At 48.8% G+C, this 71,851-nt stretch overlaps 1 protein-coding gene across 1 annotated transcript; it reads right to left on the bottom strand.

Annotated features, from left to right (window-relative positions):
• Positions 1-41,646: 41,646 nt before the first annotated feature.
• KLF10 (KLF transcription factor 10) lies at positions 41,647-53,656 on the bottom strand. Its single transcript, XM_069220586.1, has 4 exons — positions 53,499-53,656; positions 50,185-50,421; positions 48,831-49,728; positions 41,647-43,069 (listed from the first exon to the last, which is right to left on the bottom strand). Exons 1-4 carry the CDS (start codon positions 53,532-53,534, stop codon positions 42,813-42,815), a joined length of 1,428 nt encoding a protein of 475 aa, XP_069076687.1. The 5' UTR covers positions 53,535-53,656; the 3' UTR covers positions 41,647-42,812.
• Positions 53,657-71,851: the final 18,195 nt, after the last annotated feature.

Here is a 71,851-nt window from a genome sequence, read left to right on the forward strand (position 1 = left end):
CCATGGTCCCCACCCAGTTGATGTAGGTATTTGGATGTGGGTTTGGCCCTAAGGGTGAGTGTTTGGCTAACAGGTATACCTCGATATTTGCAGGTGACTCTGGTTATCCCAACCTCTCATAGCTACTGACCACAGTGAGGAATGCTAGGACAAGGGCAGACGGACGTTACAATGACACATGGGCGAAAAATGAGGATCATTGAGCAAACCTTTGGCTTCCTGAAGGCCAGATTCCGGTGCCTCCATCTGACAGGTGGATCCCTGTACTACTTACCGAAGAAGGTCTGCCAGATCATCGTTGCATGTTGCACAACCTGGCCTTCAGACGCCAGGTGCCTTTTCTGCAGGAGGATGAGCCTGAGGATGGTCATGTGGCAGAGGTGGAGCCTGTGGACAGTGACGAAGAGGAGGCAGAGGAAGAAAATGTGGACAACAGAACTACACTGATTCAACAGTACTCCCAGTGACACACAGGTAAGACACTGTAACTTCACTTTTCATTGCAGTTTTGTGTTGGACATTGAACATGGCAGCCTGATTTCCCTATTTCTATGGACACTTACTGTACCCTTTGGCATCTCTATTGTCAGATCTCTGTGCCTCACTCTGGCTCTTGGTGTGTTTACTGCTGCCTACTACAGGTCATACCTATGTAAATATTACAGTACATTTGAATTGCAAAGTTTACAGTTTGTGAAACAAATACATTTGTCAAACAATTGCCAGACTCCATATTTGATTTTGTTCCAAGGGTGTTTATTTAGGTGCTAATAAGTGGAGGGGGTATTGGAATGGGCTGGGTTGCTGATGGAGGAAAGTCCAGGATAGAGTCCAGTCCATTTGTATCACAGGTGCATTGTCCAAGGGGGCATAGGAAGAGGAGCAAAGGAAGTTCAAGGTGGACAGGGTGACAGAGTGGGACAGAAGGGTGACAATCAGGAGAGTCTTATTTCCTTGCAGGGGTCTTGGCAATATTCTCTGGTTTGTGCCTGGATCGCAGGGACCGTTTGCGTGGTGGTTCTGCTTCTGCAGGGGGTGGGGTGCTGGTGGCCTGTTGTTCCTGTGGTGGGGCCTCCTGTGCACTAGCGTCGGCGGAGGGCTGTTCTTCGGTGTAGCTAGTGTCAGGGGCCCGTTGGTGTGCCACTGCCTCCCTCATGGTGTTGGCCATGTCTGCCAGTACACCTGCAAAGGTGACCAGGGTGGTGTGGATGTCCCTCAGGTCCTCCCTGATACCCAGGTACTATCCCTCCTGCAGCCGCTGGGTCTCCTGCAACTTGTCCAGTATCTGGCCCATCGTCTCCTGGGAATGGTGGTATGCTCCCAGGATGATGGTGAGTGCCTCGTGCAAAAGTCTGTTCCCTGAGCCTGTCCTCCCCCTTTCGCACAGCAGTCCTCCCAGCTTCCCAGTTGTCCTGTGCCTCTGTCCCCTGAACTGTGTGCCCACTGACACCAGGTCCCTGATCGTCCTGTGTTTGTGGGGTTGCCTGGGTTCACTGTAGTGGTGGACACACTGCTGATTGACGTGTCCTGGGGACAGAAGGATGGGCCTGCTGGGTGGGTGCTGTGGTGGTGTTTCCTGAGGGGGGAGGCTCTGTGGTGTGTTGGGATGGTGCCTGGGTAACCACCTGTCCAGAGGTCCCTGATGGGTAAGGTTGGTCATCGTGATCCAGGCGTGCAGAGCTGCTGTCATCACTGTGGGCCTCTTCTGGGGGGGGGACTGGATGTGACTGGCACCTCCTCTCCGGTGAAGTTGAGTGGGGGTCCTGTGGGATGTAAATGCAGTGTTATTGTTTCTGCGTGTGCCGTCTTGTGCATGGGTGTGTTTCCCTCTATGGTTGTTATTAGCAAGGCAGCTTTAGGTTGTGTGAGTTGTGATTGGTTTGGCTAAGTGATTGTCACTAGTGCATGCTGTGGTGATGGGTGTCCATGCAGGCCTGCGAGTGGTGTCCATGCATTGTTGTTGCATGCAGGGCTTGGTATTGGGATGGGTAGGTTGTGATGGTGGGGTATACGTGAGGTGATGGGGGCGTGGGTAGTGGTTGTTGTTTGTGATGGCATGCAGGTAGGTTGGGGGGATAAAGTAGTAAAGATTTGACTTACCAGAGTCCAGTCCTCCTGCTACTCCTTCCAGGCCCTCAGGATGCATGATTGCCAAGACTTGCTCCTCCCATGTTGTTAGTTGTGGGGGAGGAGGTGGGGGTCCACCGCCAGTCCTCTGTACAGCTATCTGGTGTCTTGCAACCACGGAACGTACCTTCCCCCGTAGGTCGTTCCACCTCTTCCTGATGTCATCCCTTGTTCTTCAGTACTGTCCCACGGCTTTGACCCTGTCCACGACTCTCCGCCATAGCTCCATCTTCCTGGCAATAGATGTCTGCTGCACCTGTGATACAAATAGCTGTGGCTCTACCCAGATGATTTCCTCCACCATGACCCTTAGCTCCTCCTCTGAAAATCTGGGGTGTCTTTGTGGTGCCATGGGTGTAGTGTGAGTGGTATGTGTGAGGGTGTGTGGGGTCATTTGCTGGGGTGTGTGCTGTGAGGTGCGTCGATGGTGTATGGGTGATGGTGTTTTGTGGCTCAGATTCAGTGGGTGCTCCTGGCTTGTCTCTCTCTCACTTGCCAAAATCTTTGAGTCGTAAAGGGTTGTGGGTAGTGTGTGTGTGTGTTTTATATTGGTGTGGGTGTGGTGTGTGTATGTGTGTCAGATGTGTGTAGTTTGAATTGTCCAATGTGGTGTAGTTTTGTATGTGTGTGTGTATTTTGAGCGCGGCAGTGTGTACCGCCAATGGTTTACCGCGGTTGATTGACGGTGTGGGTTTTGGTACCTCCAGTTTATCACTGACCTTTGGTCTGGCGGACTTGTGTGTGTCTGTATAGTGGCGGATTTCTATGTGTGAGTCATAATATGGGTAGCGGTATACCGCCACAGTCGCGGTATGTTGGTAGCAGTCAACATGGCGGTAAGCGGCACTTACTGCCAATATTGTAATGAGGGCCATAGTGTTGTATATGCATACCGACCTCTGGGCACAATCCCAGAAAAAAAACTATGACACAAAACTCCTCATATCCCCCTTCCTGGGATTTTCTTGTCTAATGTGCTGTTTGAAGACTTTTAACAACCGTTCATAATAAGCATGCACTTATTCTTTAGCTTCCCAGTGTTTATGTTAATTTTCAACCAATCAGTGTCCCTCGCTGGTACCTTTCCCTTCAAAGAGGTAATCACCTCATCATGCTATCGTCACTGTAGGAAGATGGCCTGGTGTGTGGTGAGCACCTATGGTCTTATCACCTTATACCAGGTACAGGTATCCCCTATTAGTGGAGTGTAGGCAGTGTTTAGGAAGCCAGGGCTCTCTAGAGGTAGCTGTGGATGAGCAGCAAAGCCTTATCTAGAAGACATGCAAAGCTTATGCAATACCACAATAGTCACACAGCACTATCACACATGAAAGAACCACACAGTGTTACAATAATAAAGGTACTTTATTATGGTAACACAAATACTAGAATACTGAATAGGCAGTCCCCCAACTGGAGGTAAGTAAACACACTATTATATACACATTTGCAATCAGTAAGGAGCATAAAAAGCTAAAAGTATTAGCAAAAGCAATAGAAAATAGTGTAGGCCCTAGGGGAGGGCCAAACAAATATACTAAATAAGTGGAATGTGAGATACAGTCCCCCACCCAAGGATGTGGAATCAGTGAAGGGGAGCTGGAGGAACTAGGAACCCCAAGAGGTGAGTACCAGAGTGACCCCCATCAACCAGGAGAGCAGAGGTAAGTACATGGGTTTCCCCAAACCCAACAGGAGGACTTTGGAAAAGGATTATGCAAAACACAAACAAGACTCGACAAACCCAAAAGTGGATTCTAGTAGAAGAGGACCTGCAAAGGAAGGGGACCAAGTCCTGTTCGTGATGGAATGTCTGGTTGTGGAAGGAGCCACTACCCACCCTTCCGTGGATGCAGGACCAGGTCGGCGGGGGATGAAGACTACCAGCCGGAGCTGAAGAGGAGTCCCTGAAGTGATGCAGTTGGTGTTCCATGCCAGCTGTTGGGTTGCAGTGGGTTAGTGGTGCATGAAGACCACCAACAAGCCTTGGCAAATGCAAGAGAGGAAGAAGACAAGTTGCAAGGCTGGAGAGGACCAGCAAGGCCCAGGAGTCTCGACCCAAGGAGCGGAGTCCGGGGTGATCCTCAGCAGTCAGGGGAGTCACATGAAATGGAGGCAGCCCCCACAAGCAACCCACTGGCAGCAGGCACAGCAGTCGCAGTGAGGCCCACTCAGCACACCTGAAGAGGAGTACCACGTCGCTGGAGCACCAGAGAGGAGACTGTGCTTTGCAAGAAGAAGTGCTGGGGGCCGGGGCTATACGGAGTTTGAAGATCCCTTGGAGCAGGAGCGAACAAACCTTGGTAGCTGCAAGAGTTGCGTTGCACAGGGGCACTGTTCTGCAAGGACAGGCAACTGCTTATCGTCTCCCAAGTTGGACAACTGGCAGAGTGGACCAAGGGGACCATTACAGACTTCTACCTGTGATGCAGGATCCACGCAGTTTCAGAGGAGAGCAGATCCACGCAGCCAATTGTCATTACAGTTGGTGCCTGCAGGGGAGTGACTCCTTCACTGCAAGGAAGATTCCTTCCTACTTCTTGTGCAGGCTGAAGACTCGCCACCCTCAGAGGATGCACAGCTGGGGAAATGTTGCAGTTGCTGGAAGGAGCAGGCTAAACAATGGTGCAAAGCGGAGTCGGTGCTGAAGTTGCAGATTGTCGGTTCGTGGAGGGTCCAGTTGCAGTCCCAGTGGCCAGATTATGAAGTAAATTAAGCAGAGGAGTCCTGTTGGAATCGTGCACATTGAATCTGAGGACTCACCCAAGAGGGAGACCCTAAATAGCCCAGGAATGGGGACTGGTCATCTAGCAGGGTGACCCCCTATGAGGAGGGGGCTGTGATGTCACCTGCCTAACCTGGCTTCTCAGATGCTCCCAGGGGCCTTACAATGGAGCCATACCTTGAATGCTAGATGGCAGAATCAAGTGGCTACCTAGAGGAGCTCTGGGCACCACCCCTGGGGTGGTGATGGACAGGGGAGTGGTCACTCGCGTTTCCTTTGTCTAGTTTCAAGCCAGAGCAGAGACCGGGGTTCCTGGACTGGTACAAACCAGTTTATACAAGGAGGGCACCAAATGTGCCCTTCAAAGCAAAGCATACCGGTGGCTTGGGGAGGGTACCCCTCCCAAGCCTTCTCACACCTATTTCCAAGGGAGAGGGTGTTACCTCCTTCTCCCACAGGAAATCCTTTGTTCTACCTTCCTCTGCCTGAGCTGGTTAAGCAGCAGGAGGGCAGAAACCTGTCTGAAGGGTGGCAGCAGCGCAGGCTGCCCGGAAAACCCCAGAAGTATGGTAGGAGCACAGCTCGGAGTCCTTTAAGGAGCTCCCAGAGTACATGGAATCATACAACCAATAGTGGCAACAGTATCTGAGTATAATTCCGACATGTTTGATACCAAACATGCCCAGGTTCAGGGTTACTATTATGTAGCTGGACACAGTACACAGGTAAAATGGCTTCCCCTCACTTACGAAGTCCAGTGTAATGGAGCTGGAGTTCGTAGGGGCACCTGCGCTCCTGCAGTGGTGCCCTCACACACAGGTACCTGCACCCTGCCGTCTGGGCTATGAGGGCCTTCCATGGGGGTGACTTACAGTGACCTGGTGCCGTGAGCTGTGGGCAAAGGTTGCATACACCTTTTCATGCAGGCTGCAATTGCTGGCCTGCAGACACATTTTGCATGGGCTCTCATGGGTGGCACAATACATGCTGTAGCCCATCGGGAATCCCTGGTGCCCCAATGCCATGGGTACCTAAGTACCATATATTAGGGACTTATATTGGGGCACCAGTATGCCAATTGTGGGGTGTGCAATGTCTTAGGCAACCAAATTAAGAGGGGGAGAGAGCACAATCACTGGAGTCCTGCTTAGCAGGATCCCAGTGAAAACAGTCAAAGCAAACTGGCAGCAGGCAAAAAGTGGGGGTAACCATGCCAAAAAGAGGGACTTTCCTAAACTTCATTCATGCAATTTTTAGCCAGAAATACACTTTCATCTTCTACACACACTGATGAAATTTCAACCTGTGAAAGTCACCCTGACTGATACAGTTTCTTCTTTGCGCAATCGGTTCCTCTAACACCAATTGCTTTTAGTACAATTGCAACAATTTGTTATGGTTCACTATCTTAATTGGCAATTGATGGCACCTAAGAAACCAACACCACAAAACTTTAGCAGACAAGTAATACCATAATATCTCTTATTTATCTATGTTATCCTGGGATCTGGGGCTGCGCCGAGTCCGATAGCAATTTCAGCTGCTCAGTATCAAAAGTGTAAACACATTTTCACAACTAAACCATAGACATTGCCAAAAAGGAAGATACATAACTTGAGCACTGTAACATATGCTCAATATATTGCAATGTACAAACCTATTTATACTCACCCTCCAACAACGCAAACCCTTTCGGCATCGCTCCTTCAGTCTTGAAGTTCAGGCTAGGCACTTTAGGGACAAGGTCAATTCTAAGCTTGGCCAAATATTTACATTTTTGGCTCCTTTTCTACTGTGACATTAACTGTCACTCTACTACCGCTTACCGGAGTTGGAATTCTTGTACCATAATCTTCTAGTATAATCATTAGCAATCAAATCAACATATTATTAAGGCTCATAAAAACTCAATCTTTATACATACATTTTATTACTAATTAGTATATTCATTATATAGCAAAAGGATTTGTCTACAATTTGTGTTGCATCAGTTACATAATATCAATTACAAATCTTAACAAAATGCTGAGCTTTTCTGAGCATTAATAATATGTTGATTTGACTGCTGAAGTAGAACACGGGAAGGCGGGGTGTTTTCTTTAATAGATTCTATTTTGCCTGCCCTGGTACCTGATTGATGCGGGGTCACTGAATTTTGATTGTCATTAAATAACTCCTGCCACTAATTGTATGGACCTTTGTGCATCAAGAAGAAGAGCTGATAAGGAACAATCATTAACATCAAATACCCTGAACAGGGAAGTTCAACTGGGGCTTCGCAAGAAACGATACAGAGTACGGGTGCGTTAAAGGGTTTTATTAATAAATTAACATTGATTTGTTCATTTAGTAAATATTAAGTTTTAGTCATCAGCATTACAGATTCAAATAATCCATTAGTTGATATTACTACTACATTAGGAAGAATTGCAAATAAAATAGAGCAAATACAACAGATGTGTTCCATAAAGGAAATCCATAGTCTATCAGTTAATAGGGATTTAGGCATATAAAGGCATTTACTTTAATAAGGAAGGTGAGGTGTCAGTTTCAAAAACCCATATGAAGGGTTCTGCTGAGAGCCGGATTTGTTCCTGGCCACAGAGTGGCAAAGGCACTCTCCCCATGTGGCCAGCAACCTGTCTGGTGTGTGGCAGGCTGGCAGAAACTGGTCAGCCTACACTAGAAGTCGGGTAGGTATTCAGGGGGCATCTCTAAGATGCCCTCTCGGTGTATGTTACAATAAATTGCACACTGGCATCAGTGTGCATTTATTGTGCTGAGAAGTTTGATACCAAACTTCCCAGTTTTCAGTGTAGCCATTATGGAACTGTGGAGTTCGTGTTTGACAAACTCCCAGACCATATATTCTTATGGCTACCCTGCACTTACAATGTCTAAGGTTTTGCTTAGACACTGTAGAGGCATAGTGCTCATGCACATATGCCCCCACCGGTGGTATAGCGCACCCTGCCTTAGGGCTGTAAGGCCTGCTAGAGGGGTGACTTACCTATGCCACAGGCAGTGTGAGGTTGGCCTGGCACTCTGAGGGAAGTGCCATGTCGACTTAGTCATTTTCTCCCCACCAGCACACACAAGCTGTGAGGCAGTGTGCATGTGCTGAGTGAGGGGTGCCCAGTGTGGCATAAGACATGCTGCAGCCCTTAGAGACCTTCCCTGGCATCAGGGCCCTTGGTACCAGGGGTACCAGTTACAAGGGACTTACCTGAGTGCCAGGGTTGTGCCAATTGTGGAGACAAAGGTACAGTTTAGTGAAAGAACACTGGTGCTGGGGCCTGGTTAGCAGGGTCCCAGCACACTTTCAGTCAAAACTTAGCATCAGCAAAGGCAAAAAGTTAGGGGGTAACCAAGCCAAGGAGGCATTTCCTTACACGGGGTCCTTGCTGAGTGAGAGGATCAGCTGGGTGTCGGCGTAGGAGATGATGTTGAGGTTGTGGGATCGGACGATTTGGCAAGCGTGCCATGAAGATATTAAAAGGGTTGGGCTGAGAGAGGATCCTTGGGGAACGCCGCAGATGGTCTTGCTGGCTTCAGAGAGGAAGGGAGGGAGGCGGACTCTCTGGGTTCTGCTGGAGAGGAAGGATGTGATCCAGTCCAGGGCTTTGTGGTGGATCCCAGCGTAGTGGAGGCGTGTGCGGAGGGTGTGGTGACAGACAGTGTCGAAGGCAGCTGAGAGGTCTAGGAGGATGAGGACCGCATTTTCGCCTTTGTCGAGCATGGTCCTGATGTCGTCAGTTGCGGCGATGAGGGCTGTCTCGGTGCTGTGGTTCTTACAGAATCCGGATTGAGAGGTGTCCAGCGTGTTGTGTTCCAGGAAGCGGGTCAGTTGGCCGTTGACGATCTTCTCGATGACCTTCGCCGGGAAGGGGAGGAGGGAAACGGGCCAGTAGTTCTTGAGATCTCCGGGGTCCGCTTTGAGTTTCTTTAGCAGGGTGTTGACTTCTGCGTGCTTCCAACTTTCTGGGAAGGTGGCGGTCTCGAAGGAACTGTTGACGATCGTACAGAGTTTGGGGGCGATGATGGGGCTTGCTTTGTTGAAGACATGGTGGGGGCAAGGGTCGTAGTGAGATCCTGAGTGGATGATGCTCATGGTGTTTCCTGAGTGGGGTGAGGGTGTTGGCGTAGTCGTCTATCCATTGTCTGAGGTTTAGGGCGGGCGTGTCGGGGTCAGTGGTGAAGGGCGGCGGGGCACGGGTGAGGGTGGAGATCAACTGGTCTTCAGTGATCTTGTTCCAGCTGCGGCGGGGGATCTGTTGTGGGTGGTGGTGTGTGGCGGGTTTCTGGAAGGTGAAGTGGACGCTGCAGTGGTCAGTCCAGTGGAGTTCCGTGGTATGACTGAAGGTGAGGTGGCTGCTGGTGGAAAAGACGGGGTTGAGCGTGTCGCTGGCGGAGTGGGTGGGCGTCGTGACACATTATTTGAGACCGAAGTTGGCGAGGTTGTCGATCAAGGCTGTGGAGTTGCTGTCGTTGGCGTTCTCTAGGTGAAAATTCAGGTCGCCGAGGAGGATGTAGTCAGTAGAGGCAAGGGCGTGGGTGCTTATTAAGTCGGCGATTAAGTCACTAAACTGTGGCCGGGGGGTCCTCTGAGGGTGGTGTTCGCGTTGATGTGAATCTGGAAGTGTAAGTGTTCAGCGGCATCAAGGGAGTCATCGGTGTTGGTCGAGATACTGACGGTGTTCTTGTGGACTATGGCAATCCCTCCTCCCAGTCTGCTGGTGCGGTCTCAGCGGGTGACCTTTTAGCCTTCGGGGATGGCTATGGCGATGTCGGGTTCCGAGGAGGGGTTCATCCAAGTTTCGGTGAGGAAGGCGACGTCCGGGGAAGATGAGGAGAGTAGGTCCCAAAGTTCGATGGCATGCTTGTGGACGGAGCAGGTGTTGAGGAGGATGCGGCTGAGGTGGTTGCGTTTGGTTCTGGTGTGGTGTTTGGCGACTTGGGGGCAGGTGAAGCTGCAGTTCCGGCAGGAGAAGAGTCCGTGGGTGATCTTCGGGGTGGCTTGGAACAGGTGGCAGAGAGGCCTGTGTTGAGGGCGTGGAGGTTGTTGGCATTGTAGCAGCGCCGGGTGGCGTGGGGAGCGCGGGGGCTAGGGGTTCTGGTGCTGGGCGCGGTCCAGGCCAGACGGGCTTGCCTCTGGCGCGCCTCTGCCGTGCCAGTGGCACATCCGCTGCACACAGCCGCGTAGCGGCCACCATTAAGAAGGGGATGTGGGAGGGAGGAGCAACTGGGTGGCAGGAGCTGTGGGTGAATGAGGGCGCAAGTGGGGCGGGGCCGCAGGGGACGCAGCGGCGGGAAAGGGCGATCAAGGAAACAGCTTCAGAGAAGCCAAAAAACGGGCAGAAAAAAGGCAAGCAGAAAGGAAAAAGAGGCTGAAAAAAAGGAGGCAAAGCAGTAAACAAAGGCACAAAAGAAAAGACAGTTACAAGACAGGCACACATACTTACGGCAAACCACTAGACACCAGGGATGAGGCGCAAGCGGGTGCCCGTGGGTGGTGGAGGGCCTCGAACTCACAGCAGCAGCAAGGGCGGGGTAGAGGGCATGGATGCAGTCAGGAGGAGCTGCATGGCGTGGGGAGTGAAACCTGACCTTAAATCAGGTCAGGGGTCACTCTTTGCACCGCGCAGCGGCCACCATTAAGAAGGGGAGGTGGGAGGGATAAGCAGCTGGGAGGCGGGAGCGATGGGCAAATGAGGGCGCAAGGGGGGCAGGGGCGGGGCCGCAGGGGTCACAGCAGCAGGAAAGGGCGATCAAGGAAACGGCTTCAGAGAAGCCGAAAAACGGGCAGAAAAAAGGCAAGCAGATAGGAAATAGAGGCTGAAAAAAAGGAGGCAAAGCAGTAAACAAAGGCACAAAAGAAAAGACAGATACAAGACAGACACACAATACTTACGGCAAACCACTAGACACCAGGGATGAGGCGCAGGCGGGTGCCTGCGGGTGGTGGAGGGCCTTGAACTCGCAGCAGCAGCGAGGGTGGGGTTGAGGGCACGGACGCAGTCAGGAGGAGCTGCGTGGCGTGGGGAGTGAAACCTGACCTTAAATCAGGTCAGGGGTCACTCCTGATTTCCCCCTCGTCCCTTTGTCAGTTTACTTATTAAGGTCAGGCTAACAAATGTAGCCGCTACTTTTGCTGTTGTCCTAAGGACACCTGTTGTCACACTGTGAGTAAAACAACGCCATGTTCAAGGTGACAGGGAAATGGCTGGAATTGCTCAAATATACAAATATAGTTGCTTTCGAAAATAGCTGCCCGAGTACATGCAAGCATCCACAACCTGAGGAAATTTGCGTATACAGCAACAGTCGCAAACTACCGCTACATACACTGTATTAGAAACATAAGGGTGGGAGAGAATATATGAAACGAATGCAGTGGCGGATAACCCAAATACAATTTAACTTTGAGGAAGTAATAGTAGAACTAATAGGGAGCCACTTCACTTCAAAATGGCCGCCGCGTGCACACAGCAATGCCGCCGATGCCACTGTGAAGGACCATCTCGAGCGCATTCGCTGCCAGTTGGGAGACGTTGGTGCTCTCCCCTAGGGTTCTTTACCTGGTGCGTTTTGGGGCAATCTGGGAATAACTCATTTTTTTTATATAGTGCCTGGTAATACAAGTTCTGCCATTTCACAGCATTGCAAAGCAGGTGCCATTCTTAACACAATTGCTATAATTCATTTGCAGTTAAGCTGCCTCTTCTGCTATTCTCTTTGTTTATAGTCAATGTTTTTAAAAGTTAGGCTGGTATTGCCAATGCAGAGGAATAATTCCTTTTAAAGTTTAACACACAGAAATATATGGTTGCCTCCTTTTCTTTGCTCTTAGCTCATTTGACCACCCTCAGTCTCCGTGTTGAATGCCACGAAGATGCCTGATTGTGGCTTGTTTGGTACTATAAAAGTTTAGCTGAACACACTAAAAAGGTTTTGCATGTCTAGGGTAGCACAGCCAGTCTGTAGGCATGAGGCAAAACACTCCCAAGATGGCGGCCTTGTTGTGTCCTCTCTCTGGCAGCGACAGGCCTGGGAGGGTTGCTGTAGCACCTGGCATACATTCACCACACTCCAAACCAAAACACATAGGTAAAAGACATTGCCATTTACAACGCCAATAGCTCTAACTCTCATAAACGCGAGACCAATTGCATTGCAAATTCTTGTTTCTACTCTGAGAATAGCAGAGTGGAGGGAGAGAATGAAAGATCTGAAAATGTGCCTTCAAATAAAAAATGTTATGGAAGAATTGGTAACTTACTGGTACAGGTTTGTAAGATTATGCTGACTTTGCAAATTTAACACATTTTACTGAAAAGTACAAATATTATGCTAAATAATACACATATAGCCAATGTAAATGTGTAGTTTGTAGTCGTATTTAAACATAAGCATGCAAACGAAGAAACATAGGGCCTCATTACGTGGCTGGCAGTCTTGAGACCGCCTGCCTCGCGGTCAGGACCGGTGTTTGCGTGGTGATCTGACCACCACATTAAGACCCTGGCAGTGAGATCGCCAGGGTTCCGCTGTCTCTGCTGGGATCTGTGATACCGACGGATTGACGGCGGGTGGAGGTCACAATCAGCCAGGGCGGCACTGCATTCAGTGCCACTCTGCTGATTAGGCCCTTGTTCTCCACCAGCCTTTTCATGGCAGTATTACCAAACTTGAAAAGGCTGGCGGAGAACAGGTGTAGGGTGCCACGGGGGCCCTGCACTGCCCATGTACTGATGCACCCTGCAGGTGACAGCATTGCCGCTGGCTCGATTTCAAGCTGGAGACAATGCTGCTGCCAGTTTCCCGCTAGGCTGACTGGTGGAAACCTCGTAACAGGTCCGCCGGTGTGGTCACCACCACGGTAGCAGCCACCCAGTCGGGAACACCCATCCGCCAAACTCATAATTAGGTCCATAATGTTGTGACTTAAGTTAGCCTGACTACTGATGTCATTTTAAATTACAACTTTATACGTTATGGTTAAGAGGCCTGTTTTTGCATTAAACTGTTGTCTTGCACAGGAGGTTTGTCTCTTCCACTGAACTGTAACTTTCCAGAAGCTTTCTGTTTCCTAGTGAATAGGCATTTGTTATGTATTAGACAACTGAGTGGGATTTTCACCAGAAGGAGAAGAGATGGCAGTAAATGCAACTTGTGTGAAAAACTGTCTGAACCAGAAGATCTTCCCAATCTAACATTTTAAGGACTTCATTCTGTACTTCATTGTGAAAACGTGAGAAAATAGGGAGTTTACCTGCTCCCAGAGTTTGCTAAGAATTGATTGGTTGTTGGGTTCAGGAAATGCAAATATCGTTGTAATCATGCTTTAGAAGAACTTTATTAGTGAGTTTTCCTTAGTGTAAGAGGGAGAGACAGCATAACAGGACAGGAGAGACCCCATCTTCTCCCCTAGAGACAAGGTATGCTTGTTGATATATAGCTAAGAATACTTTCCAGCTTTGCAAATTTCTATCACATAAGTGCTAACTGGGTGGAGGTGCTTCTCACCTCCCCCTGCAGGAACTGTAACACCTGGCGGTGAGCCTCAAAGGCTCACCCCTTTTGTTACAGCGCCCCAGGGCATCCCAGCTAGTGGAGATGCCCGCCCCTCCGGCTACTGCCCCCACTTTTGGCGGCAAGGCTGGAGGAGATAATGAGAAAAACAAGGAGGAGTCACCCCCAGTCAGGACAGCCCCTAAGGTGTCCTGAGCTGAGGTGACCCCTGCCTTTAGAAATCCTCCATCTTGAGTTTGGAGGATTCCCCAAATAGGATAAGGGATGTGCCCCTCTCCCCACAGGGAGGAGGCACAAAGAGGGTGTAGCCACCCTCAAGGACAGTAGCCATTGGCTACTGCCCTCCCAGACCTAAACACACCCCTAAATTCAGTATTTAGCAGCTCCTCAGATCCCAGGAAATCAGATTCCTGCAACCTGAAGAAACAGGAAGGACTGCTGACCTACAAGCCTGCAGAGAAGAAGGAAGACGACAACTGCTTTGGCCCCAGCCCTACCGGCCTGTCTCCAACTTCGAAAACCTGCTCCAGCGACACATCTGACAGGGACCAGCAACCTCTGAACCCTCAGAGGACTGCCCTGGACTAAAGGACCAAGAAACTCCAGTGAACAGTGGCCCTGTGCAAAACCAGCTACTTCTTTGCAACAGAGAAGCAACTTTCAAAGACTACATGTACGGAAATGGCTCCCTGTTGCAGTTACCCCCCACTTTTTGCCTGATACTGATGCTGACTTGACTGAGGAGTGGGCTGGGACCCTGCTAACCAGGCCCCAGCACCAGTGTTTTTTCACTAAAAATGTACCATTGTTTCCACAATTGGCACACCCCTGGCACACAGATAAGTCCCTTGAAAAAGGTACCAGTGCTACCAAGGGCCCTGTGACCAGGGAAGGTCCCTAAAGGCTGCATCATATATTGTGCAACCCTAAGGGACCCCTCAACTAACACATTCACACTGCCATTGTAGATTGTGTGTGTTGGTGGGCAGAAAAAGGCAAAGTCGACATGGCATCCCCCTCAGGATGCCATGCCTACAAAATATTGCCTGTGGCATAGGTAAGCCACCCTTCTAGCAGGCCTTACAGCCCTAAGGCAGGGTGCACTATATCACAGGTGAGGGCATAGCTGCATGAGCAATATGCCCCTACAGTGTCTAAGTCTATTCTTAGACATTGTAAGTACAGTGTGGCCATATTAAGTATATGGTCTGGGAGTTTGTCAAAAACGAACTCCACAGCTCCATAATGGCTACACTGAGTACTGGGAAGTTTGGCATCAAACTTCTCAGAATAATAAACCCACACTGTAAGGAAATGCCTCCTTGGCATGGTTACCCCCTGACTTTTTGCCTTTGCTGATGCTAAGTTTTGATTTGAAAGTGTGCTGAGGCCTGCTAACCAGGCCCCAGCACCAGTGTTCTTTCCCTAACCTGTACTTTTGTTTCCACAATTGGCACACCCTGGCATCCAGGTAAGTCCCTTGTAACTGGTACCCCTGGTACCAAGGGCCCTGATGCCAGGGAAGGTCTCTAAGGGCTGCAGCATATCTTATGCCACCCTGGGGACCCCTCACTCAGCACAGACACACTGCTTGCCAGCTTGTGTGTGCTAGTGGGAATAAAAAGACTAAGTCGACATGGCACTACCCTCAGGGTGCCATGCCAACCTCACACTGCCTATGCAGTATAGATAAGTCACCCCTCTAGCAGGCCTTACAGCCCTAAGGCAGGGTGCACTATACCATAGGTGAGGGCATAAGTACTATGCCCCTACAGTGTCTAAGCAAAACCTTAGACATTGTAAGTGCAGGGTAGCCATAAGAGTATATGGTCTGGGAGTCTGTCATGCACGAACTTCACAGCACCATAATGGCTACACTGAAAACTGTGAAGTTTGGTATCAAACTTCTCAGCACAATAAATGCACACTGATGCCAGTGTACATTTTATTGTAACATACACCCCAGAGGGCACCTTAGAGGTGCCCCCTGAAACCTTAACCGACTATCCGTGTAGGCTGACTAGTTTTAGCAGCCTGCCACACACCAGACATGTTGCTGGCCACATGGGGAGAGTGCCTTTGTCACTCTGTGGCTAGTAACAAAGCCTGTACTTGGTGGAGGTGCTTCACACCTTCCCCTGCAGGAACTGTAACACCTGGCGGTGAGCTTCAAAGGCTCACCCCCTTTGTTACAGCACCCCAGGGCACTCCAGATAGTGGAGTTGCCCACCCCCTCCGGCCACGGCCCCACTTTTGGCGGCAAGGCCGGAGGAGATAATGAGAAAAACAAGGAGGAGTCACTGGCCAGTCAGGACAGCCCCCTAAGGGCTCCTGAGCTGAGGTGACTCTAACTTTTAGAAATCCTCCATCTTGCAGATGGAGGATTCCCCCAATAGGATTAGGGATGTGCCCCCTCCCCTCAGGGAGGAGGCACAAAGAGGGTGTACCCACCCTCAGGGCTAGTAGCCATTGGCTACTAACCCCCCAGACCTAAACACGCCCTTAAATTTAGTATTTAAGGGCTCCCCAGAACCTAGGAACTCAGATTCCTGCAACCTAAGAAGAAGAGGACTGCTAAGCTGAAAAACCCTGCAGAGAAGACGGAGACACCAACTGCTTTGGCCCCAGCTCTACCGGCCTGTCTCCCTACTTCTAAAGACACTGCTCCAGCGACGCTCTCCCCAGGGACCAGCGACCTCTGAAGCCTCAGAGGACTGCCCTGCAACTAGAAGGACCAAGAACTCCAGAGGACAGCGGCTCTGTTCACCAAAGACTGCAACTTTGCCTCAAAGAAGCAACTTTGAAACAACTTGCGTTTCCCGCCGGAAGCGTGAGACTTGACACTCTGCACCCGACGCCCCCGGCTCGACTTGTGGAGAACAAACACTTCAGGGAGGACTCCCCGACGACTGCGAGACCGTGAGTAGCCAGAGTTGCCCCCCCTGAGCCCCCACAGCGACGCCTGCAGAGGGAATCCCGAGGCTCCCCCTGACCGCTACTGCCTGCTTCTAAGAACCCGACGCCTGGTAGGGACACTGCACCCGCAGCCCCCAGGACCTGAAGGATCCGACCTCCAGTGCAGGAGCGACCCCCAGGTGGCCCTCTCCCTTGCCCAGGTGGTGGCTACCCCGAGGAGCCCCCCCCCTTGCCGGCCTGCATCGCTGAAGAGACCCCTTGGTCTCCCATTGCTTTCTATTACAAACCCGACGCTTGTTTGCACACTGCACCCGGCCGCCCCAGTGCCGCTGAGGGTGTACTTTCTGTGTGGACTTGTGTCCCCACCGGTGCCCTACAAAACCCCCCTGGTCTGCCCTCCGAAGACGCGGGTACTTACCTGCTGGCAGACTGGAACTGGGGCACCCCCTTCTCCTTTGAAGCCTATGCGTTTTGGGCACCACTTTGACCTCTGCACCTGACCGGCCCTGAGCTGCTGGTGTGGTAACTTTGGGGTTGCTCTGAGCCCCCAACGGTGGGCTACCTTGGACCCAAACTTCAACCCCGGTGGTCTCTGGACCAGTAACGATACCTGTGCCCTCCTGGGCTGTGACTCCGGCAGTGGTCTCTGGACCAGTGACGATACTTGTGCCCTCCTGGGCTGTGACTCCGGCGGTGGTCTCTGGACCAGTGACGATACTTGTGCCCTCTTGGGCTGTGACTCCGGCGGTGGTCCCCTGACCAGTGACAATACTTGTGCCCTCCTGGGCTGTGACTCCGGCGGTGGTCTCTGGACAAGTGACGATACTTGTGCCCTCCTGGGCTGTGACTCTGGCGGTGGTCTCTGGACCAGTGACGATACTTGTGCCCTCCTGGGCTGTGACTCCGGCGGTGGTCTCCTGACCAGAGACGATACTTGGGCCCTCCTGGGCTGTGACTCCGGTGGTGGTCTCTGGACCAGTGACGATACTTGTGCCCTCCTGGGCTGTGACTCCGGCGGTGGTCTCTGGACCAGTAACGATACCTGTGCCTTCCTGGGCTGTGACTCTGGCGGTGGTCTCTGGACCAGTGACGATACTTGTGCCCTCCTGGGCTGGACCAGTGATGACGGTGCTGGCGGTTGTGTCTGGACCGCCGGAAATGATGGCGCACTTCTCCGCCGTGACACTCACAACAGGCTGGGCAGACTTCCTCTGGACCTTCACCACCTTTTTTGGAGTTACAGCTGACTCACCAATCGCCTTCGATCCCATGTCACTTGTTGTCCCACCAGGAGTCTTAACACGGTCCCGTCGTCCACTCTCCAGTTTTAGAGCCTTTACAGGGGGTGGGCTGCCAGTGCCTTGGCTCCGGGTCCTACTGCCTGCCCTGGTGGCCGGTGCACTCCACAAACCTTGAACAGGCACCACTGGTATTGGAGGCTTTTTGGCTGAGGCGCTACGACAGGACTGATGAATTGGAGGGGGGGGGGGGGGGGCAAAAAGGTCGATTTGACATAGGGACAGTTTCTTACGGACACTGGGATGGGTAGCTGGAGGGGGTCTGGGAGTGGAGGAAGAGGAGGTGGTTGTGGGAGGTGTCACTTTAGGTGTTTTGGGTGCAGGTGCAGCTACTGTAGGCTGTCGTGAGGTGGATGGATGTTGGGTGAGTGATTGCCGGTGTTTGTGTACTTTGGGAGGGGGCGTCACAGACACACTGGGAGAGGACACAGGGGACGTGTAAATGGCAGTGGAGGTGGTGAGTGCAGGTGAGTGGGTTGTGGTGCTGGGTGTCCTGGTGCGAGTCCTATTGCCTGTAGATGTGGTGCATGCAGGTGTGTGTGTAGACGAGACTGGGAGGGAGGAGGGAGAAGAGGAGGAGGGGGACACAGTAGAGACAGTGGATGTTGCTGTGTCTGTATGTGGGTGATGCTTGTGTGAGTGCCTGTGGGATGTGTGGTGCCTATGTTTGCTTGAGCTACTTGTGTGTGTTGACTTGTGTGCATGCTGGTCTGTAGGTGTGCTTGGGATGGGCTGGGGTACAGGGGATTGGGTCTGGGTGAAGGAAGTTGGAGGGGGGAGGCTGGACACAGGGACAATGGCTGCCATCAGTGCTGAGGCCAGAGATTGGAGGGTTCGATGAAGGGCAGCCTGACCAGAATGAATGCCCTCCAGGAATGCATTACCGTGTTGCAACTCTCGTTCTACACCCTGGATGGCATTCACAATGGTAGACTGCCCAACAGTGAGTGACCTGAGGAGGTCAATGGCCTCCTCACTGAGGGCAGCAGGGGTGACTGGGGCAGGGCCTGAGGTGCCTGGGGCGAAGGTGATGCCCACCCTCCTGGGTGAGCGGGCACAGGGTCAACGCTGAGGGGCTGCTGGGAGATGGTGCTGGTAGGGGAGGTGGCGGCTGTACCTGTAGAAGTGGGGCGCACAGATGGTGCCGGAACCACAGGGGAGCTCCCATCGGCGGACGAGTCAGTGTCGCTGGTTGGTGATCCGGTGGCCGACGTGAAGCTCCCCTCGCCCTCCGTCCCACTTGTGCATTCAGAGTCCGTGGTGTGGCCCTCCATGGCCATGTGGGATGCAGCTCCCTCGTGCTCCGGTGCCACTGTACCTCCGCCTGATGATGCTGATGTACAAAAGGACAGGGAGAGCAGAAAAAGGGGAGGAGACAGAAGAAAGAGAGTTTTAGTGCATGGCATACCGCTACCGTTGGCGGACAAGACAGACGCAGCAGCCCCATGCATTACGCCATGCTCCTGCCCTCTGCACATGCAATTTCTGGGATATGGCCTACATGGCAATGGTGGAAATCTGCACACATGGATGCCACAGGGGCAACTATACCTCAACTTGGCACTCTGCTGAGGTGGGTTTGAGTGCCACATGGCCTACATAACGGAGGGGCCTTGCCTACCTAACTCGCCCTGGCCTAGGGACACCCACAGCCCACCTCCCCACCCAGACACCTCCACTGCACGCAAAGTCCGCAGAATGAGGTAGTACTCACCCCCTTATGTCTGCTGTGATGTCCTCAAGCGCCCATCCAACTCCAGGTAGGCCACTGCCAGGATCCGGAGCATCAGGGGGGTCATGGTGCGACGGGCACCCCTCCCACGTTGGGAGGCCATCCGCAGCTGAGCCTCCGCCGTCTTCTTGCTGCAGCGGCGAATGTCCTCCCATCTCTTCCGGCAGTGGGTGCCCCGTCTCTGGTGGGCCCCCAGGGTCCGGACCTCCTTGGCGATGGCACGCCAAATGTCCCTCTTCTGGTGAGCGCTGACCTACATGACATGCACAAGGGAAGAGGTACAGTCATTACCAACTGCACCGTCAATGTGAGTGGCCCCCTCCCTACTCTGGCCATGTGGCCCATTATTTCCCATGCATTAATGTACTATGAACTCTGGCCCCTTCCCTCTTCCACCAAGCCCTCTCCACCCAGACCTAGCCCATACAACGTGCTCCCTGTGTACTAACCTGTTGGTCTGGAGGACCGTAGAGTAGCGTGTACTGGCGGAGGACCCCATCCACAAGTTTCTTCAACTGCTGTGCAGTGAAGGCAGGGGCCCTTTCCCCAGACGCAGCAGCCATCGTTGCTTCCAGACCGCGGTCACAGCAGCACTAGCAGTGTAGGTCTTCTCCTGTCGAAGGTCAGGTATCTAGTGATTGAAGAGATATAAAATGGCTGTGACGTCCGCGGCGGTGAGGTCCGCAGCGGGGCGCATCATCACTGCCGGCGCACCTGTTCATTGGCTCCTGGGACCCATAGGGTCCAATGTTAACCAATGCAGCAGTGCGCCGCGGTCTTCGACCGCCTACCGCGACGGTGTGCAACGCCAGAGCAGTTACCCCACAATCCCATTGTCCCAGTTTAGAGGTCAGGCAGCCACCATTTCAGGGGCCCACATGGCTTCAGTTACTAGTGCGTCACACATAGCTAGGCCTATACTCAACACACATACAGGAAGGGTTTATTGTCTGTGTGTTACTGTGGGTACATACCTGGAGGAATAGTGACTGGTTCTTCGCTGTTGTCCTTCTTAGGCACTGTCAGCTGGGACATATGAGAAGATGGCGGAATCCTCCGGTGTACCGACCGCTGGTGGACCTGTTGACAATGGAAGAAAGACATTTAATCGTCACCTACCGGTTTGACCGTGCCACAATCCAGGAACTATGTACCCAGTTGGAGCCAGACCTGATGTCACCAATCCGCCATCCGACTGGAATCCCCCCTGACGTGCAGGTGCTGTCAGTGCTCCATTTCCTTGCAAGTGGGTCTTTTCAGACAACAGTGGCTATGGCATCAGGGATGTCCCAGCCTATGTTTTCCAACGTGTTGTACAGAGTTTTGTCTGCCCTGCTGAAACACGTAAGGAGATACATCATTTTCCCTCAGGTGGAGGATTTGCCTACAGTGAAAGGTGACTTCTATGCCTTGGACATATCCCCAACGTCATAGGTACCATTGATGGGACCCATGTAGCTCTGGTCCCCCCCCACAGGAGTGAACAGGTGTACAGGAACAGGAAGAGTTATCATTGGATGAATGTCCAGATGGTCTGTTTGGCAGACCAGTACATCTCGCAGGTTAATGCAATGTTCCCAGGCTCTGTGCATGACGCCTACATCCTGCGGAATAGCAGCATCCCTGATATGATGGGTCAACTCCAGAGGCACCGTGTATGGCTATTGGGGGACTCCGGTTACCCCAACCTTTCCTGGCTATTGACCCAAGTGAGGAATCCCAGGACCAGGGAAGAGGAACGCTACAATGATGCCCATGGGCGGACTAGGAGGGTAATCGAACGCACCTTCGGCCTTCTTAAGGCCAGGTTCAGGTGCCTCCATATGACAGGTGGATCCCTATTCTACTCCCCGAAGAAGGTGTGCGACATCATCGTCGCCTGCTCCATGCTCCATAATTTGGCATTGTGACGCCAGGTGCCTTTTTTGCAGGAGGATGATCCAGATGACGGTGTTGTGGCAGCTGTGGAGCCTGTGGAGCCTGTGGACAGTGATGAGGATGAAGCTGAGGAAGAAGAAAACGACAACAGGGATTCACTCATACAGCAATATTTCCAGTGACACACAGGTGAGAACATTTTCTGGTTTAACATTACATTAACTTTCACACGTTTACCTCTATCCTGTACCTCCATTTCACTCACTATTTGTTAATTGAGTTGTACCCTTCCATTTCAGTTTCACAAGTGTGGTAACCTACGTGTCAACTGCTTGCATCCTTGAAGGGCTTGTGATGTGTAACATTGGTATGTTGGCCTTACAATGGGTAACCCATTATGACACTGTAATTGATGTTATAAAGTTCCAAATCATAGACTGACTCATAGACTGACTCCATATTTTTTTGTGTTTCAAGGGTGTTTATTTAAGTGCTCAAAAAATGAAGGGGGGTTGTAAACTGGTGATGGGGGATGGTGGAGGAATGTCCATGGCAGAGTCCAGTCTATTAGTCTCACAGGTGCACTGGCCATCTGGGCATAGGAAGTGGAGCTGGGGCAGTTCAAGTATGGACAGGGTGACAAAGTGGGACAGTGGGAGGACAATCAGGGTGGTCTCATTTCCTGGCGGGGGTCTTGCCATCTTGCTCTGTCCTGTTCCTGGATCTCAGGGACCGCTTGCGTGGTGGTTGTCCGTCTGCAGGGGATGGGGTGCTTGTGTGGTGGTCCTGTGGCAGGGCGTCCTGTTCACTAGTGCCGGCGGAGGTGGTGGGCATTTCATCATCCTGGCTAGTGTCAGGGGCCCCTTGGAGTGCCACGGTGTCCCTCAAGGTCTTTTGAATGTCCTTCAGCACCCCTACAATGGTGCCCAGGGCAGAGCCGATGGTCCTGAGCTCCTCCCTGAACCCCAAATACTGTTCCTCCTGCAGACGCAGGGTCTCCTGCAACTTGTCCAGGACCGTCGCCATCGTCTCCTGGGAGTGGTGCTATGCTCCCATGATGGAGGATAGGGCCTCGTGGAGAGTGGGTTCCCTTGGCCTGTCCTCCCTCTGTCGCACAGCAGCCCTCCCATTTCCCCGGTGTTCGTGTGCCTCCGTCCCCTGTACCGTTTGCCCACTACCACTGCCCCCAGATCCCTGTTGTTGTTGGGGTGGTGGGTTATCCTGGGTGCCCTGTAGTGGTGGACACACCGCTGATTGACCTGTCCTGGGTAGGGAGGTTTGGGCCAGCTGGGTGGGTGCTGTGCTGGTGTTACCAGAGGGTGGAAGGTCGGTGTTGGGCTGTGGCTGGGCAAGGGGAACCGACTGTCCTGAGGCCCACGATGGTCCGGCCTGGTCATCAAGACCCAGTGGGGCAGAGCTGCTGTCGTCACTGTGGGCCTCTTCTGGGGGTGGAGTGGTGTTGTCTGGACCTTCTGGTGTGGTGACGTTCCTTCGGGTTCCTGCAGGGGTATAAGAACATGATTATTGCATGTGTGTGTTTGATGGTGTGCAATGGGTGGGTGTGCGTGAACCCCAGTGCAGGCATTCCTGTGTGGGGGCTTTTGTGATGATGGTTGGGGGGGTGTTCTGGGTATGTGCAGTGAGCATGCTTTGGTGAGGGGTGAGCATGCTTAGTTGTGTCATGCAGGGCTTGGTGTTGGGATGTGTGGTTTGTGTTATTAGTACATTAGTTAGGATTTGGGGTGATAGGGGAGGGTGTGAGGGTGGGGGTGTGTGATGGCATGCAGGTAGGGTGGGGGATGTGATAGTTAAGATTTGACTTACCAGTGTCCCATCTTCCACCGACTCCTCCGAGGCCCTCAGGATGCATGATGGTCAAGACTTGCTCCTCCCATGTTGTTAGTTGTGGGGGAGGAGGTGGGGGTCCGCTGCCAGTCCGCTGCACCGCGATGTTGTGCCTGGATACCGTGGAACGCACCTTCCCCGTAGGTCGTTCCACCTCTTCCTGATGTCCTCCCTATTTCTTGGGTGCTGGCCCACGGTGTTCACCCTGTCCACTATCTTTCGCCATAGCTCCATCTTCCTGGCTATTGATGTGTGCTGTACCTGTGAGCCAAATAGCTGTGGCTCTACCCGTACAATTTCCTCCACCATGACCCTGAGCTCCTCCTCGGAGAAGCGGGGGTGTCTTTGGCGTGCCATGGGGTGGTGTGTGTGATGTGTGGGGTGGTGTATGTGTTGATGAGTGTGGTGAGTGTAGTGGTATGTGGTGTTTTGTGCGTGGATTTTGTGTGGGTGATGGTGTTGTGTGCCTCTGTGTGATGGGGTTGTCAATAGCTGTGCTCTATCTCTCGCCTTCTCTCAGACTTTTTGGTCGTAGGGGTTTGTGGGTGATGTGGGTGTGTATTTTATATTGTATTGGATGTGTGGGAGTGGTGTGTGTATGTGTGTCAGGTGTGTGTATTTGTAATTGTCCTATGGGGCAGTGTTTTGTAGATGTGTGTGTATTTTGAGTGCGGCGGTGTGTACCGCCATTGGAATACCGCGGTTGAAAGACCGCCGCGTGGATTCATGGGTTGTAATAGCATGGGCGTGTTTCTGTTGGCGTGGAGGATTTGTTTCCGCATGTTTATCGCTGACCTTTGGTGTGGCGGTGTTGTGTGGGTGTCTGAATTTCGGCGGATTCCAAGATGTGTGTCATAATAGCTGTGGCGGTCTACCGCGGCTACGGCGGTGTATTGGCAGTCTTCTGCACGGCGGTAGGCGCCTTATACCGCCAATGTTGTAATGACCCCCATAATGTCTAATGCAGAAGAGAGAGTCATGGAACTCGACCTCACACCTTACCTCCATCTTAGAATGAGGGAGCTAAGGTCTCTCTGCAAACTAAAAAATATTAAAGCTGGCATAAACCCTTCCAAAATACAGCTCCAGGAGCTGTTGGCAGAGTTTGCCAAAGCCAACCCCTCTGAGGATGACCTCCCAGAGGATGAAGCTAGTGATTTGGGGGAGAATTCCCCCCCCCCCTCCAGTCCTAATTAGGGAGATCAGGGCCCCTCGAGCCCTGTCTCCAACTGTGTTAGCCAGAGATGCTGTTTCCCTCACAGGAGGGTCCAGCACCTCTGTAATCACTGAGGAAAGCCTCAGTGAAGATGACCTCCTGCTAGCCAGGATGGCCAAAAGATTTGCTTTAGAGAGACAGCTCCTAGCCATAGAAAGGGAAAGACAAGAGATGGGTTTTGGTTCCATCCATGGTGGCAGCAACATAAATAGGGTCAGAGATTCTCCTGACATGTTGAAAATCCCTAAAGGGATTGTAACTAAATATGAAGATGGTGATGACATCACCAAATGGTTCACAGCTTTTGAGAGGGCTTGTGCAACCAGAAAAGTAAACAGATCTCACTGGGGTGCTCTCCTTTGGGAAATGTTCACTGGAAAGTGTAGGGATAGACTCCTTACACTCTCTGGAAAAGATGCAGAATCCTATGACCTCATGAAGGCTACCCTGATTGAGGGCTTTGGATTTTCCACTGAGGAGTATAGAATTAGGTTCAGGGGGGCTCAAATATCCTCGAGCCAGACCTGGGTTGATTTTGTGGATTACTCAGTGAAAACACTGGATGGTTGGATTCAAGGCAGTGGTGTAAATGATTATGATGGGCTGTACAATTTATTTGTGAAAGAACACCTATTGAGTAATTGTTCAAATGATAAACTGCATCAGCATCTGGTAGACCTAGAACCAACTTCTCCCCAAGAATTGGGAAAGAAGGCGGACCAGTGGGTCAAGACTAGGGTGACCAAGACTTCCACAGGGGGTGACCAAAAGAAAGGGGTCACAAAGCCTCCCCAGGGGAAGAGTGTTGAGACATCCAAAAGTAAAAATAGTAAAGAGTCTTCTACAGGCCCCCAAAAACCTGCACAGGAGGGTGGGCCCAGAGCCTCTTCACAATCCCATTTTGGGTACAAGGGTAAAAACTTTGATCCCAAAAAGGCCTGGTGTCGTAGCTGTAGTCAGCCTGGACACCAAACTGGAGACAAGGCCTGTCCCAAGAAAGGTTCCACTACTAACTCTACTCCAGCTAACCCTGGAATGGCTAGTCTCCAAGTGGGATCAACAGTGTGCCCAGAGCAAATCAGGTGTCACACTGAAGCTACATTAGTCTCTGAGGGTGGGGTGGATTTAGCCACACTGGCTGCCTGGCCCCCTAACATGCAAAAATACAGGCAGCAGCTCTTAATTAATGGGACAAGTGTAGAAGGCCTGATGGATACAGGTGCCAGTGTCACCATGGTGACAGAGAAACTGGTTTCCCCTGGTCAATACCTGGCTGGACAAACTTATCCAGTCACCAATGCTGACAATCAGACTAAAGTAAATCCCATGGCTATGGTAACTTTAGAGTGGGGAGGGGTCAATGGCCTGAAACAGGTGGTGGTCTCCTCAAATATCCCAGTAGACTGTTTGCTTGGAAATGACCTGGAGTCCTCAGCATGGGCTGAGGTAGAACTGAAAACCCATGCAGCCATGCTGGGTATTCCTGAACTGGTGTGTGTCAAGACAAGGGCACAATGCAAGGCTCAGGGTGAAAAAGTAGTTTTGGAGCCTGGAAAAAGGGCCCAGCCTACCAAGAGAAAAGGAAAGACAACTGGGGAACCAGTTGCAACACAACAAGAAAAAGAGAACCTCTCCTCTTAGGAAGAAGTTCTGCCCTCTGAGGGAACTGAGCCTATGGAGTTAGGACCTCATCAGGTTGAGCTCTTAGGCCCAGGGGGACTTTCAAGGGAGCAGTTGTGTAAGGGGCAAGAAACATGTCCCTCTCTTGAAGGCCTTAGGCAGCAAGCTGCCAAAGAGTCCAATGGAAAGAAAACAGGAACACATAGGGTCTATTGGGGAAATGGACTCCTTTACACTGAGGCAAGAGATCCCAAACCTGGTGCCACTAGGAGAGTGGTAGTGCCTCAGGAGTTTAGAGAGTTTATTCTGACCTTAGCCCATGATATTCCTCTTGCTGGGCATTTGGGACAGACCAAGACGTGGGAGAGACTAGTCAACCCCTTCTATTGGCCCAACATGTCCCAGAAGGTCAAGGAGTTTTGTGTCTACTGTGCCACCTGTCAAGCCAGTGGTAAGACAGGTGGACACCCAAAGGCCCCCCTCATTCCACTTCCAGTGTTGGGCGGTCCCCTTTGAAAGAGTGGGTGTGGACATAGTGGGTCCACTTGAACCTCCCACAGCCTCAGGGAACCTATACATACTAGTAGCAGTGGATCATGCTACTAGATACCCTGAAGCAATTCCCCTTAGGTCGACTACTGCCCCTGCAGTAGCCAAAGCACTTATTGGTATTTTTAGCAGAGTAGGTTTTCCTAAGGAGGTGGTGTCTGACAGAGGTACCAACTTTATGTCAGCATACCTGAAACACATGTGGAATGAGTGTGGGGTGACTTACAAATTCACCACACCATACCATCCACAAACCAATGGTCTTGTTGAGAGATTCAACAAAACATTGAAAGGCATGATCATGGTGCTCCCTGAAAAACTCAAAAGGAGATGGGATGTCCTCTTGCCATGTCTGCTTTTAGCTTACAGAGAGGTGCCTCAGAAGGGAGTAGGGTTTTCACCCTTTGAACTTCTGTTTGGCCACCCTGTAAGGGGACCACTAGCTCTTGTGAAAGAAGGCTGGGAGAGACCTCTTCATGAGCCTAAGCAGGATATAGTGGACTATGTACTTGGCCTACGTTCAAGGGTGGCAGAGTACATGGAAAAGGCAAGCAAAAAACTTGAGGCCAGCCAACAGCTCCAGAAGTTTTGGTATGACCAAAAGGCTGCAATGGTTGAATTTCAACCAGGGCAGAAAGTCTGGGTTTTGGAGCCTGTGACTCCCAGGGCACTTCAGGACAGATGGAGTGGCCCTTACCCAGTACTAGAAAAGAAGAGTCAGGTCACCTACCTGGTGGACCTAGGCACTAGCAGGACCCCCAAGAGGGTGATCCATGTGAACTGCCTCAAGCTCTTCCATGACAGGGCTGATGTGAATCTGTTACTGGTAACAGATGAGGACCAGGAAGCTGAGAGTGAACCTCTCCCTGATCTCCTCTCCACAGAACCTAAAGATGGTTCAATAGATGGAGTGATCTATTCAGACACTCTCTCTGGCCAACAGCAATCTGACTGTAGGAAGGTCCTGCAACAGTTTGCTGAGCTCTTTTCCCTAACCCCTGGTCAGACACACCTGTGTATCAATGATGTGGACACAGGAGACAGCATGCCTGTCAAAAACAAAGTTTTCAGACAGTCTGACCAAGTTAAGGAAAGCATCAAAGTGGAAGTCCACAAGATACTGGAATTGGGAGTCATTGAGCACTCTGACAGCCCCTGGGCTAGCCCAGTGGTCTTAGTCCCCAAACCTCACACCAAAGATGGAAAGAGAGAGATGAGGTTTCTTGTGGACTACAGAGGACTTAATTCTGTCACCAAGACAGATGCCCATCCCATTCCAAGGGCTGATGAACTGATTGACAAATTAGGTGCTGCCAAATTCTTAAGTACCTTTGACTTAACAGCAGGGTACTGGCAAATCAGAATGGCACCAGGACCAAAAGAAAAGACAGCATTCTCCACACCTGATGGGCATTATCAGTTTACTGTTATGCCCTTTGGTTTAAAGAATGCCCCTGCCACCTTCCAAAGGTTGGTGAATCAAGTCCTTGCTGGCTTGGAGGCCTTTAGTGCAGCTTATCTTGACGATATTGCTGTCTTTAGCTCCAGCTGGCAGGATCACCTGGTCCACCTGAAGAAGGTTTTGAAGGCTCTGCAATCAGCAGACCTCTCTATCAAAGCATCCAAATGCCAGATAGGGCAGGGAACTGTGGTTTACTTGGGTCACCTTGTAGGTGGAGGCCAAGTTCAGCCACTCCAGCCTAAGATCCAGACTATTCTGGACTGGGCAGCTCCAAAACCCCAGACTCAAGTCAGGGCATTCCTTGGCTTGACTGGGTATTACAGGTGGTTTGTGAAGGGATATGGATCCATAGTGACAGCCCTCACAGAACTTACCTCCAAGAAAATGCCCAAGAAAGTAAACTGGACTGTAGAATGCCAACAGGCCTTTGACACCCTGAAACAAGCAATGTGCACAGCACCAGTTCTAAAAGCTCCAGATTACTCCAAGCAGTTAATTGTGCAGACAGATGCCTCTGAACATGGGATAGGGGCAGTTTTGTCCCAAACAAATGATGATGGCCTTGACCAGCCTGTTGCTTTCATTAGCAGGAGGTTACTCCCCAGGGAGCAGCGTTGGAGTGCCATTGAGAGGGAGGCCTTCGCTGTGGTTTGGTCCCTGAAGAAGCTGAGACCATACCTCTTTGGTACTCACTTTGTAGTTCAAACTGACCACAGACCTCTCAGATGGCTGATGCAAATGAAAGGTGAAAATCCAAAACTGTTGAGGTGGTCCATCTCCCTACAGGGAATGGACTTTATAGTGGAACACAGACCTGGGACTGCCCATGCCAATGCAGATGGCCTTTCCAGGTTCTTCCACTTAGAAAATTAAGACTCTCTTGGGAAAGGTTAGTCTCATCCTCTTTCGTTTGGGGGGGGGGAGTTGTGTAAGGAAATGCCTCCTTGGCATGGTTACCCCCTGACATTTTGCCTTTGCTGATGCTAAGTTTTGATTTGAAAGTGTGATGAGGCCTGCTAACCAGGCCCCAGCACCAGTGTTCTTTCCCTAACCTGTACTTTTGTTTCCACAATTGGCACACCCTGGCATCCAGGTAAGTCCCTTGTAACTGGTACCCCTGGTACCAAGGGCCCTGATGCCAGGGAAGGTCTCTAAGGGCTGCAGCATATCTTATGCCACCCTGGGGACCCCTCACTCAGCACAGACACACTGCTTGCCAGCTTGTGTGTGCTAGTGAGAATAAAAAGACTAAGTCGACATGGCACTCCCCTCAGGGTGCCATGCCAACCTCACACTGCCTATGCAGTATAGATAAGTCACCCCTCTAGCAGGCCTTACAGCCCAAAGGCAGGGTGCACTATACCATATGTGAGGGCATAGGTGCATGAGCACTATACCCCTACAGTGTCTAAGCAAAACCTTAGACATTGTAAGTGCAGGGTAGCCATAAGAGTATATGGTCTGGGAGTCTGTCATGCACAAACTCCACAGCACCATAATGGCTACACTGAAAACTGTGAAGTTTGGTATCAAAATTCTCAGCACAATAAATGCACACTGATGCCAGTGTACATTTTATTGTAACATACACCCCAGAGGGCACCTTAGAGGTGCCCCCTGAAACCTTAACCGACTATCCGTGTAGGCTGACTAGTTTTAGCAGCCTGCCACACACCAGACATGTTGCTGGCCACATGGGGAGAGTGCCTTTGTCACTCTGTGGCTAGTAACAAAGCCTGTACTGGGTGGAGGTGCTTCACACCTCCCCCTGCAGGAGCTGTAACACCTGGCGGTGAGCCTCAAAGGCTCACCCCCTTTGTTACAGCACCCCAGGGCACTCCAGCTAGTGGAGTTGCCTGCCCCCTCAGGCCACTGCCCCACTTTTGGCGGCAAGGCCGGAGAAGATAATGAGAAAAACAAGGAGGAGTCACTGGCCAGTCAGGACAGCCCCTAAGGTGTCCTGAGCTGAGGTGACTCTAACTTATAGGATTAGGGATGTGCCCTCCTCCCCTCAGGGAGGAGGCACAAAGAGGGTGTACCCACCCTCAGGGCTAGTAGCCATTGGCTACTAACCCCCCAGACCTAAACACGCCCTTAAATTTAGTATTTAAGGGCTCCCCAGAACCTAGGAACTCAGATTCCTGCAACCTAAGAATAAGAGGACTGCTAAGCTGAAAAACCCTGCAGAGAAGACGGAGACACCAACTGCTTTGGCCCCAGCTCTACCGGCCTGTCTCCCCACTTCTAAAGACACTGCTCCAGCGACGCTCTCCCCAGGGACCAGCGACTTCTGAAGCCTCAGAGGACTGCCCTGCAACTAGAAGGACCAAGAACTCCTGAGGACAGCGGCTCTGTTCACCAAAGACTGCAACTTTGCAACAAAGAAGCAACTTTGAAACAACTTGCGTTTCCCGTCGGAAGCGTGAGACTTGACACTCTGCACCCGACGCCCCCGGCTCGACTTGTGGAGAACAAACACTTCAGGGAGGACTCCCCGGCGACTGCGAGACTGTGAGTAGCCAGAGTTGCCCCCCCTGAGCCCCCACAGCGACGCCTGCAGAGGGAATCACGAGGCTCCCCCTGACCGCGACTGCCTGCTTCTAAGAACCCGACGCCTGGTAGGGACACTGCACCCGCAGCCCCCAGGACCTGAAGGATCCGACCTCCAGTGCAGGAGCGACCCCCAGGTGGCCCTCTCCCTTGCCCAGGTGGTGGCTACCCCGAGGAGCCCCCCCCTTGCCTGCCTGCATCGCCGAAGAGACCCCTTGGTCTCCCATTGCTTTCTATTACAAACCTGACGCTTGTTTGCACACTGCACCCGGCCGCCCCCGTGCCGCTGAGGGTGTACTTTCTGTGTGGACTTGTGTCCCCCCCGGTGCCCTACAAAACCCCCCTGGTCTGCCCTCCGAAGACGCGGGTACTTACCTGCTGGCAGACTGGAACTGGGGCACCCCCTTCTCCACTGAAGCCTATGCGTTTTGGGCACCACTTTGACCTCTGCACCTGACCGGCCCTGAGCTGCTGGTGTGGTAACTTTGGGGTTGTTCTGAACCCCCAACGGTGGGCTACCTTGGACCCAAACTTGAACCCCATAGGTGGTTTACTTACCTGCAAAAACTAACAAACTCTTACCCCCCCAGGAACTGTTGAAAATTGCACTGTCTAGTTTTAAAATAGCTATATGTGATTTATGTGAAAACTGTATATGCTATTTTGCTAATTCAAAGTTCCTAAAGTACCTACCTGCAATACCTTTCATTTGAAGTATTACATGTAAATCGTGAACCTGTGGTTCTTAAAATAAACTAAGAAAATATATTTTTCTATACAAAAACCTATTGGCCTGAAATTGCCTTTGAGTGTGTGTTCCTCATTTATTGCCTGTGTGTGTACAACAAATGCTTAACACTACTCCTTTGATAAGCCTACTGCTCGACCACACTACCACAAAATAGAGCATTAGAATGATCTCTTTTTGCCACTATCTTACCTCTAAGGGGAACCCTTGGACTCTGTGCATACTATTCCTTACTTTGAAATAGTGCATACAGAGCCAACTTCCTACACACACTGGTGCCAGTGTTGGATGTATAAAAAAATGCACACAGAGGGCATCTTAGAGATGCCCCCTGTATTTTACCCAGTCCTTCAGTGCAGGACTGACTGGTCTGTGCCAGCCTGCTGCTGAGAGACGAGTTTCTGACCCCCTGGGGTGAGGGCCTTTGTGCCCTCTGAGGCCAGAAACAAAGCCTGCTCTGGGTGAAGGTGCTTAACACCTCCCCCCTGCAGGAACTGTAACACCTAGAAGTGAGCCTCAAAGGCTCAGTTCAGGCTTCATGTTACAATGCCCCAGGGCACTCCAGCTGGTGGAGATGCCCGCTCCCTGGACACAGCCCGCACTTTTGGCGGCAAGTCCAGGGGAGATAATGAGAAAAACAAGGAGGAGTCACCCACCAGTCAGGGCAGCCCCTAAGGTGTCCTGAGCTGAGGTGACCCCTGCCTTTAGAAATCCTCCATCTTGAGTTTGGAGGATTCCCCCAATAGGATTAGGGATATGCCCCCCTCCCCACAGGGAGGAGGCACAAAGAGGGTGTAGCCACCCTCAAGGACAGTAGCCATTGGCTACTGCCCTCCCAGACCTAAACACACCCCTAAATTCAGTATTTAGCGGCTCCACAGATACCAGTAAATCAGATTCCTGCAACCTGAAGAAACAAGAAGGACTGCTAACCTACAAGCCTGCAGAGAAGAAGGAAGACGACAACTGCTTTGGCCCCAACCCTACCGGCCTGTCTCCAACTTCGAAAACCTGCTCCAGCGACACATCTGACAGGGACCAGCAACCTCTGAACCCTCAGAGGACTGCCCTGGACTAAAGGACCAAGAAACTCCTGTGAACAGTGGCCCTGTTCAAAACCAGCTACTTCTTTGCAACAAAGAAGCAACTTTCAAAGACTACATGTAAGGAACTGGCTCCCTGTTGCAGTTACCCCCCACTTTTTGCCTGATACTGATGCTGACTTGACTGAGGAGTGTGCTGGGACCCTGCTAACCAGGCCCCAGCACCAGTGTTTTTTCACAAAAAATGTACCATTGTTTCCACAATTGGCACACCCCTGGCACACAGATAAGTCCCTTGTAAAAGGTACCAGTGGTACCAAGGGCCCTGTGACCAGGGAAGGTCCCTAAGGGCTGCATCATATATTGTGCCACCCAAAGGGACCCCTCACCTAACACATGCACACTGCCATTGTAGATTGTGTGTGTTGGTGGGCAGAAAAAGGCAAAGTCGACATGGCATCCCCCTCAGGATGCCATGCCTACAAAATACTGCCTGTAGCATCGGTAAGCCACCCTTCTAGCAGGCCTTACAGCCCTAAGGCAGGGTGCACTATATCACAGGTGAGGGCATAGCTGCATGAGCAATATGCCCCTACAGTGTCTAAGTCTATTCTTAGACATTGTAAGTACAGTGTGGCCATATTAAGTATATGGTCTGGGAGTTTGTCAAAAATGAACTTCACCGCTCCATAATGGCTACACTGAATACTGGGAAGTTTGGTATCAAACTTCTCAGAATAATAAACCCACACTGATGCCAGTGCTGGATTTATTAAAAAATGCACACAGAGGGCATCTTAGAGATGCCCCCTGTATTTTACCCAATCCTTCAGTGCAGGACTGACTGGTCAGTGCCAGCCTGCTGCTGAGAGACGAGTTTCTGACCCCCTGGGGTGAGGGCCTTTGTGCCCTCTGAGGCCAGAAACAAAGCCCACTATGGGTGGAGGTGCTTAACACCTCCCCCCTGCAGGTACTGTAACACCTAGCAGTGAGCCTCAAAGGCTCAGGCTTCGTGTTACAATGCCCCAGGGCACTCCAGCTAGTGGAGATGCCCGCCCCCTGGACACAGCCCCCACTTTTGGCGGAAAGTCCAGGGGAGATAATGAGAAAAACAAGGAGGAGTCACCCACCAGTCAGGGCAGCCCCTAAGGTGTCCTAAGCTGAGGTGACCCCTGCCTTTAAAAATCCTCCGTCTTGAGTTTGGAGGATTTCCCCAATAGGATTAGGGATATGCCCCCCTCCCCACAGGGAGGAGGCACAAAGAGGGTGTAGCCACCCTCAAGGACAGTAGCCATTTGCTACTGCCCTCCCAGACCTAAACACACCCCTTAATTCAGTATTTAGTGGCACCCCAGAACCTAGGAAACTAGATTCCTGCAACCTTAACAAGAAGAAGGACTACTGACCTAAATCCCTGCAGTGAAGACGGAGACAACAACTGCTTTGGCTCCAGCCCTACCGGCCTGTCTCCCAACTTTGAAGAAAACTGCAACAGCGACGCATCCAACAGGGACCAGCAACCTCTGAAGCCTCAGAGGACTTCCCTGCAACCAAGGACCAAGAAACTCCTGTGAACAGTGACCCTTTTCAACAATCTGCAACTTTCTTGCAACAAAGAAACAACTTTAAAGACTTCACGTTTCCCGCCGGAAGCGTGAGACTTTCCACTCAGAACCAGACGCCCCCGGCTCGACCTGCGGAAAACCAACACTTCAGGGAGGACTCCCCGGTGACTGCAAGCCCGTGAGTAGCCAGAGACGACCCCACTGAACCCCCACAGCGACGCCTGCAGAGGAAATCCAGAGGCTCCCCCTGACCGCGACTGTCTGTAACAAGGGACTCGACGCCTGGAACCAACACTGCACCCGCAGCACCCAGGACATTAAGAAACCGAACTCCAGTGCAGCAGCGACCCCCAGGCGACCCTCTGCCTAGCCCAGGTGGTGGCTACCCCGAGGAGCCCCCCTGTGCCTGCCTGCATCGTTGAAGAGACCCCCGGGTCTCCCCATTACTTCCTATCTGAAACCCGACGCCTGTTTGCACTCTGCACCCGGCCGCCCCTGTGCCGCTGAGGGTGTACTTTCTGTACCTGCTTGTGTCCCCCCGGTGCCCTACAAAACCCCCCTGGTCTGCCCACCGAGGACGCGGGTACTTACCTGCTGGCAGACTGGAACCAGAGCACCCCTGTTCTCCATTGAAGCCTATGTGTTTTGGGCACCTCTTTGACCTTTGCACCTAACCGGTCCTGAGCTGCTGGTGTGGTAACTCTGGGGGTGCCTTGAACCCCCAACGGTGGGCTACCTTGGACCCAACTTTGAGACTTGTAAGTGTTTTACTTAACTGCAAAAATAACTTTTACTTACCTCCCCCAGGAACTGTAGATTTTTGCACTGTGTCCACTTTTAAAATAGCTTATTGCCATCTTTACAAAGACCTATACATGATATTGTGATTATTCAAAGTTCCTAGAGTACCTAAGTGAAATACCTTTCATTTGAAGTATTACTTGTAAATCTTGAACCTGTGGTTCTTAAAACAAACTAAGAAAATATATTTTTCTATATAAAAACCTATTGGCCTGGAGTAAGTCTTTGAGTGTGTGTTCCTCATTTATTGCCTGTGTGTGTACAACAAATGCTTAACACTACCCTCTGATAAGCCTACTGCTCGACCACACTACCACAAAATAGAGCATTAGAATTATCTAATTGTGCCACTGGCTTACCTCTAAGGGGAACCCTTGGACTCTGTGCACACTATTTCTTACTTTGAAATAGTATATACAGAGCCAACTTCCTACACCCCGCCACTTCCAAAACCAACCTCAACAACGGAATAAAGGCCATCACCAACTGGCTGGAGAGGAGCTGCCTAAAACTGAACTCAGACAAGACGGATATCATCATCCTCGGCTCCAACCGCATGGGATGACTCCTGGTGGCCAGCCACCCTAGGAACCGCACCAACGCCCACCAACCACGCACGCAACTTAGGCTTCATCCTAGACTCAGTGCTCACCATGACCCAGCAATTCAAAGCCGTCTCATCTTCCTGTTTCAACACCCTCCGCATGCTCCGTAAGATCTTCAGATGGATCTCCACCTAAACCAGAAGCACGGTCACCCAAGTAGTCAGCAGCAGACTGGACTACGGCAACGCTCTCTACGTTGGAACCATGGCCAAACTCCAGAAAAAACTGCACCGTATACAGAACGCCTCCGCACGCCTCATCCTCGACATCCCACGCCACAACCGCATCTCAGCCCACCTAAGAGATCTACACTGGCTCCCCGTCAACAAGAGGAACACCTTTAAACTCCTCATCCAGGCTCACAAAGCACTCCACAACACTGGCCCTGCCTACCTCATCGAGCGACTCATCTTCCACACTCCCGTCAACTCCGCTTGGCCAAACTCGCGCTCACCACCGTCCCTCAAATCCACCGAACTACAGCCGGCAGCAGATCTTTCTCCTACCTCGCTGCCAAGACCTGGAACTCTTTCCCTGCCCACCTATGACAGACCCAAGACCTGCTGACGTTATGGAAACGCCTCAAGACCTGGCTGTTCGAGCAGTAGCACTTCTCACCCCCCCTCCTTTCAGCGCCTTGAGACCCAAGCCGGGTGAGTAGCGCGCTCTACAAATGATTGATTGATTGATGTGGCATAAGTGACAGAGCTACTGACTTTGGAGCTGGGGAACACAGTTTGAGTCTCAGCACCGGCTCAACATCCTGTGATTCTAGGCAAATCATTAAATCTCTCCTTTCCACCAAAAATTAATGTGTTCTTGTGTAATGTAACCGATGCTCATGTAAGGTGCTGTAATACCTTTGTTTTGGGTTCGCACTAACTGAACCCTATTTGAAGAGGCCCAATTTACATTCAGAGGCTATATGTTTTTTGCTACTAAGATTGATGCTGTGATGTGCTTGGGTCTAGAGTCATAACTCCTCTTCCACCATTTTGGAGATAACACCTTTCGCCATCTTCTTGCCTAGAACTAACCTAAGTGCTTGGTTGGTGACCCTCAAGAGGTTATCAAGAGCATGTGCTATCGGCGAGTGTTACGCTCTACTCAAGTCAATTGGTTAATGCACCCACTGCAGAGGTCTCGACTGAAACGAGAATGTCACAGATTACAATCCTGAGATGGCTTTTTCACCTTGTCATCTCTGCGAGGTCTATTTAAATGAATTACAGCGATTTTGTTAACAATGGCACCTGCTTTGCAGCACTATACAATGGCAGAACCTGTATTACCAAGTGCTAGATAAAAAAACCAAGTTATTGCCAGATTGCCCCAACACGCCAGACAAAGAACTCTAGATGAGAGGATGTGGCGTAAGGGCCAGAGCTGCCCACTTTGGAGCTGAGCAACACGGTTCGAGACTCTGCGCAAGCTCAACATCCTGTGATTCTGGACAAATCACTTAGGGGGTCATTACGACCCCGGCGGTCTGTGGAATAGTGGCAGTAGTGCTGCCAACAGGCTGGCAGTACATACCGCCACTATTATGACATTGGCGGTTTGGCCAAAGCCAAACAGCCAAGTTAACACACTGACCGCCATGGCGGCTGTCACTAGGCCGCCTATGGAATTTTGACCCCGCCAAACGCCATGGTTTTCTTTGTTTCTGTATTGCCACGAAAACCATGGCGGTAGGCACTCAGTGCCAGGGAATCCTTTCCCTGGCACTGACTGAGGTCTCCCCCGCCCTCTTCCCCAGGGTCCTCCCCCACCCTAATCCTCCCCCTCCACCCCCCCCACATATACATACATACACACCCATCCATGCACACATGCATTACACACGCATTCAAACACAGTCACGCACATCCCCACACATGCACCTGAATTACCTGCTTGCAGGGGGTCATCCAGCAGGAGACGGGATGCAGCACTGCAGCCAGCAGCAGCGTCCACCAGCAAAACACCACCAGCCCGTATCATGGGACATGATATGGTTGGCGGCGTTTTACTGGCGCATCGCTGCTGCTGGCAGCAACACCACTTTACCGCCGTCAGCCGCCAAGACCATAGCCGGAATTCCGCCAGTCTTCTGTTGGAATTCCATCTACGGTCATGATTTGTTGGACGGTCGGTAGCCACAGCAACGGTATGTTGGCAGCCGTCGCCATGGCAGTAGGTGGCATTTGTCGCCAATCTTGTCATGAGTGCCTTAATCTCCCCTTGCTACCAAAGATGAATGTGTTCTTGTGTAATGTAACTGGTGCTCATGTAAAGCACTGTAATACCTTTGTATTGAGTTTGCGCTATATAAAACTGCTAAAAACTAAAGCGCTCGAATACCTTTGTGTCGAGTTTGCGCTACATAAGCCCCTGCAGACATCGCAAAGAAACAGCAGGATATCTGAAACCAAGAAAGACAAAAAAACAATATACTGCCATGAGTGAAGCAGCGAGGCAAAAGAAAAAAATTGTGTGCCACACTAAGGTACCTTTGCTATCGTGCAATAATCCATGTAACAGGGTTAGTCTCCAAGGCTGTGACAAAACAGCATTAAGGCAGGACAAACATAAGCCATTTACCAACGACATCAAGGGATTTTTGAAAGGCAGGCCCAAGAAATAATAAAAGTGATGGGCGTGGTTAAAGCCTTCAGAATAGATTACATGTCGTCTGATTGGGAGCACACTGCCTAACATTCCAGTCGAGTTCGCCCCTTGCATCCTGGTACATGCAGTTTGAACAATTAACGCTTCCTTGAAAACAATCTGTAGTATTTCACTAAAGTTAGTGCAGACAGTACTGTTCATCTCTAGACACGTGTTTCTGGGTTAGTACCCTTCATCAGTAGAGAACAAAGAACAACAAAAATATCTGGGGTTGCTGGAAATGCCGCCGATATCGTCTCAGGTTTAGTACCACTTCCCGGCTCACAGGTGCGTCTCCAGAGCTTGTCAGCTCAATGGCTTGAGGGAGCCTTTTAAACATGAAGTCTGATTGGGAGCACACTGCCTAACATTCCTGTTGAGTTCGCCCCTTGCACCCTGGTACATGCAGTTTGAACAATTAACGCTTGCTTGAAAAAATCTGTAGTATTTCACTAAAGTTCGTGCAGACAGTACTGTTCATTTCTAGACACGTGTTTCTGGGTTAGTGCCCTTCATCAGTAGAGACCAAAGAACAACAAAAATATCTGGGGTTGCTGGAAATGCCGCCAATATCGTCTCAGGTTTAGTGCCACTCCCCGGCTCACAGGTGCGTCTCCAGAGCTCGTCAGCTCAATGGCTCGAGGGAGCCTTTTAAACATGAAGTCTGATTGGGAGCACACTGCCTAACATTCCAGTCGAGTTCGCCCCTTGCATCCTGGTACATGCAGTTTGAACAATTAACGCTTCCTTGAAAAAATCTGTAGTATTTCACTAAAGTTAGTGCAGACAGTACTGTTCATCTCTAGACACGTGTTTCTGGGTTAGTGCCCTTCATCAGTAGAGACCAAAGAACAACAAAAATATCTGGGGTTGCTGGAAATGCCGCCGATACGTGACTAGAGATGAACAGTACTGTCTGCACTAACTTTAGTGAAATACTACAGATTTTTCCAAGCAAGCGTTAATTGTTCAAACTGCATGTACCAGGATGCAAGGGGCGAACTCGACTGGAATGTTAGGCAGTGTGCTCCCAATCGGACTTCATAGATTACATGTCGTGAAGGGCAGCGCTTGCGCACTATGCTCAACCAATAATTGGTCCAGTGGCTGTTTTTTGTTAAGTATGAAGAAAAAGGCAGCCAATCGATAAATAAAAAGGAGTTCATAGTTGGCACATTTGCGTATGTATATATGTAGTATTGGCTTTGATATTATTGTTGGAATGCATTGTGTTCTCACATTCTTAATTCCACCTTTTCAAGTATTTATGCAGGGTTTCAAATGCTGTACTGCAGTCAGTTTGGGAGGAGACACAGGAGCTGTACCTTGTGTGCGTTGGGGTTGATTGAATAAAGGAAGATTTTACTTGTACAACATTGTCTCCATGGATCGTCACTACAGTGTACATTAACAGTGTAAATTATTTTGCCTGTTGCTCGCTGCTCTACTTTCAAATGCATTATGTGCTTGAACAATGTACTCTGACAATATCTAGTAATTAGGTGATGACTCTAAAGACTAAGTTAGTCTAAACTTATGTCGCATTTGATATTCAGTCCTTCAAATGCCACTTCTCTGTCATTTCATATGTAGACTTTTATACTTCACAGTTGATTCTCTATGAGTTTTGGTGGTTTTGAAACCTTTCGTGTTTCAATTTTATGTTGTTTAAAATATTAAACATGGCTTTACAAGTGAACTATACTAGCCTAATACTTCTGACTAGATCTTTTACCCTACCTTTTATTCAGGAGTGTGTTAAAAATGCTTTAATGTATTTTTCAAACTGGTGTTACTTTTATTTGTGTATCAAATATGTTAATCTTTTTGGCTGTTATCTCTGCATCTTCTGCATACTATGTGGGTTCTGCTTTTTATATACTATTACGTATGCTATCCTTTAATGCCAACTCGAGCGATCTCCCCCCACCAGATGTACTTAAAATTCCCCTAGTCGTGTTTTAAGTTCACCATTTCCGAGAACACTGGACAGACATGTCTAATTTGTGCAGGGTACATTTTAAATAAGAAAAAAAGCACAGCTCAAGGGCTGATATGCCTTCCGGTGCACAGCTTGTAGTCTCGGCAAGTGGGTAATCTTAAACCCCCTGTTATTATTAGTAACTTGTTGTGTAATTGGGTTTTGAAAAATGTAATTATGCACACAATCTGTATCACGCATCTTTCTTCATGCAGGGATTTGTTATGCCACTGGTGATGTCATATGTTATCATTAGTGATGTTATCATTGATGTAATTTGAATTGTCCTTAATAATGTTGTGTAACACGTGATGAGAAGAGCATGGTGTTGGCTTCAACTATGGTTTGTAAAGCATACCTTTTTGTTGCAGATTTTCGGGGTGTCTTTGATTTTGAATTGGAACCATTTAGTTATTTTAAATTTTGTTTAATTAAAGTGAATATATAATTACACCATACCAGTAAAAATAAACTTAATCCAGTGAAGTAGGTTATTTACATGAAATCTTTTAATAAAAACACATTCACTCATTATTTGAACTTGCTAGGCAGGCTTTTTTTCCTGTACTAAACCGGTGTACTGAGCATGGTGGGTGGCATGAGCTAAGGTATGCAGAACAGAGCTCATGCCGTAATTGGCAAATTAGCATGTCAAATGTTATTTACATATGCTGAGTGCTAAATTTGTTACAGCTATATTGCCTGGTTGGGGGAGAGGGGGGACATGTATTAAGGTCATATCAAAAAATGTCTTTTTATTTGAAAGTGAAGCTAAATTACAACTACACAGTGGTGACTGCCACTCTGTACTGAAGAGTATAGATAATGGGTAACTGTGGATTATGGTCCAATAATACAACTGAGAGGTTCTGATGACATCATAAACCACAACACCAAAAACTAAGTGGAGTGTAAATGTCACCAGAACCTCAATATGGCAATGTAAAACCATATTCCATGATGCGTTCAAAATATATCTAACAATGGCGACTAATTGCAATTAAATGCATACGTTTTGTTTAACTTTCATGAATACTTTTTTATATAAAAAAATGGACACTAGTAAGGGCCATTAGATTTATTTGATTATGTGGCCTCAGTGTATTACATATTTATGGATTTATCACATTTGCCACAACATTTGCAGATTTCACAAAAATTTTACTTCTTTCTCAAATGGATGAAAGTAACACAACAAGAGATTGTGTTACATGATTTGCACTTTTGCAGCATAATTTTACTAACTTTCTTGAATAATTTGACCCTCCATAACTTAATATCATTGTAGTCCTGACGGTGACCAAGGTCTGCAGAGTGGGTTCAGGGCTGTTGTTACTCACAGGGAATCATGAAATATTTTCTGTATATCTCTTTTCACTGTAATATATGGGGTTTTATAGCACAACATGTTGTGCAATAGAAACACCCAAACATTATTATGGAATAAATATAATATCTTGAGTAAAAGTCAAGATATTAAAAACAATATTGGTCAGCTTTTATGAAGCAGAAGAGTTAAAGTATTTTAGGAGTGCACGTACAGTTAGAGATCTTCAGTGTTTTAATAAAATCCCACGAAGAAGAGTAAACCCACATGAATCTGTGAATATTTTGAGGACATGTTGCACTCCAATTATCAACCTGTTGGCAAGCAGAATGAAAAAGTAGCTATTTTCCTAAATCTTAATATGTTTGAATTTTAGAGAAGGTTAAAAATACATGAAATATTTACAAATTGCACTACGATATATTTCAGGATACCATTATATATTAAATAAATATAACAATGCAGTAGAGATACAAATATTGTAGAAAAATTATTCTTTATTGTAAACAAGGTATTAAGAAAAACATAAAAATACTGTGCAAAACGTCATAGTAGTCAAAAAAGAGAGCCCTTGTCAAGACAGTGCTCAACAGTGGCTGTTATATAGCTTTATGCGTGACATGTATGTAACATTTTAGGAAATGTACAAATTGAAGACTGGCTGTGAAATGGCTCTTCAAATGGGAATAATGACTGAAACTTCATCTGTCAAAGGTAAATTGTAAATTAAGAAAATTCAACACAAATTAACATCTGATTCGAGGTTATTGTGGGTTTTTTGGCATCACAATAAAAGTGGACCCAAATATTATTTCCGAAATTAAGCTATCAACGCATAACTCTATTTTTAACAATGTCCTACAAGATATTTAAAACTTTGAAATGCACTTATAATCAAAAGGAAATAATCCTATATTTTAAGATCATTTATTGTGTGAATTATACACAAAATGTCTTAAGGAAACTTTTCAAACAAACGCATTTTTTGCAAAGCACAATAAATTAAATGTATTTTGAAAATATCAGGACTTTGCTGTGGCAGCGTCTTCTGAAAGATCTGCCATTTCAAGTACTGCAACAACTGTAAACTAGCAGCACCCTTTAAAGGTATGTGTTTTTAAATGGCCTTAAACTAGTAATACTCTGGCTCAAATAGCTGTGAGGTGGTAAATTGGTCATTGTCTGCTCCACAGAACCTCACTCGGACCTTATGTTTACTTCCATATCTGTAGTATGTTCATTTTCTGTCAAACATAACATCAAGCTAGCTATACCTGTAGAGAAAATGAAATAAAATATAGCAAAGAATAAACAGTATGCTTGCTTTATTTTAGTTACTATGCTTGTAGATGTAATAAAACATATCCTTACATTGGTTCCCTAACCTTTCCACAGCGCTTGTTCTATAACTTTCTTCACAGCCTCTTTGTCCTGCCCTGGTCATATGCAAAACTAATGTCAGTGCAATGTTAAGAGTATTCTAGGACACTCTCATGCATGACAACATCGAGACAAGCTGTGCTTCTGTCCACTGTGAATCCAGCTCCAGAAGAACTTAAACTCTGGAGCAGAAGCCAGCTTTCCGTCACAATTGATACACCTGTATCAATGAGAAGCTGAGGTATACTGTGGCCTCTTCCATTTCACTGAACAGGTGTAGAGCTCACCAACTCAACATCATTTAACTTGCTGACTTCCATTTGCCAGTTTGGTAACTTTTTAGCTGATAAGTGACGGCGGGCATGCTTGGTCAAATGGTCACTTCTCATGAACCGTCGATCACACATTGGACAAGCAAATTTCTTCTCTCCGGTGTGTGTCCTTCGATGTCGAGACAGTTCATCAGAACGGGCAAACTTCCGCTCACAGCCATCCCAACTGCAAGTAAAAGGTTTTTCTCCTACAATGAAGAATAAAAATAAATCTTAGACCTTACAATGCATTCTGTAAAATCTAAATACATTTATTTCATTGATAGCAAAATAAGTGGAGTACTTTGTTTTTAGCAGGGAGAAGAATTCAGACATAACCAATATTGATAATGTTACTGTATAAACAGGATCAATTATTTATTATGCAACTCACCAAATATTATCTTAATCATAATACCTGTTTTTGTTATAGCTGCCCCTAGGGTGGTTGGGGGCAAAGACTCATTCACAGCAAATTGGGGGGCCAATACTTTTGATCACAAAGGCTGATTTAACTGAAACAGAAAGAACAGTGTTTTGTACTGCTCTCTCTTCCTGTTTTACAAATTAATTGCGTAGTGCTCCTCGATAAATAATTGCAAATATAGCAGCATTGTGAAATATTTAATAAAAAAAAAAAACAATCAAAACAATTCTAACCCGAATTTCCCTCATATGTGTTCAAGTAAAATACTTTAGAAGTAAGTATAGGGATAACCTTTATTTCCAAACTACAAGAACCTTTCAGGCAGTTCACTAAACCTGTGAAATTCAGTGCCCTTTCTAACATGGCCTTCAGCAGTTGCATAGAGACACTTATTTTTGAGATTTTAGATGCTGCATCACTCATCCCCAAAATACTGCGATACGTCTAGAGGGTGAGAGGAAAGGGAAGAATCTTGACATACCAATTAAGAAATGTTTGTTTTCAGGCTTGTCAGAATTTCCCACTTATCCAAGGGATTTGTTCTCCAGTGCCCCACATATGTTTAGACCTTATTAGAGGTACCAGACAGGATATTTCTATGCTTTCGCCCACGTGTGGAACAGACTATTTTCAGCAAGATGGGTTTGGGATAAGGAGCATGATGGTTTTCTATTGAATTAGTGGCACTTCCTAAAGTCTCAGGACCAGTGATGACACAATGGGCTCCATGTCCAGAAAAGGAAGAAAAGATCGGACTTCAGAAACTTCTACTAAAGGAGGCTATCATTTAAGTACACATTTTCTCGATTTATGTTCTGGCTCCAAACCAACTACATCCAAACTCTTCCAACTTATTATAAGCTTGAAAGACGTAACCTGTTTTGTGCAAGCAAGACATTTTCTGATGAATTCTCTGCAGGAGCTAAACCCCACGATCGTACTGAAGAGTATCTAGCCATCACAGATTTAGAGGAGGCTTACTTCCATGTGCTTTTTCATCACAACACCTTGTTTGCACTTCCCTGGGGGAAATGCTAATTCAAGCTGCTTCTGTCTGGGTTTGAGACTGCCCATTCAATGTTCACTGTACTTCTGGTGCACATGTGAGGACATTACATGTAAGTGTATTATGTTAACTTCAATATCTGGACAACTGCCTTTTCCGTGCTCCGTTCCCGAGACAAACCCAGGAAAAACATGCATACAGAATTTATTGTCATGGTTAAGAGAAAGTCTTTCTTTAGTCTTAAAGTGTTTTCACGTTGAAAACTTTAGGCAAATCCCATGTGGGATGTACCACCACACTGTCTCCTTCATAGCTCCATACTCAGCAATTGATGGACCCAAGCTTTTTTGTTCTTTCTGCAAGGTTATGGCTAAAACTGTTGGCTCATCACATGCTGTGTTCATGAGAGTAAGCATCACTAGATTAGATCAGCTTATTCATTCTCCCCTTCGGTTAATGAAGTAAATGTACTGGCAGTATCAACTTTTTCAGACAACTGGGTTTAACCCTATGGTTAGACCCACTGGTTCTCATGATCAACACCTAGGAGAAGGGTACATGAGCGCCCTTAGAAATGGGGTATATCGAGGTGGTGATATTTTTTTAATGGAGAGAATGTTTAGTAATTTGAGAAGTACCCTTAGACTTCCTTGGCACCCAAGGTGGCGGCACAGAAACCAGATCCAAATCCCTGTAAAGGGTGGCTCTCACAGGCTGTGGAGTTTCATCTCCATTTCCTGAAAAACGATATTGAGGAGGAGAGAATAGATGGATAGACTACAACCACAACGTTCCGAGCCTCCCACAATTTCCCTCTTTGTCCAGAAATGTTTAAGACGATTTTCAGTCATCCAGGGCTGTATCTATTTATTTAGGGACAATGTGCAGCTACTCTTGGTAGAGGGGTAGTCAAACATTGTAATTGTACTGTCATTGCATTTATACAGCACTTACTGTCCCTAACGAGGTGTTGAAGCAAATTGCTGCGAGTAGAATGCTATTCCAAAACTTAGAGTTAATGGTTGGTCCAGTGCTCATTATTGGGTACTGTGATTAACCTTGTGCTCAAGGAAATAATTGAATCCACTTACACCTGGTTGCTTGTGTTAGATTGAATTAATAGGAGTTGCTTGTGATCCTTAGCAGGAAGGGGAGTCGGGGGGCTTTCGGCTATGTGAGTTCATGCAATTAGTTGATGGGAACAACAGATCGGCTACAGAAGATTAGGTATTATTATTAGGCTGCAGAAATGTAGTTAAAAAAAAAAAAAGGAAGATTGCGATCTATGAAATGAGGTGTGGGACATTTGCACAGATACCATAGTAGAAATTAAGGCAGAGAGGCATGCCCCTCACGGTATGGTATGTCCTCAGAGAGGAGGCAAGTACAAGATGGAAGGTAAGGAGAGGAGCATTCGAAAGGGATGAAGCAAACAACTGAATGTTTTAAGTAAAGGTCAATTTTCCATGCAGGATTTTATAATTAAAGTGAGAGCAGACTTTTTTGAGATAGCACTAAATGTAAGAGATCGAAAGGATGTTGCATCACTGCATTCCACACTACAAAAAGACATCAGACGATGCTGTGTATATCTGTAGTTTATTCTGAGACATGAGAGAGACAGACAGACTAGACTCCCTTGGTCAGGGTTCAGCTCTTTGCACCCCATCTTCCACCAACTGTTGTTGCACTCAACTCAAGGTCTGCAGGGAGGAGGAGAGTTATTCTTGTGGTACCAACGGTAGAAGAGACCATGACTGCTCTAATTAATCCAAGTGGCAGTAAGTCTGTAATGAGTTCTACTCGTATCACTTAAGTTGGCCAAAGGTACAGGTGTTCAAGCTACATCGTCTGTAGATAATACCATTCAGTCGGAGACAGCTTAGTCTCTGTGATGTTCAGGAAAAGAGCAGTCGCCCTCCAACAATCTTGTTAACCTGCTACATTCAAGTTATATTTGAGTTATTGGGTTACTTTTTTGTTTTTAGTGCTCAAGAATTCGGCTTGGCCCTAATTTGTGGGACTCTTGGTTTTCAAAATGTCCACAAGGAATGCTTTCTCCTTGGCCTTGCAGTAAAAATGTAGACTCCTGCAGAGTTGAGGACTTCCTAGATATTTCCAGGTTTGGTGGTTGAAGTTTCGAAGTGGTCCTGGTGTTCATGAACCTTGCTGTGGATCTCATTGAAGTCTTATAAGGCTCACATCTGAAATTACAGTCTGTTAAATTAGTTAGCCTTGTTACTTCAGCAAGGAGTTTAGGTTAACTGGGGATACATACAGATACCTTAGGTTTCCCCCTGAAGGCTTAGACCTTCTCACTAATCCATCTTTTTCGTCCTATGATTATTTCCAAGCTTCATCTTAACCATGATAGTGTTCTTCCCTTTCTGAGGGATAGTACCTTCACCCTGGGGGATTCCTATGTTCATATCTTAGGTGTGATGAGTGTGATAAAGATTCACTTCTCTTGCACCATCTCCTTTCTGGTCTGTGAAGGCCTGTTTGTAAGTGGGTAAGCAATAAATGATAAAAAAAAGAACTTACACCGCTGCTATCTTGGGTACACGGGTATGTTTCTCTTTTTCTGTGACATGTGATAACTTGTGGTAGGTCGTTCATCAGGTTTCTGGGGGAAATCAACTTGAGTATGTCTGCCTTGTGCATCAAGTATATGGATATCCCTTTGTCGGATATCCATCATGCAGACACATGAACTGCTCCTAGTAACTTTATCTCAAACTATACATTGAATTTTGTGTTTTTATTGTTCTCTTTTGGTTCTTTTAGCAGAATTCATGATTCAGGCAGTTGGTTCAATTCCTGTCAAAGATCCTATGAGAAGCAGGAGTTGGAACTTAGTAAATTAATCTGTCGAAAGATGGTTTTGTGCTGCTTATCTCTTCAGTGATAAGTAATGTGATGAAACGCTTAAGGATGCCTTGAGTTCTCTGCGGGCTAACCCACCTTCTATTTATTCCCTTGTGGGGATCCATTTGTGACAAGCTGTAAGGGTAACATAAAGGGAATATTTGCCACACTACAACCAAAATTATTAAGATAGATTAATAGGACGTATTGCTTTTTAAAGTTGTATAGAAGCGAATTGTTGTTTTTGGCAGACTTCTCCATAACAGTTAAAATAATGTTTAGTATTGTATCAGTGAATACTATGATGTACTAGAGCTCTCACAAACTGCCAAAACGTAATTGCTTCTAGTTTGTGCTGTCATGCCCGCTACGGCACAACTTTTGGAGTGAGGTTCCAATGCCACCCTCGATCCACCCAGCTCTCCAAGGTGGCAACTCCTGGTTACAACAATTTGTAAAAACTATTAAAAATGTCTGTGTGTATCCATACTAATGTAAATAAATAAATAAATAATTCTACTAAGCATGAGATATGGTCCTATGGAACGGTTGCCAAACGTGGATGTAAGATACTTTAAACCCTATTACCTTCCCTAAGTGACCCTATTACCTTACCAAATTATGCGACTCTAGAAAAAAACCTTCATCTCCTCGTCCCTCCGTTTTCATATATGCCAATGTTAAGCTGCACATCAAAACTAGATTATATTTTGTGTCTAGGCTAACACAATGTGGTCACGCTAACGTTTCACGCTACTGTTTACAGATTGAGAACAATAGGAGAAAAAAGAGAAGAAAAAAAATGCATTGAAATATCATAAAAATCCCTTATATGGCACGTAAGAGCAAATAGTATAATTTATTTCAATATGGTTAGTATCGATCTGCCAGGTTTGTGATGTCTGGAGTGCCAGGGATTATTGCAATACCTTCTGGAAGTATGACAAACTTTCTTATCTGCAATAAATACTGGTGAAGAGAAGAGCATTGACATTTTGGACTCCTTTTTGAATAGTATGTAATATATACTGGGAACATTAGGTATTTGATTCAGACTAATTTGGTTTGAAAAGCTTTCGAATCTAGAACAGGCTGTTAATTGTGTTATCCTGCCTCCAGTCTTTATTTTTTACAATCCTCTGTGTCATAGCTTACTCTCTGTTGTCATGCTTTTACAATTGTAGTTAAGAATTATTGTTGTCTTCTTCGGTTTAACAAAAGACGGAGTTAAAAAAACAAAAACTTGTATTGATATGATAGTATCTTCAAAAAGACTAACGTCGAACACATTTACATTTACATACTAAGTGGCTGATGTTGCATTGTGCAGTGAGTCTTCAATTGTGTAGTAAATGCAGCTGGTAACGAATAGAGTAATCCCACTGCAGGAAACATTGCTGGCAAAGTATTGGCTAACAAGCAAAAATACAAATATAAGTTAGCACAGTTACAGTTTCCTTGCATCTTTCAAAATATTACACCAATCTTGCTCAGCTCCCTTTCATTGCCAACCCGTATACACATCAAACAATCACAGTGGGAACGAAAGGCAGAAAATGTGTGTGATGGTCTACAGAAACAAATAGTGCTGTGATGAACTCTAACACGTCAGGCAATATTTTGTAATACTATTCTAGTAACTGGTCTATTGTTAAACAGAACATCTCACCTGTATGCGTCCTCATGTGGGCTTTTAAATGAGAACTCTTGAAATAAGTCTTTCCACAACCTGTCTGGCTGCAAATATGGCTTCGAATTCTTGAAGAGTCAACCTGTGGTGTCATTTTTGCTGCAGACGTTGTGCAACCTGGAGCAGGTGCAATGGGAGAGAATCGAGTGCCATTTGGATTGTTTATTGTAGGTTTTGTATTATGTACAACTGTCTGTGGCATTACGAACATAAGGGCTGCTTTCGGTACTTGACTTCCCATGACTACAACAGGCTGACAAAGACTTGTTTGCTGGCTCGACTGGGTGTGAGAAGGAACAACAGAAGTGACCACAGGCCTGTTCACAGAGAACGGAAGCATCTGACAAATGACTGGCATGGTTGGGATGACACTCGATGTGGAGTTAGACGATTGGAGTACCATTGGAGTTGGTTGCGCTGATAACTGACTTGCTGTAGAGTTATGGCATGACAGCATCTGCGGAGCTGAAATTATATGTTGTGTCCACCTTGCTTTGTTTTCCTCATAGGACACTTGTTGGTTTTCATTTGTCAATTTCATGGGAGGCACTGTTGCACAGGGTAGACCTTTTCTTGACATTTCTTCATTAAGTTTGACTGTTCTGTTTGTTAAAGTGTTTTCGCACCTTGACCCACAAGCTACATTCGACATACTAGGATTCTGACTGTACAGTTGTGCATCTGCTGTGTGGCGGATCACACTGGTCACTTGGGCTTTGGGTTGCTTGTCCTCTACAGGATCTTTTATGACCTCTTTCACTGCCTTGTCAGTGTCCCGCTTGGAAACAATGGACTGTGCGCTAGATGACTTTGTTATAACTGGCTGAACGGCTTGAGACATCTCGAAATCGGAAGGGCTATATGGAGGTGTCAGGCACTAGAAGATATAAAATGAAAATGATACTGAGAAAGAGAGCTCGAATTAGACAACTGAGCATGACAAGTACACATATATCAACAATGTTCACTGCTTATGGTCTCATTCCGAGTGCTGCAAAAAATGCAATTCTGGAGCAAATTGGTATCGACATAACAGACGTAATTTCCACAGGTCATATTTTATAAGAAAAAACTTTTTGAAATTTGTCTGAGGGAAAATGGTTGGAAAAAGGCATAACCCATAGTAATCAGTACGCCGATGCCAATATCACGTTATGCCTCATTGCGACCTGTGGGACTTGGAATGTGTGAGTGACACCGCACCCAGTAGATATTACGTCCTCGAGTCTAGTGTCTGGATTAATTGGGAACAGTACTGCCACCTAAAATGCTGGGGCACTCGAAAGGAGACCATTAAACTAAAGCCCTTTCAGAAAAAAGGGGTGAAACTTACAAATGCTGGCATAGCTTGAAACTCTGTCGCACTTGGGAGCAGGTTATCCTCCATCTCCTCCGACACATCAGATGCTGGGGTAATGGGCCTGGGCTCCATGTACTTCTTGAAATCGTATTTCCAGCTGTAACTCATGGACATTAGTGCCTCAACAGCTTCAAAATCACTTTTTTCCGTTGTACTGTTCCACCACCAACTCTCACTTTGCTTTTCCGACGTCATCTCTAGTTTTTCCATCTGTGATGAAAACAGGGCAAAAATGAGTCCATCGTTACTCGTTTTACATGTTACAAGTTAAAGAAAACTGCAAGAAAACACATTTGTGCCACAGTTTATTGCCCATAGAAACTACAGTTTTGATAATGTTGAGGCCATTGTGCACTAGTGCATGTATCGCTGCAAGCACAGCATTAGCAGCAGCAACCACTATTTTTTTGTCATCAATCTTAAGTCAAACAAGCAGGTATTACTATTATTATAAGTTAATCAACTGCAAGTGAATTAAATTCCATGTATTTTATGATTCAGGGCATTTTAATTGTGAGTCTCTTCCACCGCACACTAGGCAAGTTGCAATGCCCTCCCTCTCAAATGCCCTTTGTGATTAGGTATATGTGCATATGCAAACATGTAAAAAAAAAAAAAAAATGTACATTTTCATGAAAACTGTCTTTTTTTAAGACATTGGGTCCAATTTACAGGTGTGTGGTAATGGAATAGCAGCCAAAAATTGGATGGATGGATGGTGGTTTTCTTCACAGCGGAGCCATTGCTGCCCCCACCCGCAGAAGATGTGGAAAGGGGGGGGCTATTTAGGGTGGTCCCTCCCACGCCATTCCTAGTTCTACGAGGTCCACCCAGAGTTCACAGACTGTATTCTTTAATTAAAAAAGACTAGTCTGTCTTTAAGAAAAAAAGTAAGAAACAACTGAAATTAAAAAGCACAGTTTGTACAGCCATTTGGGATGAAAGTAGACAAATAAATTGTACTATGTAACGTAGAAGAAAACATAATTTCTACTCCTAGCTCAGCATCATGGGAATCTTCACTAGATTCACAAACGCTGAATGGCACTCAGGTAAACAATAAGCCCTACCTAAAACCAATTTTTTTTTAAGTTGACCAAACTGTTTTTATTCTAACACTCCTAAACTTCGTCGCCGTTTTCTTCTTGATTTTAAAATTCCCTTTTTGTGACTCAGCAATGTAATTTATAGTGTAACTCGGCCGCCTGCTGAATATTACAGTTTTCTGTATAAACTAAACTGTAACGCCCTCCACCACCATTTCATGTGGGGCTTTGATTTGCACTATGTAATAAAAACAAAATAAACGTAGTTCTGTCTAATTTGTGACACCTTCTGGTCTCTGGCTACTCTTTTTACTGGACAGTACTTGTTCCACGCTCATACTGCCAATGGCTCAACGTGAAACTACAAGCCCAGTGTGAAAAGCAACGCTGATGAGAAAGCATGGGAAGTATTATACAACAAGGCAACTGAGTGGGCCAGTTTAAAATTGAAACGGTGCTGTAACTCCTAAAAATTAATTAAAACGACCACGTTTCTTTTACGTACAAGTGTGTAGAATAAGAGGCCTCAAATATACTGGTGGCGACGGGCCCCGCCCGCGCACTGACCTCCCTGTAACCGATAATTTGATACTCCTAACAGTCATCAAGCAGCGCGGCGAACTCCCTCACATTCTAGTGCAGGAGGCGCGTCCTAATCCCCCTCCCTCTCTTCCTACCCAATAGCTATTACCACAGCCTCTCATTGGTTCCCAAGGCCGCACCGCGTGGCCTCCGATTGGCCAGCGGACAGGGGGTTGGCATGTGACGGGAGCGTGATCAGCTGCTGCATCCCTGCTTTGGGGAGCGTGCACTGAGAGGACAGAAGGGTGGGTGGAAACTGCCGCTAACGCGCCAGCGACTAGCCCGACCTTTCACCTACTTTCTCTTTGAGCGCTGAAGTGAACTCGCGCGCGCATGCACGCACACGCCAGAAAAGGCGACCCGAGAGCAGCGCGCGCAGTAATTTGAAGCGGCATGGAGTGGCACGAGCGCAGCGCTTAACTGCAACAACGCCACCGCCCTCTTCAACATTTTCCCGGGACAGAAGGACCACACGGCAATCTCAAGCCAACCCACCAACACAAGAGGTCCCTGCAGAGGCCGCCCTGTTAGTCATCACTGCTCTTGGTGCAGTGCTAGATGTAGCGCGGGGTACGATATAAATCGGTCATTTTTCTCATGAACTCTACTGATGAGGAACGCTTGTTACGCAAAAAAGGCGCTAAGCCAAGGCACATGAAAAGTCTTTTACACACTTTGCAACGATTCCAAGCGCGTAGAAACCGGGAAGGACAGCGTTATGGGGATGTTTTTGGTATCGAACAGAGGTTGGGCGGAGACGCAGTCAATTCACAACCGTGCTGTGTTTCGTGGGGGGCGTTGGGGAGTATCCCACCACATTGTTCTGCACGTGTCCTGCCTCCACCCACCCTGTGTGTGCCGTGGCTCCGCTCCCTCTTCCCTGTTTCTGATACCTCGGCTTTGCCTGGGCAAGTCCCACTGTCTCACTCAACACCCCTCCCATTCTGAGCGACCCCCTCTCTCTGAAGACCAAGCCTACAGCCACCCACTACTTGGTTTAAGACGTCCCTGTGCTGGCTTCTTATCATGGCCACATCTCTGTGGGTCAGTGTCGGTTGTTTCTGCTTACTGGAGTGGTACACAACACACAAAACTGAGGATGAGGAAAAAGGTTCAGCTTCCCAGTCAATGAGTCACAAAACACAGGCGCAGGGACCATTCCTACACGGTACCAGAAAAAGCAGTTCGGCAGTGGGCTCGGTGAGCATTTCTACCCATAACACTTAAGGAGATAGCCTTCTACCCCGTTAAGAATAATTAGTCCATGTGGTTTTGTACAGTTTATCGCCGAGACAACACATCAGCTTCAGTACATCTTACCCCGCTTTTAACAGCCAGGTACAATCACTTCTAATGCGTTTCACTACTGTGAAATAAGGAGTTTGATCCCAACACCCGCTCTCTAGTTGAGCTTAATATATAGTTAAGCTATTTATAGCAAACACTATGGGCATATTTCCACAATCGCAGGTTTGCTTAAGGTACACGTAGATTTGCATTAAGCAATAGATTACTGTGGATCACCATCAGCCCCTACCACCCACACTCTTCTGCCTACACAATCTGCAGGGAACACTTGAAACCCCTGGTTCCCGGGGACACAGACGATGGGGATGGTGAGTAAGTACATGGCGTCCAGCGAAGCTCGTAAACACTTACCGCTCGCTGATAAGACGCGGCGCCGAAGTTGAGCATGTCTACAGGGCGGCTCACAGGGGATATTGTTGTGATGGTGTCTCTGCTGCTAAAGCTCCCGCGGCAGCTGTTGCTTCACTCTCTATCGTTTGTGCCCAGCTGCTCCTGCTCCATTCAGATACAGCGGCCGCTCGGCAGCGCGTGGGCCTGACCGTAACCAATCCACAGCAAAGGTGTGCCTAGCACCGGCCAATCAGAAGGCGCGCGGCGCGTGATCAGCTGGTGCTCGCCGGCGTGCCGGCCTGGGAGTCGGGGCGTGCTAGGCGGGGGAGGCTCAGGGAGCGGTGGGACGGGAAGTCCCTACAGTCTGTACCCGTCAGCGCCGCTGACCCCGCAGAGACGGTGACTCAGTGTCACGTCTCCTCCACCAATGAGGTAGTGAGAGGGCTTCCGCGGAGTGCACTGTCTGCCAGTTCTAGAAAGGACTCTTGATATATGTTTTTTGACCGCTTCGTGAATGAGTCAGTCAATCCGTGTGGGATGCTGCAGTGCTGGGAATAAGTCTAACGTTGTAAACACCCGCTTGGGGAGCATTATTCAGATACTGATGCATTACTATTGCTCCAGAGCACCGCAACGCAAAAAAGGTATGACAAATCCGCGGGGCCCAGTACTATCACAATTAGGCCTTATTTGGCGTGACTGAGGCATGCCTCCGTGTACTGACTGACCTCTCAAAGTTGCTGACTAAGGTTAGTATGGCGTTGCACTAGCATGTAGGGACTTGATGGTAAGGTTGCCACCTTGCCATTATTTTGCCAAGTTTTAGGGTATTTTTTCGAAGCTGGGAAAACAAATAATTGGCGAATCCAACCGGTCTTGCTTTCATTTTGAATTCTGACTCGGTCATTGATGAAGAAACTGCTGTAGTGGAAACAATTGCTTCCTGTATACAATGCATCAGTGAAATAATTCAATCTGTGAGCTTATCAATCAGTCAACTTGTAGAGCAAGACTTGTCAACCATGATTTTATCCAGACGTTTACAGGTCCAGGCTGTCTGTTGAAGAGCCAGGTTTTCAGCATCCTGCGGACCTCCTATAGAGTGGGCAAGGTCCTGAGCTGCAGGAGGAGGCCGTTCCAGTCTTTGGCTGCAAGGTAGGAGATTGAGCGTCCCCCTGTTGCATTGTATGCTGGGGTATGGGCTATCACGAGGGAGGTGGAGCGTAGGTGTCTGCAGAGTTTGTGGAATCTCAGGCGGTGGTTGATGGAGGTGAGTTGAGAGTCCTGCAGGGCCTTGTACGTGTGGGTGAGGAGCTTGAACTAGCAGCCAGTGGAGGTTTGAGGTGGGGGTGTTGTGGGTGCGGTGAGGGAGATCCAGGATAAGTCTTGTTGCAGTTCTCTGGATGGTCTGTAGCCTTTGAGCTAGATGGGCCTTGATTCCTACGGAGAGGATGTTTCCTTAGTCCAGTCAACTGGTGTGAGAAATGGCCTCTTTTGACATGGTTACCCCCCACTATTTGCCTGGAAGCTGATGTGGTTTCAAACTGCAAGAGCCCTGGGCCCTGCTAAACATGATCCCAGGGCCAGATCTATTTTCCCCAAACTGTATTATGTTAGGCACTTCAGCCACCCTTGTAAGTCCCTAGTAAACCGTACCCATGTTACAAAGGGCATGGGTACTGAAGAGGGCCCCCAGAGCTGCAGAACCAATTATGCCACTCTGAGAGTCCCTACTCCAGCCTCATGCAGACTGCTATTGCAAGTGCATGACAAGGCGTACCCAAAGTTGCAAACTCGACATGGCACTCACCAAGAGTGCCATGTCCACTAACACTGCATGCAATATAGTTAAGTCACCCCTCTGGCAGGTCTTGCAGACCTAAGCATTGGTGCACTATAATGTATGGGAGGGCATATGTGTGCATGAGCAAATATACCCCTACTGTGTCTTTGCCAGTTCTTAGACATGGTAAGTGTACAGGGAAACCATAGCGAATGCATGTGCCGGACACTGGGCATTACAAATTCCCCAGCTACATGATGGTGTCTCTGAACCGTAGGTTGTTTTGTATCAAACAACTCAGAATAATATATCCACACTGATGCCAGTCAGGGTTTATTATAAAATGTATTCAAAAGGCACCTTAGAGGTGCCCCCTGCAAAACCTAACAGCCCTGGCATGGATGCTGACTGGTCTTAACCAGCCTGCCAGCACAAGACATAATTTGAGAGTCCTGGGGTGAGAGCCTTTTGCTCACAGGAACAAGAACACAACGCTTTTCATGGGCAAAGGGGGTCCCACTTCCTCCCCCAGGCAGGCACCCTGCACCAGAGGTCAGCTTCAAAGGCTTTTCTGCCTTCGAAGGCTGGCCTCTGCTGCTAGCATCTGATGGCCACCCAACGGTTTTATCCCCAATTTAGGCTGGAAAACCAGTGGGAAACTGAGCAAGAACAGGAGGAGTGGCCGCCCCAGCCTGCACCACCCCTCAGGTGTGGCAGGTGAGGTGACCACTCCATTTAATTTTCCTCCACTTTCATTGGTAGGAAAAATAGCCAGTCAAGTCTAGGGGTGTGTCTCCTTCCTACAGAAAGTGCTCACTAATTGGTTATAGCCAACCTAAGGTAGATGGCCCATTAGCCACTACCAGGTATTTTCCCTAAATACTGTATTTAGGCGGCATCCCCAGACCAAGACCCCAGTTTCAACGGACACAAAGAAAACCCAAGGCATGATAACTGAAGTCCTGCTGCACAAAGAAAAAGGTGCCAAACCCTCCCTGCTGCTCCAAGGACTCGAAAATCGCAGCTGAGTGTCACCTGGAACCCTGAAGAACTCTACAAAACCCCAGAGTACCTCCAGCCTCTTAAAAATTGCCCAGAACCTCCCTTTGAGTGAAGGTATCACTCCCTGCACCCAGCAGATACGGAGCCCACAAAGTCTGGTTAAGTGACCACCTGTTGACCAATGACCGAGACCCAGCAGCCCATCCAAAGTTCTTTCAGCAGCCCTTGGGGACAAGACCTACAACTGTGCCAAGTTTGGTGGCACTAGGACTTTCTAAGGCTGTGGCGTACCACTTTCTGTGGTACTGGACCCCCAAGGTCAGATACCCAGAAGCAAAGTCCACTCCGGACTCCCAAAGACCCAGAAGCAAGCACCAGTTGAGGGACTTCAGGACATCTGAGAACCACCCCCAGAGTGGTCCTGTTGACCTGCAATCTACTCTCCAAGTCACCTGCTCCTGACTTCAAGGACTCCAAGACGTACAACGCCTGGCTGACCTATCTGCACTGCACCCAGCCTCCCTGGCCCCCTGCATGGACCAACAAGATGTTCTCTAGGTGTTCTTAACCGCTTGCGACCTCCACCCACCAAGGGGGTCCCGTGGACCTGCGTTTTAAAGTCCCTTTGTTCAGTGTGTTTCTAAGTGGCCCCTTCTCCTTTGTGCACCAGCTCCAAGACCTTCAGCTGCTGCTCCTGCTTGAACCGGGAACCGCCTGAACTTCTCCAGTTGGCCCATAGGACCTCTTGATGACTTCAACTTAAAAATATAAGATGCCACTTGTGAGAGCATTGTCTGATTTGATATGCATTTTTAAAGATTTCCCCATTGATTCCTGTGGTGCGTAAATACGCACAATAACAACATTTTCTAAGCTTTGAAAAATCATAAGAAAATAAGTATATACCATATCTTGTTGATCTTGGTCTTAAAACTTTATAAAAATTGGAAGAATTTTTATAAATTGGTCTCGAGTTACTCTTCTGAGTGTATGCCCACATTAATTGATACTGTGAGTACAACAAATGCTTAGCACATCTAGATTAGCCTAAATGGTCACCCATACTACTACAAAAATAGAGCATTAGGTGGTCTATTTGTTATCTCTTGTTACCAAGGTGGAGGTTGCTTGGACTCTTTGCACAGTGCACCTCATTTTTGTACAGTATATAGAGAGACAGCCTCCTACATTTGGTGGATCAGTTGTGGGATACAAGACTTTGCATTTGTTGATACCACCTTGTGAATGAATGATCACAAAAATAACTAAAAAAAAAAAAAAATGTCTTTAGCCTAGTTGCAATTTTTTTTCAATTGGATTATGTAGGAAGCCAGCTCTCTGTATAGTGCACTAAAATGAAGTAAATTGTGCAGAGATTCCAGTGGATCCCCAAAGGTTTGCAGAGGCAGAAATAAATCTAGTGCTGTTTTGTGATAGTGTGGGCGAGCAGTTAGGCTTATCAAAGAATTGTTTTAAGCATTTGTTGTACTCACAGAGGCAATAAATGAGAGACACATGCAAAGAATTAGTCCAGGACCAATTTAGAAAAATAACAGTTGCTTTTATATATGCTTTGAACCGAAGAACTTTGTTATAAGGTAAGCAGTTTCTAAATTAAAAATACTTTGCTGTTTCAAAAATCGACAGTGCATTTTTCAGAGCCTTCAATGGTAACTGTAGGAAGATGGCTCTGTATATACTATTTCAAAGTGAGAGATAGTGTGCACAGAGTCCAAGGGTTCCCCTTAGAGGTAAGATAGTGGCACAATTAGATAATTCTAATGCTGTACTTTGTGGTATTGTGGTCGAGCAGTAGGATTATCAGAGGGTAGTGTTCAGCATTTGTTGTACACACACAGGCAATACATGAGGAACACACACTCAAAGACTTAACTCCAGGCCAATAGTTTTTGTATGGAAAAATATCTTTTCTTAATTTATTTTTAGAACCACAAGTTCAAGATTTGAAGTAAATACATAAAATGCAAGGTACTCCACACAGGTAAGTTAGGGACTTTGAATTAGAGCAATACCATATACAGTGTTTGTTAAAATGGCAATTAGCTATTTTAAAAGTAGACACAGTTCAAAAATCAACAGTTCCTGGGGGAGGTAAGTATTGGTTAGATTGTGAGGTAAGTAAGACACTTACAAGTCTCAGTTCCTGGGCATAGGGAGCCCACTGTTGGGGGTTCAAGGCAACCCCAAAGTTACCACACCAGCAGCTCAGGGCTGGTCAGGTGCAGAGGTGAAAGAGGTGCCCAAAACACATAGGACCATAGGACCTGACGACATCAGGACCAAAGTCGACAAAGGCGAGACCGTCACACTCATCCTCCTAGACCTCTCCGCAGCCTTTGACACTGTCTGCCACCATACACTCCACACACGCCTCCACAACATAGGAATTTGCCACAAAGCCTTAGACTGGCTCACCTCCTTCCTCACCGACCGGACCCAGAGAGTCTGCCTTCCACCCTTCCACTCCAACACTACCAAGATCACCTGCAGAGTCCCCAAAGGGTCCTCCCTCAGCCCCACACTCTTCAACATCTACATGATCCCCCTAGCCAACATCCTCCTAGCACACGGAATCACTATCCTCTCCTATGCAGATGACACCCAACTCATCCTCTCCCTCACCCGCAACCCCACCACCGCCAAAACCAACCTACACGCTGCTCTCCTCGACACCGCCAACTGGATGACCACTAACCATCTCAAGCTCAACTCAAACAAAACCGAGATCATCATCTTCGGCCCCAACAATACCACATGGGATGACTCCTGGTGGCCCACCGCCCTAGGCCCTGCACCCACCCCGCAAACCATGCACGCAACCTCGGCATTATCTTTGACCCCTCCCTCTCCATTACACAGCAAATCAATGCTCTAACCTCCTCCTGCTTCCACACACTCTGCACTCTAAAAAAAAATCCTTCAAATAGATTCCCCCAGAAACCAGGAAGACTGTCACCCACGCACTCATCAGCAGCAGACTGGACTATGGTAACGCCCTCTACGCCGGCACCACACTCAAACTCAAACGCAAACTCCAGAGAATCCAGAACACAGCCGCACGCCTCGTCCTTGGCCTCCCCCGCCACAAACGAATCTCACCACACCTCAAATCCCTTCACTGGCTCCCCATGGACAAGAGAATCACATCCAAGATCCTCATCCACGCACACAAATCCCTCCACAACACCGGCCCAACCTACCTCAACGAAAGAGTGAACTCCCACACGCAACCTCCGATCAGCCGACCTCGCCCTAGCCACAGTCCCCCGCATCCAACGCACCACCACAGGAGGCAGGTCCTTCTCCTACCTCGCCCCCAAAACCTGGAACTCCCTCCCCACCGACCTTCGCAAAACCAAAGACCTCCTGGTCTTCAGAAAGAACCTCAAGACATGGTTGTTCGATCAGTGACCCCCCCTGCCCCCCTTGATTTCTCTCCCCCCCCCACTCCCCACCCCAGCGCCTTGAGACCCTCACGGGGGAGTAGCACGCTCTACAAAAAATTTTGATTGATTGATTGATAGGCGCCTATGGAGAACAGGGGTGCTCTGGTTTCAGTCTGCCAGCAGGTAAGTACCCGTGTCCTCGGGTGGGGCAGACCAGGGGGGTTTTGTAAAGCACTGGGGGGGACACAAGTAGGCACACAAAACACCCTCAGCAGCACAGAGGCGGCTGGGTACAGTGTGCAAAGCAGGCGTCGGGTTTTGTATTGGATTCAAAGGAGGGACCCCGGGGGTCACTCTAGCGGTGCAGGCAGGGCACAGGGGGGCTTCTCGGGCCAGCCACCACCTAGGCTAGGCAGAGGGTCACCTTGGGGTCACTCCTGCACTGAGGTTCGGTTCCTTCTGGTCCTGGGGGCTGCAGGTGCAGTGCTTGGTCTAGGCGTCGGCTACCTTGTTACAGGCAGTCGTGGTCAGGGGGAGCCTCTGGATTCTCTCTGCATGCATCGCTGTGGGAGTCCAGGGGGGTCGTCTCAGGCCACTCAAGGGGTTGCAGTTGCCTGGGAGTCCTCCCTGTGGTGTTGGTTCTCTGGATCTCGAGCCGGGGGCATCGGGTGCAGAGGGAGAAGTCTCATGCTTCCGGCGGGAAGAGTGAAGTCTTTTCAAAGTTGCAAGATGTTGCAATATTGTTGCTGGTTGTTGAGCAGAGCCGCTGCTCACGGGAGTTACTTGGTCCTTAGGTTCAGGGCAGTCCTCTGAGGCTTCCGAGGTCGCTGGTCCCTGTTGGATGTGTCGCTGCTGCAGTTTTTCAAGTCAGGAGACAGGCCGGTAGGGCCAGGGCCAAAGCAGTTGTCGTCTTCCGTCGTCTCTGCGGGGCTTGCAGGTCAGCCGTCCTTCTTGTTTCAGGTTACAGGAATCTGATTTCCTGCGTTCTGGGGTGCCCCTAAATACTAAATTTAGGGGTGTGTTTAGGTCTGGGAGGACAGTAGCCAATGGATGCTGTCCTGGAGGGTGGGTACACCCTCTTTGTGCCTCCTCCCTGAGGGGAGGGGGCCACATCCCTAATCCTATTGGGGGAATCCTCCAAACTTAAGATGGAGGATTTCTAAAGGCAGGGGTCAACTCAGCTCAGGGCACCTTAGGGGCTGTCCTGACTGGTGGGTGACCCCTCCTTGTTTTTCTAATTATCTCCTCCAGCCTTGCTGCCAAAAGTAGGGGCAGTGGCCGGAGGGGCAGGCATCTCCACTAGCTGGGATGCCCTAGGGTGTTGTAACAAAGGGAGTGAGCCTTTGAGGCTCACCGCCAGGTGTTACAGTTCCTGCAGTGGGAGGTGAGAAGCACCTCCACCCAGTACAGGCTTTGTTCCTGGCCACAGAGTGACAAAGGCACTCTCCCCATGCGGCCAGCAACTCTTCTGGTTGTGGCAGGCTGGCAGAAACTGGTCAGCCTAGCACTAGAAGTCGGATTGGTATTCAGGGGGCATCTCTAAAATGCCCCCTGGGTGCATTTTACAATAAATTCTACACTGGCATCAGTGTGCATTTATTGCGCTGAGAAGTTTGATACCAGACTTCCCAGATTTCAGTGTAGCCATTATGGAACTGTGGAGTTCGTGTTTGACACACTCCCAGACCATATACTCTTATGGCTACCCTGCACTTACAATGTCTAAGGTTTTGCTTAGAGACACTGTAGGGGCATAGTGCTCATGCACATATGACCTCACCTGTGGTATAGTGCACCCTGCCTTAGGGATGTAAGGCCTGCTAGAGGAGTGACTTACCTATGCCACAAGCAGTGTGAGGTTGGCATGGCACTCTGAGGGGAGTGCCATGTCGACTTTCTCCCCACCAGCACACACAAGCTGTGAGGCAGTGTGCATGTGCTGAGTGAGGGGTCCCCAGGGTGGCATAAGACATGCTGCAGCCCTTAGAGACCTTCCCTGGCATCAGGGCCCTTAGTACCAGGGGTACCATTTACAAGGGACTTATCTGAGTGCCAGGGCTGTGCCTATTGTGGAAGCAAAGGAACAGTTTAGGGAAAGAACACCGGTTCTTGGGCCTGGTTAGCAGGGTCCCAGCACACTTTCAATCATAACTTGGCATCAGCAAAAGGCAAAACATCAGGGGGTAACCATGCCAAGGAGGCATTTACTTACGGTAACCTATGTAAGGAAAGCAAGAATGCAGTTTCTTGTGCAGTTACACAACTTACAACCCCTGTCTTCTGGGTTTCAGGTTGGTACTAAGAGTGCACCCACAGTGGCTCGGTGGTGGCCTTGCCCAGGTAGGCACCCTACACAAGCTGTCAGCTTCAAAGGCTTTGCTGCCTTTGAAATCTGACCTCTGCCTCTGCTGCTAGCAGCAGATGGCCGCCCAGCAATTTTACCCCCACTTTAGGTAGGAAAACCGGCAGGAGCCTAGCAAGAAAAGGAGGTGTGGCAACCCTCAGTCTGCACTAACCCTCAAGTGTGGCTGGCAAGGTGACCACTCAATTTCATTTTCCTCCATTTTGGATGGTAGGAAAAATGGACAATCAGGGTCAGGGATGTGTCCTCTTCCCACAGGTAGTGGTCACCTAGTGGGTGTAGCCAACCTAAGATAGGTGGCCCATTGGCCATTACGAGGTACTCCCCATATTTAGAGGGCATCCCCGGATCAAGACCTCAGATTCGACGGACACAAAGAAGACCAGGGCAAAGAAGACCCAAGGCACGAGAATTTAAGTCCTGCTGCACAAAGGAAAAGGCCCCAAACCCTGCCCGCTGCTCCAAGGACTAAACAATCACCACTGAGGTGTCACCTAGAACCCTGAAGGACTCTACAAAATCCCAGACTACCTCCAGCATTCTGAAAATTGCCAAGAACTTCCCTTTGAGTGAAGGTATCACTCCCCGCACCCAGCAGGCAAGGAACCTGCAAAGTCCGGTTAAGTCACCAGCTGCTGATCAATGACCCGCACCCAGCAGCCCAGCCAAAGTCTGTACAACAGCCCTTGGGGACAAGACCTACAACTGTGCCAAGTTCAGTGGCACTAGGATTTTCTATGGTTGTGGCTTACCACTACACGGGGTACCAGATACCCAATGTCGGGCACAAAGAAGCAAAATCCACTCTGGACTCCCAAAAGCCCAGAAGCACGTACCAGTCAAGGGACTTCAGGACACCCAAGAGACACCCCCCCCAGAGTGGCCCTGCCGCCCTGCAATCTAACCTCCAAGTTGCCTGCTTTTGACTGCAAGGACTCCAAGACGCACAACGCCTTGCTGACCTATCTGCATTGAAACTGGCCTCCCTAGCACCTGCACGGAACAACAAGCTGTGCTCTAGGTGTCCTTAACCCCTTGCGACCTCCACCCTCCAAGCTGGCCCAGCGGACTTACCTTCAAGTCCCTCTGTTCAGTGTGTTTCAAAGGGGCCCCCTTCTCCTTTGTGCGCCAGTTCCAAGGCCTTCAGCTGCTGCTCCCGCTTGAACCGGGAACTGTCTGAACTTCTCCGGCTGGGCCATAGGACCTCTCTATGACCTTGACCTAAAAATAGAAGGTGACACTTGTGAGAGCATTGCCTGATTTTATATGCATGTTTAAAGATTTTCCCATTGATTCTTATGGTACGTAATTATGCTCAAAACAGAACATTTTCTAAACTTTTTTTCCTAAACTTTTAAAAATCATAAGAAAAGTAGCACTTACAGTGTATTGTTGATCTTGGTCTTAAAACATGTATAAAAATCTGAAGTATTTTTCTAAATTGGTCCTGAGTTATTCTTCAGAGTGTGAGTCCACATTCATTGATACTGTGAGTACAACTAATGCTCCTGCATTAGCCTAACTGCTCACCCACACTACCAGAAAAATAGAGCATTAGGTGGTCTATGTTTACCTCTGGATACCAAGGTGGGGGGTGCTTGGACTCTTCGCACAGTGCACATCATTTTTGTACTATATAGAAAGCCAGCCTCCTACAACTTGTAACAAGGGCTTGGGTGATTGTGTGTCCTGCATTTTGGGGAAGTCATTGGAAAATTTTAGGCAACATGCGCGTGATGAAGTAGCAGAAGGATGACATTGTATGGACTTGAGACCTCATGGTGAGTTTGCTGTTCAGGAGGATAGCAGGATTCCTGGTGTGCTCAGCTGGGGTTGTAGTGGGCCCCAGTTCTGTTGGCCACCAGGAGGCATCCCGGGGGAGTTGTCTCTGCTGAAGATCACAACATCTGTATTGTCTGTCTGGAACTTGAGGCAATTATTCCTCATCCAATTGGTGATGCCTGTCATGCATTGATGAAAGTTGCTTCTACTGCATTTGAGTTTTTAGGGAGGGAGAGGATGAGTTGCATGTTGTCAGCATAAGATTTAATGTTGAGTCTGTGGGATCTGGCTATGTTGGCAAGGGGGGCATGTAGATGTTGAAGAGGGTGGGGCTGAGTGATGAGCCTTTAGGGACTCTGCAGATGATTGGTTTGGGTTCAGGGGTGAAGGGTGGAAGGTAGACCTGTGTTCTCTCAGTGAGGAAGGAGGCAGTCCATCTGAGGCCGTCTCCTTGAATGCCTGTGTTGTGAAGTCTGGCAATTAGTGTGTGGCGTAAGACAATGTCGAAGGCTGCTGAGAGATTGAGCAGGATAAGGGCGGGTGTGTCTCCTTTGTCGAGGTGGGCTCAGATGTTGTCTGTGGACGCAGTCAGGACTGTCTCTGTGATGTGGTGGCTGTGGAATCCAGACTGGGAGTTGTCCAGGAGGTGATTGTGTTGCTCAAAGTAGATAGTGAGTTGTTGGATGATGACTTTCTCAATTACTTTGGCCGGGATAGGGAGCAGGAAGATGAGTCTGTAGTTGCTGAGTTTGTTGGGGTCTGCTGAAGGTTTCTTCAGCAGGGGTTTGATTTCTGCGTGCTTCCAGTCTTCTGGGAAGGTGGCAGAATCCAGTGAGGTGTTGAGTAGGGTGGAGAATTCTTGGCCGATCTTGGATGCTCCTAGGTTAAACATGTGGTAGGAGCCTGGGTCAGAGGGAGCCCGAGTGGATGGATTTCATGATGGTGATGGTGTCCTGAGTAATATGTGGTTTCATGTGGTTAGCCTTGGGATGATTGTGTGTGTGTGTGTGTGTGTGTGTTTGTGGAGGTATGGCCAATGAAAAAGTCTTCAGGCTTGAGTTGGGGTTTAAAGTTTCTGTAGATTTTGGTGATTTTGTTGTGGAAGAAATCTGCGAGTATGTCGCATAGGTTCTGAGATGGAGGGATATTGCTTGTCACCATTGCAGTTTGGTGAATTCCTTGACTTTACAGAAGAGCTCCTTACTGTCGTTGGGGTTAGCTTCGATGTGTGACGCCAGGGCTTTTTCAAATTGATTTATTTGGTGGTAGTGTAGGTTGAGTGCTGATTCGTAGGTGGTTCTGTCGGCTGGGTCTTCGGTGGTGCGCCACCTTCTGTCGAGGTCCTTGTAGAGGCACTTGGCTTTCCTGAGGTCCTCGGTGTATCAGCTAACTTGCTTGGTGGATCTTCTGTGGTTCTTGTTCTTGATGGGGGGGATGCCGTCAGCGCAGTCATTGATCCAGGTGTTGAAGCTTCTGATGTCCTAGTTCACGTTGTTGTGGTGTTTGGGAAGGTTGAAGGCAAGGGTGTTGGTCCATTCAGTTTCTGAGGCCTGTTCCATCTGTGACAAGTGACATTGGGTTGCGGCAGTGGAGCATGGGGGTCATGATGATGGACAATTAAGTGACCAGTCTATGTGAGTTCAGTTGTGTGGCTGTATTTGATGCAGTCGCTGGAGGTGAATATGGGATCGAGCGTGTGCCCCACAATATGCGTGTGGTCGTGTGTGAGTGGGGTGAGGCCAGTGTTGTTCAGGATATCAAGGAGGTTGGCAGAGTTGGGGTACGTTATGTAGTTGAGGTAGAAGTTGAGATAGCCCAGGAACATGTTGTAGGAGGCTGGCCTGGTTTGTAGTGGGTACCAATGGTACTTACACCTTATACTAGGTCCAGTTATCCCTTATTAGTAGAGTGTAGTAGTGTTCTAGCAACTTAGGCTGATAGAGGTAGCTATAGCAGAGCAGCTAAGGCTGAACTAGGAGACAGGCAAAGCTCCTGCAATACAACTATATCATACTGGTACTATATCATAAGAAAGACAATACTCATAGTTAGGAAAAATAAAGGTACTTTATTTTAATGACAATGTGCCAAAAATATCTCAGAGGATATACTCCCTTAGGAGGTAAGTAACATACACAAAATATACACAAATAACCAAATCAGGTAAGTAAAACAGTCAAAGTAGTGCAAACACTGTAAAACACAATAGAATGCAATAGACCTAGGGGCAACCCAAACCATATACAAGTAAGTGGAATGCGAACCACAAATGCACCCCTAGGCAAGTGTAGTGTGTAGAGGGTCGCTGGGAGTGTAGGAAAACACCAAGAGTGTAAAGGAGATCCCACCCCACGACACAGGAAAGCAGGAGTAAAGTACTACTATTTATCCCAAAACACACTAAAGTCGTGATAAAGGGTTTTGCAAGGAACACACCAGACTGCAAAGCACTGAAGACGGATTCCTAGACCTGAAGACCTGTAAATGAAGGAGACCAAGTCCAAGAGTCGCTAAAGTGTCTGTGTGTGTGGGGGGGGGGGGCTTCTGCTTTGTGCAGAAGATGTCCCACGGGGTGCTGGTGGATGCAGAGTGGGTTCCTCAGCAAAATACCGCAAACAAGCCTTGCTACATGCAAGAGTCGTGGTTGAAGAAAAAGGGTGCTGTCCGGGCCCAGGAAGGACCAGGATGTCACCACTCAGGAGGGGAAACAGAGGGGGCCCTCAGCAATATAGAGACCCCACTGGAAGGAGGGAAGCACCACAGGAGTCATTGAATAGGGGTTCAAGAAGACTGAACACGGCGGTCGTCTCAACACTGCAAAGAGTGGTCCCAGAACACCGTAGGTCAACTCAGGGAGCTGAGCATCGAAGGACGGAGTGCTGGGGACCTATGTTTGGCTGTGCATGCAGGATTTCTTGGAAATGTGCACAGAAGCCCTTGTAGCTGCAGATCACACGGTGCACAGGATTACTGTCTGGGGAGGGGAGGCAAGGACTTACCTCCTCCAAATTTGGACAGTTGGACCACTGGACAGTCGGGGTCACTGGGATCCACCACCTGTGTTCCAGGGGCCACGCTCGTCAGGATGAGAGGGGACCCAGAGTACCAGTGAGGCTGTAGTTTGGTGCCTGCTGGAGCAGGGGGAAGATTCTGTCATCCCACAGGAGATTTCTTTATAGCTTCAGGTGCAGGGTGAAGGCAGGCAGCCCCCGGAGCATGCACCACCAGGAAACAGTCGACAAAGCCGGCAGGATTAGGCACCACAATGTCGCTGGTAGTCTTCTGGCTACCTTGTTGCAGTTTTGCAGGCGTCCTGGAGCAGTCAGCGGTCGATAAAGCCAAAGAGAGAAGTGCAGAGGAGTCCTGGTGGATTCTTTCAAGTCATAATCTGAAGAGAAGCCCACAAGAGAGACCCTAGATAGCCCTGAGAGGAGGATTGGCTTCCCACCCAGGTATGCATCTATCAGGAGGGGCCTCTGATGTCACCTGTTGGCACTGGCCACTCTGAGGCCTCCAGAGTGCCCCCACACCTCTGAAAACAAGATGGCAGAGGTCTGAAACACACTGGAGGAGCTCTGGGCACCACCCCTAGGATGGTGATGGACAGGGGAGGGGTCACTCCCTTTTCCTTTGTCCAGTTTTGCACCAGAGCAGGGCCTGGGGTTCCCTAAACCGGTGTAGACTGGCATATGCAAGGAGAGCACCATTTGTGCCCTTCAAAGCATTTCCAGAGGTTGGGGAAGCTACCCCCCTCCCCCCAGTCTGTAAAACCTATTTCCAAAGGGAGATGGTGTAACACCCTGCTCTCAGAGGAAATGCTTTGTTCTGCCTTCCTGGGACTGGGCTGCCCAGACCCCAGGAGGGCAGAACCCTGTCTGTGAGGTGGCAGCAGCTGTAGCTGCAGTGCAAGCCTCAGAGTGATGGTTTGGCAGTACTGGGGGTCCACAGTGGAGCCCCCAGGATGCATGGAATTGGCTCCCCAATACCAGATTTGGAATGGGAGGGACAATTCCATGCTCTTAGACATGTTAAATGGCCATATTCAGAGTTACCATTGTGAAGCTACATATAGGTATTGGCCTATATGTAGTGCACACGTGTAATGGTTTCCCCGCACTCACAAAGTCCAAGGAAGTGGCCCAGAACTATGTGGTGACACCTTTGCTAGTGCAAGGGTGCCCTCACACTTAGTAACTTTGCACCTAACCTTCAGCAAGTGAAGGTTAGATATATAGGTGACTTATAAGTTACTTAAGTGCAGTGAAAATGGCTGTGAAATAACATGTGCGTTATTTCACGCAGGCTGCAGTGGCAGTCCTGTGTTAGGGTTTGTCTGAGCTCCCTATGGGTGGCAAAAGAAATGCTGCAGCCCATATGGATCTCCTGGAACCCCAGTGCTCTGGGTACCTAGGTACCATATACTAGGGACTTAAAAGGGGGCGGTCCAGTGTGCCAATTGAAATTGGTAAATGTAGTCACTAGCCTATAGTGAAACATTTAAAGGTAGAGAGAGCATGACCACTGAGGGTCTGATTAGCAGAGCCTCAGTGACACAGTTAGGCACTACACAGGCATACACATTTAGGCCACAAACTATGAGCACTGGGGTCCTGCTAGCTGAATCCCAGTGAGACAGGCAAAAACATACTGACATGCATGTAAAATTGGGGGTAACATGCCAAGAAATATGGTACTTTCCTACACAACCTCCCCCCCCCCCCCCCCCAAACGAGGGACAATAAGTTGTCTTCATTGTCTGAGTGGAAATATCTGGAGAGTCCATCTGCATTGCAGTGGGTACTCCCAGGTCTATGTTCCGCTGTATAGTCCATTCCCTATAGGGAGATGGACCACCTCAACAATTTAGGGTTTTCACCTTTCATTTGTTTAAGCCATAATAGAGGTTTGTGGTCTGTTTGAACAATAAAGTGAATCCCAAAGAGGTATGGTCTCAGCTTTATCAAGGCCCAGACCACAGCAAAGGCCTCCCTCTCTATGGCATACCAACACTTTTCTCTAGGGTTCAACCTCCTGCTGATGAAAGCAACAGGTTGATCCTGGCCCTCTGTGTTTAGCTGTGATAGAACTACCCCTACCCCTAATTCAGAAGCATCAGTCTGTACCATGATGTTTTTGGAGTAACAAGTGGCTTTTGAGGACAAGTGCAGAGCACATGGCCTGTTTGAGCGCATCAAAAGCCTTTTGACAGCTAGCTGTCCATAATACCTTTTTAGTCATTTTCTTTGATGTGAGGTCATTAAGAGGGGCAGCTATGGAGCCATAATTCTTGCCGAACCTCCTGTAGTACCCAGTGAGGCCTAGGAAGGCTCTCACTTGGGTCTGAGTTGTAGGGGGAGTCCATTCCATAATCGTTTGGATCTTCCCCTGCAGTGGCGCAATCTGTTCTCCACCTACCAGGTGTCCCAGATAAACCACTTTCCCCTGCCCTATCTGGCCCAAGGGTAGGTCGCTCCCCCTGCCGCTGCAGCTCCTCCAAGTTCCCGAGTTCCTGTGTTCCTGAGACCCACCTAACTGTAAGTACCCCCCTCCTCCCAGCCCCTCGCCCTGCCCCGCGCCACTCACCTTCTCTCCTGCTCCTGCTTCCTTTCCTCCTCTCTGTCTCTTCCTCCTCGCTCCCCCTCTGCAATCTTCTTCTGTGTTCTTCTGTTCTTCTGTTCTTCCCTTCTGTTCTTCTGTGTTCTTCCGGTCTTCTGTGTTCTTCTTCTCTGTTCTTCTCGGTGCTTCTGTGTTCTTCTTCTCGGTTCTTCTGTGTTCTTCTCTGTTCTTCTCTGTTCTTCTGCTCTTCCGATCTTCTGTGCTTCTGTCTTCTGTTCTTCTGTTCTTCTGTTCTTCTGCTCTTCCGGTCTTCTGTTCTTCTGTTCTTCTGTTCTTCTGCTCTTCTGCTCTTCTGCTCTTCTGCTCTTCTGCTCTTCTGCTCTTCTGCTCTTCTGCTCTTCTGCTCTTCTGCTCTTCTGCTCTTCTGCTCTTCTGCTCTTCTGCTCTTCTGCTCTTCTGCTCTTCCGGTCTTCCGGTCTTCTGTTCTTCTGTCTTCTGTTCTTCTGTCTTCTGTTCTCCTGTCTTCGGCTCTTCTACCTCCTCCGTCTTCTTCCCCCGAGCCTGCCCTCCTGCTCCTTCCTCATCCCCCTCCCTCACTCGCCTCCCCCTCTCTCACCCCTAGCTAACCCGTTCGCTATCTACCTCCCTCACTCCTCCTATCTTCCTATCTCTCTAGCTCCCTATCTCACTATCTAACTCCCCCACTCTCCACCTCCTCCTACCTACCTATCTGTCTATCTATCTATTTCCCTATCTATCGACTTCTCTATCTATTTTCTCTATCTATTTCTCTATCTCTCCCCCCCTCCCGCCACCCCCTCTACTACCTATCTCCCTATCCTCTCACTCTACCTCTCTCCCTCACCCACCTCTACAACCCCCCCTCCCCTATCTTCACAACCCTACTCCTATCTCTCTCCCTAATCTCCAAACCTCCTAACACTCACCCTCCTCCACCCTAAACCCCCTCCCCCAGCTCCTCTCACTCTACCTGTCCCCCCCCTCCCTCGCGCTTACCCGCCGCGACCTCCTGCACGCCCCCGCCCCCCAGCTCCCATTCGCCCCCAGCTGACCCCTCCCCCCCCTCCTACCTCTTATGGCGGCCGCTGCGCGACAGTGGTAGCGACCCTTGACCCAAGGGTAGGTCGCTCCCCCTGCCGCTGCAGCTCCTCCAAGTTCCCGAGTTCCTGTGTTCCTGAGACCCACCTAACTGTAAGTACCCCCCTCCTCCCAGCCCCTCGCCCTGCCCCGCGCCACTCACCTTCTCTCCTGCTCCTGCTTCCTTTCCTCCTCTCTGTCTCTTCCTCCTCGCTCCCCCTCTGCAATCTTCTTCTGTGTTCTTCTGTTCTTCTGTTCTTCCCTTCTGTTCTTCTGTGTTCTTCCGGTCTTCTGTGTTCTTCTTCTCTGTTCTTCTCGGTGCTTCTGTGTTCTTCTTCTCGGTTCTTCTGTGTTCTTCTGTGTTCTTCTCTGTTCTTCTCTGTTCTTCTGCTCTTCCGATCTTCTGTGCTTCTGTCTTCTGTTCTTCTGTTCTTCTGCTCTTCTGCTCTTCCGGTCTTCTGTTCTTCTGGTCTTCTGGTCTTCTGTCTTCTGCTCTTCCGGTCTTCTGCTCTTCCGGTCTTCTGCTCTTCCTGTCTTCTGTTCTTCTGTCTTCTGTTCTCCTGTCTTCGGCTCTTCTACCTCCTCCGTCTTCTTCCCCCGAGCCTGCCCTCCTGCTCCTTCCTCATCCCCCTCCCTCACTCGCCTCCCCCGCTCTCACCCCTAGCTAACCCGTTCGGTATCTACCTCCCTCACTCCTCCTATCTTCCTATCTCTCTAGCTCCCTATCTCACTATCTAACTCCCCCACTCTCCACCTCCTCCTACCTACCTATCTGTCTATCTATCTATTTCCCTATCTATCGACTTCTCTATCTATTTTCTCTATCTATTTCTCTATCTCTCCCCCCCTCCCGCCACCCCCTCTACTACCTATCTCCCTATCCTCTCACTCTACCTCTCTCCCTCACCCACCTCTACAACCCCCCCTCCCCTATCTTCACAACCCTACTCCTATCTCTCTCCCTAATCTCCAAACCTCCTAACACTCACCCTCCTCCACCCTAAACCCCCTCCCCCAGCTCCTCTCACTCTACCTGTCCCCCCCCTCCCTCGCGCTTTCCCGCCGCGACCTCCTGCACGCCCCCGCCCCCCAGCTCCCATTCGCCCCGAGCTGACCCCTCCCCCCCCTCCTACCTCTTATGGCGGCCGCTGCGCGACAGTGGTAGCGACCCTTGACCCAAGGGTAGGTCGCTCCCCTGCCGCTGCAGCTCCTCCAAGTTCCCGAGTTCCTGTGTTCCTGAGACCCACCTAACTGTAAGTACCCCCCTCCTCCCAGCCCCTCGCCCTGCCCCGCGCCACTCACCTTCTCTCCTGCTCCTGCTTCCTTTCCTCCTCTCTGTCTCTTCCTCCTCGCTCCCCCTCTGCAATCTTCTTCTGTGTTCTTC

This window comes from Pleurodeles waltl, chromosome 2_2 (assembly GCF_031143425.1).
Source record: "Pleurodeles waltl isolate 20211129_DDA chromosome 2_2, aPleWal1.hap1.20221129, whole genome shotgun sequence".
Taxonomy (NCBI): domain Eukaryota; kingdom Metazoa; phylum Chordata; class Amphibia; order Caudata; family Salamandridae; genus Pleurodeles; species Pleurodeles waltl.

Coding starts and splice junctions, on each gene's coding strand:
- KLF10 (XM_069220586.1), bottom strand. CDS start 53,534: ATGCTCAACTTCGGCGCCGCGTCTTATCAGCGAGCG. Junction 49,729..50,184: donor TTCAAGCTATGCCAGCATTT/GTAAGTTTCACC, acceptor TATATCTTCTAG/TGCCTGACACCTCCATATAG. Junction 43,070..48,830: donor CCACATGAGGACGCATACAG/GTGAGATGTTCT, acceptor TCTTCATTGTAG/GAGAAAAACCTTTTACTTGC.